The 69,248-nt window shown below is 41.3% G+C and overlaps 1 protein-coding gene across 1 annotated transcript; it reads right to left on the bottom strand.

The window, feature by feature from the left end:
* Nucleotides 1-10,100: 10,100 nt before the first annotated feature.
* On the bottom strand, nucleotides 10,101-59,413 carry IFFO2 (intermediate filament family orphan 2). The gene is made up of 9 exons (XM_024217293.3): nucleotides 58,744-59,413; nucleotides 25,723-25,783; nucleotides 24,801-24,896; nucleotides 22,164-22,304; nucleotides 20,076-20,218; nucleotides 16,378-16,498; nucleotides 13,065-13,157; nucleotides 12,176-12,306; nucleotides 10,101-11,717 (listed from the first exon to the last, which is right to left on the bottom strand). The coding sequence occupies exons 1-9, from the start codon at nucleotides 59,331-59,333 to the stop codon at nucleotides 11,612-11,614; spliced, it is 1,482 nt and encodes a 493-aa protein (XP_024073061.1). The 5' UTR covers nucleotides 59,334-59,413; the 3' UTR covers nucleotides 10,101-11,611.
* Nucleotides 59,414-69,248: the final 9,835 nt, after the last annotated feature.

Raw genomic sequence — 69,248 nt, 5'->3', positions numbered from 1 at the left:
AAGCTACGGGAGAGAAGCGCCCGGGGGAATCCTCCCAGCAGATTCTCCGCTGCCCCCCCGTGTTTGCAGCCTCCCGCCTTGAGGTCCGGGCAGCTGCTCCCCACTCACCCCGATGTAAAGGAGCCGGGGGGGGAGGCAGAGCCGGGGGGGCAGCAGCCAGACCTGCTGACAGACCCCCACTCCGGGGACCCCGGATCCCAGCCGCGGGGGGGTCCCCCTGCAGGCCCCGCCCCGCTCTCACTCACCCAGGGCGGGGGCAGCCCAGCAGCGCTCTCCGCAGCATCGTCCCGGGGCAGCCGACGGGCCAGACCCAGCGCAGCGCACGCTGAGCAGGGGACCCCTGAGCCGGGCTGTACCATCTCGGCGGGGGGGAGGACAGACTGCAGCTCCCGGGAGGGGACCCAGCTGCCCCCCCCCCCACCAAGGCTAGTGCATCCAGCAGAGCGCCCCCAAGCAGCCGCCGGGTGGGGCTGTCCCAACCCCGTCCCCCGCGCCCATTCTCCAGGGATCGCATACTGAGCCGCTAGCCGCTCCCCCCCCTCTCCAGCCCATGGTGCAGTCCGTTCTGTCCTAGGGCGGCGCTGTATCAGCCAATCAAATCATAACGTGGGGGCCTTCTGACCAATCCGCTGCTGCTTCAGGTTCCAACCGGATGCAAGGAGGGAGGTGTCGGTAAAGTTCTTTAAAGAGTCCCCGGGGGGTGGGGAAGGAGGGAGTTTGGATAGACCAATGGGGGGGAGGGGGTTGGCCTCAGGCCTCAGCGTCACACTGTACCAGCCCCACCCCCCAGAGGTCCCCATTGGAGGGGGGCAAGAATTAGAGAATAAAATAAATTTATGTATTGAAATGAGAATTATGAATGGTAATGAGAAACTGACCCAACTGGCCACATGGGCACAACCCCAGACAGCCCCTGGTTCCCATGAGTTACCTGGGCACGGCCCAAGGATTGGCTCGTCAAACATTTATATGAAAACTGTCTCCTCGGTCCTGAGAATAGAAACAGGGCGGATGTTGCTCCAGGACAAATACTTCATGTCCCACAGTTTGAATCATGATCCGGCTATTGGAACAAATCCATGGCCACCTAAGGATTTTTACAGTTGTCAATGCACTGTGCCCCAAAAACAACAAGGAGTCCGGTGGCAGCTTAAAGACTAACAGATTTATTTGGGCATAAGCTTTCGTGGGTAAAAAACCCACCGAAGAAGTGGGTTTCTTACCCACGAAAGCTTATGCCCAAATAAATCAATCAGTTAGTCTTTAAGGTGCCACCGGACTCCTTGTTGTTTTTGTGGATACAGACTAACATGGCTACCCCCTGATATTTGTGCCCCCAAAGCCACTCAGAACTCTGTTGCAGGGGAACCCCCATCCTCCCACTCCAAAAACACAGGGCTCAACTGGATGAGCTGAAGGAGAAATCTCTTCACACAAGGAGTGTAACTGAGATGCGACTCATGGGGCTTCAGGATGGGCTGTGAAGCAAAAAATACACAGTTCAGCATGGCAGCAGAATTGCAAGGCCTATTTGAGATCCAGATCCACCCACTAACTTTCCTGAAATCTGTAAAGAGGGCAAATAAGCTACACAGTTTAAAAAAAAAAAAAAAACGTGCAAAGATTTTCAAAAGCAACTACTCATTTTGGGAACCTATCTTGAGATATCTGAAAGGGGCGTGATTGGCAAGAAATGCTAAGCGCTCACCCTTTGAAAATCAGGCCCTTTTGACATGTCTCAAGCCAGGCAGCCAAAATCACTAGTCGTTTTGGAAAATCTTGGCTTCTGAGTCTAGAAAGCCCAGTTAGTGTACATCATTCGTTCCTGTGTAAATACAAAAGGCAGGCAGCAGCGGAAGTTACACTGTTTGTTTCATGTTTAAGGGCAGCATTGTCTAAAGTTTAGAGAGCAGCTCTCAACTGGCCTCATGCAAAAGAATGAGAAAAATCTCTTCCTCTGACAGAGGAATGTTGACAAGCCCCTGCTCATCTCCCCCTCAAAAAAGGTAAAACAAAGCAATGTCTTCTGGGCTTAACACAAGGCCTGTTTTTTCATTGAGGCTTTGTGGGCGGGGAAGAGAGGTTTGCTGAAGACTTTTTCCTTTTTCAGCTGGGGTCAACTGCTGATTTCAGTGTGATTGTTTTTGTAACTGTAAAGGAACCTAGAGCAGTTTGTTATAAATCTAAATACAATCTTGGTGCCCCTTTACTGCTAAGTTACAGACTTGGCTTTGAAGTATTCCCTCCCCTTCATGGACACTTAAAATTGAGACATGCATGTGAAAACAATCTTTGCTATTGCTCTTAATCCACAGGAGAGTAGAGGAAACAACGGAGAAGTGAAATAATTCACTATCAGTGTTACTGTTGTCTCTTTTGAATGAGCAAGGTCCATGGGCAAAAAAAAAAAAAAAAAAGGGGGGGGGAGGAGAAATGGAGAGCTTGTGGTAGATAGTTGGAACAATTTATAAAGGTTTGTTTAAACAAATTGTCCTACTTACAAACAAGAGCTTTGTGTAATTCATCAGTTTACGTAATTTTGAAGCATAAAGATGGACTTTTGACCCAAAGTAGAAATCTTGTCCTAGCGCAGGCTCAGTTACATTCCATAGAACATAGGTGGCTTAATTTTCGTGCACCAGCATGATCCATATAGTTTCAAGGGGTGAAGAGGATCTTGCCCACTCTTTTAGATATGTCCTCATGTTTCTAAAAGACAACAGACCTGTTTCCGAAACGTAAAGTTCAGTCTTGCCAACTTCCGGCAGTAAACAGCACCAGAGCCACCAGGAGGAATGTAGCAGAAGTACTTCAACTCTGTTGTTGCTTTAAGTCAGTGGGATTTTTGTTTAGTTCCAAGAGTATTTAAAATTCAGAGACTATTTTCTAGGACAGTATAAGATGCAAATTATCTCCAACCTTGGACCAATGTCCTTTGGTGAGCTTGGTGTAGAAGGAAAGAACATGCATAATAGAGAAAGGTATTTAGACATAGCAGCCAGGTGCATGCAGTCATGTTCCTTTTTCTGCTACTATTCAAATTTTAATAAAGTTTCTCACTCATAGTTAGGGCCCTACCAAATTCACGGCCAAGAAAAATGTGTCACAGACCGTGAAATCTGGTCTCCCAGCGTGAAATCTTTTCTTGTGTGCTTTTACCCTATACTATACAGATTTCATGAGGGAGACCAGTGTTTCTCAAATTGGGGGTTCTGACCCAAAAGGGAGTTACGGGGGGGGGTCACAAGGTTATTTTAGGAGGGCCACCCTTACTTCTGCATTACCTTCAGACTGGGTGGCTGGAGAGTGGCAGCTGGTGGCCAGGCATTCAGGTCTGAAGGCAGCACCCCACCAGCTGCAGTGCCGAAGTAAGGCTGGCAATACCATACCATGCCACCCTTCTGTGCTGCTGCTGGCGGTGGCTCTGCCTTCAGAGCTGGGCTCCCAGCCAGCAGTCATCGCTCCACAGCTGCCCAGCTCTGAAGGCCGCGCCACCGCTGCCAACAGCAGTGCAGAAGTAAGGGTTGCAGTACCGCAACCCCCACTACAATAGCCTTATGGAAACCCAACCCCCCCCCAGCTCCTTTTTTGGTTCAGGACTTCTACAATTACACCACCATGAAATTTCAGATTTAAATAGATGAAATCATGAAATTTACTATTTTAAAAATCCTAGGACCATGAAATTGACCAAAATGGACCATGAATTTGGTAGGGCCCCATTCATAGCCGAGGCTGTCATAGTCCTGCACTGCACGAAGCCTACATTTAGTCTGATATAAAGTGACAAGACAAAGTAAGCATTATTATTCATTTCAGCATAAAGACATTCTAAATTAAAACCTCAGTGCATGGGATGGGCAATCAGAGCTCCTGCAGTCTAATCCGAGCTTTGCCACTGTTTGGGATCATTAGCCCAGATCACACAATTCCTGCCTCATTTTCCCCATAGGTAAAATTGATATATCACCTTCATTACAGGGCTGTTGGGAAAACTAATGGTTGTAAGGAGCTTTGAAGCCACTGAATTGCTATAAAGTGCAAAACATTGAGGGGTTGTATGAGGAACCTTTCACCTTCAGAGAACTGAACTGTTTAGCAAAAATTTCATAGCATTTTTTGCTCACACACATCACTGAATGGTAAACAGACTTGGGTTTAGGTACAGTATATTTGAATGGCTTAGCTCAGTATGACAGCCCTATCTGCTTTGCGCCTTTGGATTTGATCTGTGAGCTTGAGTTAGCATTTAGTCTTACCTGTATAAAATGCTGCTAGCTTATGCTTTTCAGGTTAGTTGATGTGTCTAGATTTTAGAAAATGGGGAAGGGGACCATTCAGAACATTGAGGGGCCCTTTCCTTTGAAGGTTGGAGGGCTGGATGAGTGATTCAATACTGATGAGTTTCTGTTCCAGGGAAATGTTTACTGCATTTATGTCAGGTGTTATGGAAGAACAGTGTTAGAAGACAAGAACTGATTCACACAAAAAACAGACAACCAGGAAGTTTGGCATTTATTTTAAGGGGGTTTTCCTTGTAACCAGACAATTACCATAACCCGTTTTCATCAACGAGCTTCAGAACAGCCCCTTTTCACAGAGAAGCCCATTTGGTACGTGACTTGGAAATCAACATTCATAGTTAGAATTTTTATAAATCAAGAGCACAAAGATGAACCAATATCACAATGCTTCTCGGAAGAGCAGTACCACAGCACAGGATGGCTGAGAATGATGGAGGCAGATAGGTGCTTGGACTTTTGCCCTTTCAAGACAGAACAAGAAAAAACAGTATACAGGCAGCTAGAGATCAAATCTACAGTCGCTAGTTTTTGGCACTAATAGGCGAATTGTGAGTTCCAGTGGATTACCTCGAATTCAAATGCTTCGGGCGCTTGCTGTGCATGTTTGTAGTTTGCATGCTGTGCTCCTTCCAAAATGGATAATTCAAAAATCGTTGTCAGTCTATAAACCAACTGGTCTGCTTTTAAACTTAAGGACAGACAAACAGAGTCCCAAACAGAGGGGCAATCCACTTAAACCTGAACTCAGGGCAAGAAACTATGGCCCTTCTGGGGCAAGCTTAGGAATTGGTTCATCCTTGGATCTTTCCTTACTGGAGATCAAATAGCATCATCACTCAAGTCATTTTTTCCCTTTAAAATAAGCTAATATACAGAATATAAAGCACAATATTTACAACAATACAGTAAACAGTTTCATTTCCACTCTGAACAGTAGTCTGTTTTAATGAGTATTAAAATAAAACTCTTACATGATCCAAAAAAAACCCTAACAGACACAAAGTGACATGGCATGGAAAGGAGTTAATTAATGTCTCCCATTTAAACACTTTAAAAAATAAATACCATTTTTGGCAAAATTTAGCTAAAAAATATTTTAACCCTAGGGACAGATGACTTTGTATATTCCTTTCAGTGGAACCGTATTATAAAGGAAGTGTGGTCAAGTGCCCAAGCTTTTAACCATCTTAAACATTTATTTCTAGAACAAGATTTAAGATTAAATCTTTGTATGTGTTGTCACTTCAGGCAGCCAACAAACTAACCATGGCCCAGATTTGCAGCACAGGGGTACATGCATGTTCCACCATGGGAATGATTTGGACTGTCAGTTTCAAAACCTTTAGACAAGTACTGCAATGAAGTCAAACATGTAACTAGTTCTTAAACAGTTTTTCTGATGTTAGCGTAACTGCCTGCCTGAAAAGACAGACCTATTCAGATTTAAGACCATATCTTGTTTGTGAAAGTGCTTCATTACTGGAGTGCCACAAGTCACAGATAAGGAGACCTGACATGCTCTTTTAAAGAGTTGAGGGCCTCAGCATCCAACTTCACCCAGACTCTCAAAAATCTCTGCTACTTCAAAAGATGAGCTTTTTGAAAGGCTGCTTTAAATACAAAAGATCAAGACCCCAAAGCTATGCACAAATGCATATGAAGACATTTTAAAAAGAAAATTTAAGCTCAAATAAGAAGCTAAGTTCAAAGCTTGACAGGTACGTCTTTCAAGTACACTTTTAAAAATGGTATTTGGTACAAACCTACATGTGTAAAATTTGCTTGATGATTTGGGATCTTGGTATTATCTGTTAGTGCCCCACGCCTCTGGTATAAAAACCTATTAGGCCAAAGTTTGTCTAAAATTTAGGTTTTGTGAAAATGAGATTTGACAAAACTTAAGGCCAACGAATGTTTCAGTGATTTTTATATAATTTCAAAGAAAAACTTTTCAAGTATGCCTTTACTGTGTCTGCAATCCAAATACTGCATCTTTGTGCTAGTGCACCAGCACCTTTAAATAAACGTCTAGAAACAAAACGTGAAAGAAATGATCTGAGTATTACCTTGGATCCTTGGTCAGCATTATTATCCAAGCAGAGTTTAAATTCCAATAGAACAGCTTAAGTGAAAGACCTTTTTAAAGTTTTCCACCGTTATAAGCATTAAGAGTTTAGTCAGCAGCACTCCCTTTCAAACATTATGCTGGTCAAAGATGTAGCATTCACAAAAATGAAGCACAGTCAGAAACCCTTCATTATTAAGATGTTCTTCACTACATGTTCCAGGTACAAACATTCTTCCATCAATATGATCTTTCCACAGTATAGAAATAAGGAAAACATAAGCAAATATCTGCTTCATTTCAACAGGTTTATGGGTGCTCCTGGTATGGCTGTGAGCACTCCTGTGCCACCAATGCCATCACTTATCCTAAGGGCCTGTCTCCACTTACCGGTGGGTGCAGCAATCGATCCACCGAGGGTCGATTTAGCGGGTCTAGTGAAGACTCGCTAAATCAACCGCCGATCGCTCGCCCGTCAACTCCGGTACTCCACCGGAACGAGAAGCGTAAGGTAAGTCAACGGGAGAGTTTCTCCTGTCAAACCAATGCGGCATAGACATTGCAATAAATCGACCTAAGGTACATCACTCCAGCTATGTCAATCACGTATCAGAGTGGTAGCCGTTAGCCTGTATCAGCAAAAACAACGAGTCCTTGTGGCACCTTAAGAGACTAACAAATTTATCTGGGCATCAGCTTTTGTGAGCTAGAACCCACTTCATCAGATGCATCTGACGAAGTGGGTTCTAGCCCACAAAAGCTGATGCCCAAATAAATTTATTAGTCTCTAAGGTGCCACAAGGACTCCTCGTTGTTATTCACATAGTTGAAGTTACGTAACTTAGGTCAACTTAACCCTGTAGTGTAGACCTGCCCTGAGTCTGGACTGACAATGGGAATTTCAGTTTTTGATAGCAAGTATTTTATGTTAATATTTCCTTTACCATATCAAAATTGCAACAGTTCTAAAAAGCCTTCCTACATACAGAAAGATTCTGATATCCAACTGGTATAATTCCATGGAGTTACTCCCCATTTATACTGGTGTAAGGAAATTAGCAATCAGACCCCTCAAGTCTGAATTGCAGTCCAAATATATTCTACCCTGCCAGAGGGTAAAATACAAATCTTATTCTAGGTCAAATTTTAAAAATGTAAAAAATACATCTGAAGTATCATTTGTGGTTAGCAGAATAGATGCCAGTCCATGCTCACCCTCTAGTAGAAGGCATTGGAATCAGTGAAGATGGGGAAAAATAATTCTGCAGTTACAGTAACGTTCGCAACATATGTTTTTCTTGCTATGAGGAAGAGATGGGAGGAGTGTTTCACAGCCAGCCACACCTGTTACATTTGTTTCTCATGCTGATACTTGAAAGTGTTGAGAATTTGGAGTCCCATCAAACAGAGAATACTTTACAGAGGAAGACCTGTATTTGCTGACTTCTGTTTGCACGTTTAAAAAAAAAAATCTAGAAAATAGAATATACTGTTATTTATAACTAGATTACACATTTCTCGGAGTTGCATTTAATGTTTTTCCAACCCATACTTTAAAAAAAATGTTTTCATTCCTTGTTTCTTGCCTGACCTAACGTGGTATTTATTAAATCCTTGGAAAATGTTTGTACCACATGGATTCTTTGGACTTTTTGAAGAACATGCATCCACAAAAGCACTGAGATTTATTCACTGAAAACACTGTTTTTGTACAAATCCATTTTAGGAATTTGATCTACCTTATTACACTGCTAACAAGCAAAAAAAGTTTGCTTTCTTGAAATCCTCTTTTAAAAAAATATGAGGAAAAAAAACAATGAGGAGGATTTACTGATTATAGGTCTAAAAAAGTGTCAATATGACACTGTGTTAAGAATAGAAAATAAAAAAAGTATTTACAGCTTTACAAAGGAAAAAAAAGAGGTCATCAAAATGATTTCCAGCATTTTCACAATTTTTCTTCTGGCAAGCTTTTGATCTGGTCACTACAGATGTGTTAAATACAGACAAAATGGGACCACTGTCAGCTAAATCAGCAGCATCATTTGAAACAAAACTAAACAAAAAACCTCATGGGAAAACGACCATGGGATCGACTCAATAACTACCAAGGGGCTGACCCTGCTAGCTATCAAGTCCACTGCCTTGACTAAAATATAACCCCAAACCCAAGTATGAAGATAAATTTTAAAAATGGATTACATATGGTTATAGAAAAAAGAGACAAACACAACAACCACCACAGTCATTGCTATTACCATCATACACATTTCATCATCATACACATTATTTCTTACTCTTTACTATACAGGTATCCCCACCTCCTACACTTGCAAACAATGCAACCTCATTACAGATGGTCCTCATAATTATGGCTATGAGATGAACTGTAGGTTACAGATTACTTGCATCAACAACTAAGTTTGGCTTCCTCAAGCAGTTCACTCTATTAACGCAGGATACTCTTCTCTTTCCCGGCCTCGACATGCCAACCATTAAAGGTAAAACACTGACCCAGTCTCCTGGCAGGACACTGCATTTTACAAAGAAAGCAGCAGCAGCTAAGTAGGACGGCGGTTTAAACTGTTCAACTTCTCCACTACAAAAGAGGTTTTCATAATCTGAGGACAGCTGACTGGAAGTCTCTAGGAAGGTTGTCTCACTACAGGAGCAAACTCCTGTTATAAACAACGTTTCCTCCAAAGTCACTAGAGTACTAACTACAAACATTCAGCTTTGGCAGGCGGTCTCTCAACCTTTTGAGAAACCTAATATATTTAGCAGCTGAGGTTCAAAGAGGCTTGGTAACCTTAAAAATACTTGAACTGAAAACATGGAGTCCCACTCCCTTATCAAAAGGGCATGACTGACACGTATTTTTCATCCCACCCCGCAAACCCCACTTCTAGTGAACATAATTTACTGCTTTGGCTAGATAAGAGATGCTAAGAATGAGCACTTTGGAATACAGGTTTCTTTTAAAAAAGACCTACGCACAAAATTACATGTAATGAAACATTTTAAAAAGGCCACTGAGGTACAGTATGATTGATAAAAGAGTTCCTAACAAGAGATTATGCACAAGTGGCTTGAATGTTTCAAACAGCAAGTAAAATTAATAGTGTGTCCTTGCATTACAGTTCTTTTCGTGGACGGGAGTAATTTAAACTCACATTGTGGATCCAGAAGGGTCTCATCACAGTAGTTCTTCCCACCTGGAATGATATGGGGGGGCCATATGTTTCAGATGGCCCACACAATTCAGTCTGGGTTTAAGAAGTCAGCTACAGGACACTCAACAGGAAGAGCGATGAAAGAACTACAGGCAGCAATGCATGGAACCAGAGTCAATAAGATGGTACTGTACACAAAGCTACTCTACAAGCAAGGATCTGTCAGGGTTACACTGCCCCCAAAGTGAAGCAAGTTGTGCAAAATTCCAAGAGGCCTTATACAGACACTACTTTAGTGAGGCTTGTGCTCTGTTATGGAGAAAGCAGCACTCTGATGTGTACTAGATTTTGTTTGCTCACAATGCCATCCCCCTGATTTTATTTCAAGTTGATGGGTACAGAACAGCCATCTCAGCATCACTTAACGCTGGGAGGATGCTAAAACCTGACATTTCTCTGTCCAATCTATATGGGAAGAAAACCACTCCCACTCCCAGTATTTTCAAACCCCTGTGGGAGGAGTTTCATGAAGTGGGGGGGCGGGGGAAGGAAGAGATAATAATTTGAAATTTAGTCTCTAAGTCTTAAAATGGTCACTAGCTACATAGTTACTTCTAAGAGCTATTAATTATGTCTTCAACAGTGGCCTGCAAAACAATCTGGTACTGTCTTCCACTTACTTAAAGTCAGATTCCCATTCCCCTTTTCTCTTGGCTCAGTTGTGACAATTCCTAATTATAACCAAGAACAGCCCATCTCATGCCACTAGCTCCCTGAATAGAAAGTAAATAAATTAGACTTTTGATGCTGCTTTCTCTGGTTTAAAATACAGAGGAACAGACACGTAAGGCCTAGGTCTACTTGCTTTCTCACAGAGAAAGCACATGGCTGTTATTCCCTAATTCCAGAGCAGCAGTAGTTTAGGATTCATTTTTACTGTGCCCTAAAAAGGATTACAGTATTTTCAGCTTTTCCAAAGAACAGTGGTCTGTAATGATGTCACATCTCAAGCCTACATCTACAGCATGGTGTGTCAGTTTACCCTGATGCTTCAACCACGCTGCTCATGAAACTGCATTTTATGCTGCTTATCTCCCAGACAGTAAAGTAGGACTTGCAACTATTATGGTTGAAAAAAAATTCAGGAACTGAAGGGCTGATCCCCCTCCTAATCCCATCCCAGGAAACAAAGGCATTATAACAGACATTCCTCTACAAAGGAAGCTCTACAGATAACTAACATGTGCAACTGTGTTTTTAGCTTTCCTTCCACCAAGAGATAACTCTAGTCCAGCAGGGACCAAACATTCCGTATAAATAAGGCAAGCTTTTTTTTTTTTTTGCATAGTAGTTTAACGGTGATATTCCCACCCCAGTGTACCTTGTCCATCTACTTTGCCACCGAGCTGAGAACTGCTTCTTGGGATTCTAGACTCAGGCAAAAAGCTTGTGCAGATTCCAAAGGTCCCTCCACCCAGACAGATGGCATAAAGAGATTCCTTTAGATACCTTATAATTGCATGAGCCTAAAGTCTGCCTCTAACCCACTGCTATTTTTAAATGGGGTTAACAGCTACATTTGGAGGTGTTTACATTTTTTCCTTTTTTTTTTTTTGCCAGACAACTGTGGTAATCATACTGCAATTGTGTTGTGGTCCATGTTCCTTTTGCCAATCAGTGCAGCCCTTCAGTAAGTCATAAGCCTACTGAAACACCCAAAACATTTGCAGCACCATTCTCTGCTGCGGCCAGATTTTTTTTTTCCCCCTTTTTTATTTTTCTTATAAAAAACACCTGCTATTAATATTCTATTAGAGCTCAAAGTGGCTCAGCTTGGGGCAAAGGCACCATTAAAACACCATGTTTTCTTACAGAATTCTGCATTTGTAATTGGTAGAACAGTAGAAATGTACAGCACCAATCCTCAGGTGGGGTGGGGATGCGTATCGGAATGAGTCCTCAGGAACCCTGTGCCAGGGCTTATTAGTCTGTTCGGTCAGTATTCTATTTTTTCACTTTTTTTTTTTCTTTCTGTATTTTCCCTTTCACTGGAATGCTCTGATTATGTATCAGCTGACCATAGGCTCCACGTCCGCCTCTCTGTCAAACTCATCTTGAATCTCGTCTGTGTTTCCTGAGTCACTGCTGGCTACAGAACTGGGAGATGGAGAATTTCTGCAGAGAAAGATTTAGACAAAGTTCAGCAAGTGATGCTGTTAAACACTGCTCTTTCTGTTCATTTTAAGAAAAAGAAAAAAAAGGGGGTCCCTTTCCATCCTCAAGTAAGGTAAAAAAAAGTGTCACTGTATCGGGACTTACATTTTCTAATGAGTATTAATAGTGAAACCTAGCACTTCTCATCCATAGAATCTCAGTGTTGTACAAATGTGAGTATCACTAGCCCCATTTTACGATAGGGATGTGGAAGCTGAGAGCGCAAATGACATACCAGTCTTCCAACACAACAGTGAGCATCAAGCCTCTTTGGAAGGTGCGAAAAACTTCCTTTCCAAACTGAAGAAAGCACCAACCGGAAGTATTTTACTTAACTGCTTTTTAATGGACTGTTAGGCAATGTGTCTGCAGGAGGAGCTCTTAGAGAACAGCAGAGAACCAAGGAACATCCTATTTACCTGTCAGCTGAGCCTTTGATAAGTCTACGACAGGTTTCCATCTGTACGTCCAGGCCCCTCTTCATGCTGCACATTTCCATGTATTCGTGGAGGTGGCGATTCATGTCACTCTTGGCTGTGGCTAGCTCCAGCTGTCCAAAACAAGGGACGGTGGTCAGCATATAACAAGGAGACTTGCTAAATCCCCGTCCTGTCCAGTTTTACGGGTTGTTGCCATACTGAATGTCATGCAAGCACTCCAGTAACCTATTCCTTACACATTCATGAGGTCCACAGGGCATCCTTACTTTCCATCTTATCTGAGGTTACCATATTTATCAGCTTCTGCCCAGTACTGCAATCCTGTTTAGTTTTGCTGCTTTCAACAGCTCTCAGCTACTAATTGTTTGCACCCTGTTTGTCAATGTACAGCGATTCCTTAAACGTGAACGCTGCCTGTGAGATGCTATTTATATTTTATGGCTCGTGGATAGAGCATAAAGATCTTGAGAAGCTATACTAGTGCAGCCTGGCATTCTCAGAAATCATGCCTTAGCAACTAGAGGGATTTCCCAAGGAGTGACAGAAAGGATGTTGTAGAAAACTGGCAAAATCTCCATGTATTTTTATTTATACTCGTCTGAGCTGTCTTTTACCCACTAGTTAGAACTTTACACTCACTCTAGATAGTAGAGTCTCAGGTAGGATATTGCGCTATGGAGGAGGGATGTGCCCTACTGCGGATGATGCTGAGAGTCAAGTTCTGCAGTTACATATACACAATCCATATACAGAGCGCACAGTTTGGGCCAGGGAGTACCCACAGTACTGATGTTCATAACAGATTTTTAAGCTGGTGAATAAATCCTTACGCAGAGTATTTTTCTTTCACAGGGGAGCACTTTCTCACCTCAATCTGTCCTATTGTTTCCTGATATTCTTGGTCTCTTGTTTTGAAGAAAGATTCTGTTTCATGGATCAAGTTTCCCAGATTCTCCTCCTGCTACAGAAGAACATTACAGACCAGTTAGTGAGGACAGATTAAAACGGTTTATGGAATTGCTCATTTAGGTCCCAATCACGTAGCCCTTTAGTTACACAACTAGTTCCCCACCCAACCCTTAATCCACTATGACTGCTTGTGGATAACAGCTTCAGAATTTGTCCCATAAAGTCACATTTTTCAAGGTGTTTAGGTGGGATTTTCAAATACCCCTCAGCATCCAAAACTCATTGATTTCAATGGGTGTGGGTGCTTAGATACTTTTGAAAATCCCACTAGGCACCTAAAGAACTAAAAATCTGGCTTTTAGTGACTCCGTGACTAATAAAGACCTCCATGACTTCAGCCCTGGTGGCTGGGAGCTGCAGGGTCCTGCCGCCTCCCACAGTGACAGACAGCCATGAGGTACCCCCGCTGCCTCAGGCAGTGGGCCCTCAAGCTCTCAGCTGCCATGGGCAGCAGGGGTACCCCGCAGCTTCTCACCAGCCACAGAGGACAGGGGGATCCCCTGCAGCTCCCCAGCCACTACTGGGGGACTCTGGAGCTCTGAGCCCCCATGGGTGGTGGGGACCCCAGAGCTCCCAGCCACCCCGCAGTTGCCCAGCCCCTTCCCATTTTATCATGGATTTTTTTAGTAAAAGTCAGGGACAGGTCACAAGCTTCTGTGAATTTTACTTTATTGCCCGTAACCATGACAAAATCTTAGCCTTAATTATGGTTTGAAATAATTTTTCAGAAGTGTTACTTTATTTGTAAACAAGAAATACTGCTTTGGAAATCTGGCTTATAGACTAAGTTATTTACTGAGTCTCCGTGATTTGGGCACTGTACAGGCAGGAGAGACATCCACTGCTCCAAAGAGTTTACACTGAATAAACACTAGCAGTGTAGCCAGTGCCAGACAAACCACCCATGATATACTGGAGCTACTTTGGTAGATTACTGGAAGGCTTCATGGAAGCCACATGGGGCTTTTTATTTTTAAAGTTTGAGTGAAGAGGAAGTAGTCTGAGTCATGAATTGAGGAAGGCTCCACAAATGAAAGGATTAGCACAAAAAGATGAATGATTATGATGCATTATTGTATTTCCATAGCATCTATGAGCCGTGGTCCTGGACCAGGACCCCATTGTGCTAGGTGTTGTACAAAGAAGGATTAACAGATTTTAAGACCAAAAGAGACAATTTTGATCATCTCATCTGAGGATGACATGGGCCAGAGAATCTCAGCCAGCAAATTTCTGTATCAAGCCCATAACTTCTGTTTGAGCTATGATTTTAAGAAAGACATCTAGCCTTTAAACAAACACTTTAAATGACTGAGTATATCACATCTCTAGGTAAGTTGTGCTAATGGTTAGTTCCCCTCAGGCTTAATTTGTCTAGTTTTAGATTCCAATCATTTAATTCCATTATACTGTTTCTGCTAGATCAGAAAGCCATCTAGCATCAAAAATCTCTTCCCCATATAGGAAGACCATGATCAAGACCTCTTAATCTTCTCTTGGATAAACAAACTAAATGGAGCTTCGTAAGTTTCTCACAGAAGGTCATATTTTTCTGACCTTGAATCATTCTTTTAGCTCTTTAATAACCCTTCCCAGTTTTTCTACATTCTTTTTGAAGTGTTGACACCAGAAATAGACACAGCAGAGTCCAGTAATGGTCTGACTATTACCACATTGTTCAAAGGAACCCACCTCACCAAGCAGTTCAAATCAGTCTGTACAACTGACCTGTTCCCATCATTTACCACTCCAATTTGTGTACTCTCTGCACTTTTCTTCCAGAACATTGATGAAGATATAAAACAACATTGAGAAATGAACAGATCCCTATAGGACACTCCAGAAACAACCCCACTCGATAACAATTACCCATTTACAATTACTTTGAGACCTATCAGTTAACCAGTTTTTAATCCATTTAATATGAGTAACATTGATTTCAGTATAATGCCCCCCCTTTTTTTTTTTAAATCAATGTCAAAAGGGACTAAATCAAATGCCCTACAGAAGGCTAAGTATACCATCACAGTTAAATTTTGTTTGACAAACCCTATTTTCCATAAAACTATGATGATTGGCATTAATTACGCTACCATCCTTTAATTCTTTAGATATTGCATCCATATCAGCCTTTCCATGAGTTTGCCTGGGATCGATGTCAGGCTAGCGGGCCGATGATTTACCAGAGTTATCCCATTTTCTTTTTTTCCCTGCAAAAGGATTTTACGGAAGGAGGCCACAAATGAAGGTGGCTGGGGTGTGGAATAAGAACTCTACTGGGGGAGACTCAGGCATGTAAACCACTCTGATGCTAAAGCCCAGGCACATACTCAAACAGTCCGTCTTAATTCAGAATCTCCATCTACAAGGCAAATCTACCCTTTCCTTGTGTAATATTCATTCAGAAGGATTTAAGCCTCTTAAAACCTTTAGAGTTACACCACAGAAGGTCTGAGTTCTGTAATATGCCACTGATAACTGAGCTTATACATGCACACATGGCTATATGCAAATAATCTGTCACTAATTCCAGCACACAGCCACATTACCTTATCATTCTGGCACTCTGCCGGCTCACCAGAAGACATATAGCTAAATATGCAGTATTCTGCAGTCTTAGCTCTTTTAAGTAATCTCTGCAGTTTCAGCATGTGCCATATGATACACAAATGGAAAGATGTAAATTAACACACTCCTGGCAGTCAACACAAGACAATATTCAGGAGACAGCTGCCTCAGCATCTTTATATTCTAGTGGTGATGGGATGGGGGAAGGCAGAATTCCTACTCACCCAGAGCTGTCATACTACTCAGTAATGGAGTAAGTGGAGGCGCTTACAGCCAAAGGTAGTTAAATGACTTCAAGGGATGATGAGCAAGTGAGAGTATGGGAAGGATAAGATTTAAAGCAATAGATCATCAGAGGCATTAGTTTTAAAAAGTATCTTTTTAGTTCCTTTTGCCTTGTATTTTAGTTTTAACATTATATTTAAGTTTTGAGGGAGCAAACAGACAAGATTGATGGCGGGTAGATCAGTATCAGAAAGCAAGCCAAAACTTAAGAGGATCTGAAAAAGCAAGTTTTCATGGCAAACTGGATCACCAGCCAAAGATCCAAAGGCTGAGAGTGGCTATACAAGATAAGCTGCAGTATGCCATCCCCTGAAGGAAATAAATGGGAAACAAGTAAAAAACACAACAACTCAGCTCACTTCTCCTTGAAGGTCAATCGAAGGATTGCAGTTTGTGAAGTCTTCCCAGAGAAGCAGGGTGTCTTCATTCTCCTCCCATGTTAAACTGTCACAGTCATCATCAAAATCAAATGTCTCACGCCTATTAAAAGAGCAGTAAAAAGAAAAAAAGGGTAGAAATTATTTCAAACCATGTCTTTCCAGAGTCTTGGAAATACCTGCAAAAGAACAGGCTTAAAACACTCCAATTTGTGTACTCTCTGCACTTAAATTAAGTGCAGAGAGTACTTAAAACTATAGGGAGGAAAGGAAGAGAAACAGCAATGCAACAGCTGAAAAATCTAAAGGCTATTAAAAACAGGCTGTGCTGCTCTGTCTGCAAGGTTCTGACACTGGGCTTCTCCCCACCTGCAACAGAGTACTGGAATCTTGTCAACATTCATTCTACTTTAAACAGACAATTCCAGTTTTGGCCTCTAGATGGTGCTTTAAGTTTGCTATTTCAGCACCGAACAGTTGCTAAACCACAAGAATGTTTTAAACTATTCTGTTACGTAGGAGGAAATCAAGTTTGACTGAAAACGTAGTTTTAAATGTTCCCAAAAGCAAAGGCCAATAGAATGGTTCCCATGGATTTTTTTTTTTAAAAAGTGTCAAATGGAAAGTTTTTACACAAACATTCCGCCTACAGCACTTGCAAATCAAATGTTGCAGTTCCAAGAAAGAGACCAACTGTGAACAAATTAAATAGACTCCACTGATTTTCATTCTCCAAACAGAGGCACAAAACCGCATGAGTAAAAAATCCTGTTTATTTTCTCATTTAAATTCCATTTTGAGTAATAGTTTCATTAACATAGGTTAAAAATAGCCTGCAATAATTTTTAATTTGACGGAGTCCCTTTAATTTGGGCAGTTACTAAGTAAATTAGAGTTACAAGAAAGGAGAGACTTGAACCGCAGCAGAATGGAAATTCTACTCTAGCTACTTTGTTTCTTTTCCTTGTTAAAGCAGAGCCTGAAAAAAAAGGCTTCTTGTTTTATAGTTGCTCTCTTGTTTCAGGCTTAGCCATATTTTTGTTTCCCGAGTTCATTTCCTTTTAAGATGATCACATCAAGCCAACAAGTTGAGTCCAACTCTGTATCTTATGAAAAAGTTAAAGAATTTGGCAAGAGGACAGGCAGGGAATGTACGTCTACTGATGACCAGCCTTGCTTATTTTTAAAACTTCTGGTTTAATGCACCCGCCCTTCACAGTCTGTTCAATCATAGTTCTTTTCACTCTAAGAGCTCACTGTTTGAAAAGACAAAGACCACCCAATTTAAACTGTTGCCTGCTTTAGCAGTATTCATTGTTCAAAGATGGTTATTTGTTTTATTTGAATACTCAGGAACTTTCACTAATAACAGTGCTTTAATGATGCACCTCATTAATTACAGCTCAAAAAAATGAATTATTTTCATCTCTGGTGTTGGTATGAGTCAGATTATTTGGTGGTGTATATCCCCCGCACCTCCCACCCACAAATCCATTGCCACAAAACCCAAGGGGATGCAAGTTTGAAATACCTTTGTTTATCACAGGTCACTTAGATGAACCTATGACCATTCAGTGTTATTTAGATCAACCACATTTGAAGTTAATGACAGGATTTCTAGGTGCTGCTGCTGATACAAGAGTTTTTTCTTATTAAATCAAGTTTATAAAAACAACCATTGTAGAAGCCTGTTGCATTTTAATAATGAAGCCATAAATTACTGCAAAGCTTGCGTCAGTAATTCATTGAAAGGAAAAAGGAAAGCAAAAAACACACCAGCAGCATGACTGGCTGCGTGGGAAGAGATAAGAAAGACACAATGAAGAGGGGTTAGTGTCATACCCAAGGATCTTCAGAATGATGTCACAAATGAGTCCTCCCCCCACCCCCAATAGAAAGTTTTGTAAAGTGTGTGTGTTGTGGACTTGGAAGATTTATTTGCTAATTAGGAGAGTATTAGAGACAGAGCATTAAGAGGACTTCACCATACAAATCAAATCTTAAGTTCCTTGTTTTTTAAACTAGTGTTGGAATTAGTGTTTGTATCATGTTTTCAGTATAATACTGTAAATGCTAATTACTAAAAACTCCACAAAAATAATCTGTTGGCTTGCAGTTAAGCACATTGAATTTCAGCAATGAAAGAAGTAAAGAAACCTAAAATACATTTCTATTACACTATGAAAGAACTACAGTTGGCTGAATGTTGACAAGGAGAAGAGGGCCAGGGGGAGTTGATAGTGAGCACCTAAGGTCCATGTTTGGAGTGGCATTAATAAGGGAGCCACCAACAGCTCTCCAGCTCAGGGAGTTCCCATTATGTAAGACTTGAAAAGCATTATAATGACTATTTTGGTAGCAGCCAACCAAGGCAGAAAGCAACAAGCCTGAACTCTAGAGATTATGAAATTTACTATCTTGTACAGGGGTGGCCAACCTGTGGCTTCAGAGCCACATGCGGCTCTTCAGAAGTTAATATGTGGCTCCCTGTATAGGCACCGACTCTGGGGCTGGAGCTACAGGTGCCAACTTTCCAATGTGCCGGAGGGTGCTCACTGCTCAACTCCTGGCTCTGCCATAGGCCCTGTCCCCACTCCACCCCTTCCCGCCCCTTCCCCTCAGCCTGCAGTGCTCTCACTCCTCCCACTCTCCCCCAGAGCCTCCTGCATGCCACAAAACAGCTGATCAGGAGGTGCGGGGAGGGAGGGGGGAGTCACTGATCAGCAGGCTGGGAGGCGCTGGGAGTACAAGACAAAGCCCCCAGAGCATGCTTGCCACAGTTGGTGGCAGATGCTAGAGAAGCACATGCCAATCCTCTCTGGAGAGGCAGTAAGGAGCACTGCAGAGCTCATAGCCCCCAGACTTCCTGAACTATCTTGTCCTGCACCACCAGCAAGATGGTTCTGGAGTTTTTGATAGGCTGCTATAGCTCTGCTACCACCACCCCAACGTTGGGGGGGAGGGGAGGAGTTAAAGCAGGAATTTACCCTACTAATTCTAATCCGCAAGAACACACCAGTCCTGAGCAAAACTGTTCCAGCATTAGTGTCCTTAACATCCATAACTAGGTATTCTGGTGTTGGAGTTCCTAGACAGAATCGCCATGACGGTTGGCTCAAGTTAATTCCAAACTTTCCTGCAGAAATTCTGTATTCATATCATGAACTGAGCTTTTAGCAAACAAGTTAAGGAAAAACAATTACTTCTCACACTCCATTCAGACAAAGAGGCAGATGTGGGGGGAAAAAAATCTCACAACTCTGGAAATCTCTAACATTTATGCCAGACCATATAAATAAGGGCAGAGTTTCATTCTTGAGCATGCTACACATGAGCTACAAGCAGGGTGATTATTAAATAAAAGTTTAGAAGTCTAATTTAACTATTTATTGCTATTTGCTTCTGCATTCTACTCAGTGTGGACAGTGAAAATAAACTGTTCAGTTACACTTTTGTTTATATCTAAATTTCATTGAGAGTCTTATGCACTACCAAAATTCTGCAGTCCGAGTTCAACTAATGCTGAATATTTGGTGAAAAACTAATTCTACTGGAGGTTTAGAAAGTTTGTGGAAACACACTGGGGTCTTGGATTGCGACAACAAAAGTCATCTGAATTTGGGATCTCAGTTGACCTGAAAGTCCCACAATAAAGACATCATACTCTACAGAATACTCACAGCTGATTAAACATTCGCTTCATTTCATCTGTGATGTTCAGAGAACAGCTGACTTCGTCATCTGATAATCTGCTGTTGTCTCCATCCTGCTCAGAGAGGTCATCGTCAGATGTTAGCTTGCGTTCTTTCTTTTTGGAAGCCACCTTAATCGGAGAGAAGGGCAGTGACTGGAAGGTTCAACTGAGGTGCTGCACCGAAGGATGCAGAGATAAGAAAGGAGAGGTGTTAGGTTGGGTGGAAGATAATGGTTCAACAGTACCCAGTGATTCAGGTGCGTGAGTGACTGCACGCATTAAGGACAGGAATCGCATCTGTTAAGAAGTGGTGAACGTAGAGCAAAAGGAAGCAGTTCAAAATGGCACAGAGCAAAGCAAGCTGCAGACTGCCAGAGCTCTACATACAGGATGTATTCGCCGGCAACATTATATGGGCTATAGAAGAGCATGCGAAGGCTAGAACAATACAGGGACCAAGCATAAGCTGGCGAGAATGCCCAGGCAGCAGGCTTGAGAGCAATGACAGTCTCTCCCTCTCTTGCCACTACCGTCACAAGCCTGGTGCTTTCAGAGATGAACACTCACAGAAAGTACACAACACTCTTTTAAAGGTAATCTTGATTACTTTGCTATTCCCACCCCACTATCACAGGCACAGATTGCTAGTCATCACTCTGACAGTACAAGAGATATGTGGGAACTGAACTGTGAAAATATTTGAACAAACCCAAATAAATGCAGTTGATAGATGTGCAAAGAGACCCCAAAGCTAACCCTGAAAAGTGAAGGATCATTCTTTTGTCCCGTGGGACTTTGGCACAAATATTCATGAGAATTTACAGATGGCGTGATGTAGTCTCGAACACATTTAAAGCACAAAATAAATGCCAAATCTCCTCTTTAATTTTCACTAATTTGCTAACTGAACCATTCAGAACCGGTGTTGCTCTTTGTGCTAATGATTTTAACCACTGCATACTTGATCAAAACTGTGTACTCAATTTAGAGCAGTAGCACAGTTTTACCACTTAAAGTTAAAAGACAAGATCGCTCTTTAGAACAACGGAACACTGATGAACACAGGAGAGCCGCAATTCTCTCCCCCCATCAAGTAGGAAATTTGAATCCATTTCTGTCCAGATTACCCCCCAAAAAAGCTAATGAAAACTCATGTTTACCTTAGCTAAGCATTTTATAAGACACATTAAAAAGCTGATTTGGAATGGAGGAGAGTTTACTGTTCACCACATTTAAGACATAGCCATGTGAAAGGCTCAAGAGAAGGGCAAGGACTTTTTGTGCAGCCCTAAGTAGCTACTGTACTAGACAGATGTAAAAAGTCAGACCTATTTATTCGAAGACAGAAAGGGAAGTTAAGATAAGTTGGAAGGGCCAGTGACCAATTTAAAATGCAGTTATGATTTAAAAAAAAAAAAAAAAAAAAAAGGAGGCTGTGCTAAAGGCACTCGATCACTCAATAGCTGTTTTTTGAGCTATAACTGCCTACTTTTGGAGCAAAAGAAGTTACTCTTTTTCCCCTGTTAGTATCGCACAGCCAATATAGCTATGGGAAAGTAAACTGTATTCTATTCACCCTCACATATCAGAGTAATTGTAGTTAACTAACCATCAGTCACAGAATTTATTTATTTCTCATCCTGGTGTATGAGCCAAAAATAAGGGCTCAACTTGGAGATCACAGGATGCAAGTACGGTGCATGAAGTTAAAATCCTCTTACTTGTGAAGAGAGCAAATCTGATGGAACTGTTTAGACGAATATGGAATCCCAGGATGCTTTCTTGTACAGTTACTTGTAAACTACCACCAAACTTTAAGAGTATTTTTCAGAGAACATTCTGAGCTCTCTTTGGAAGGTTTTCTATAAACTCTCAAGTCTTAATATGTGGATCATTGCTACAACTGGAGATAGATTCAGGAAGAAAAGAAGTCTACTGGGGAGAAATTTCAAAAGAAGTTGAGAATGTTGGATGAAGTTGGAGCCTGAACTAAACTCCCCAACATTCCCTCTCTTTCCCCCCCACCCATACTGCCATCTTGTCCTGCCCTACAGAAAATTCAGGGCCTAATCACCTGGAATATCTTGGAAACGTCTTCAGAGTTGCGCTGCTGTGCTACATCGCACAGCTTAGCTGTAATATCGATTCGACGGCAGATGTCCATGTCCACCTTCATGGCCTTTTCTTGGATCTTTGTGTCCAGGTCTGTCATGGGCTGCAGGAAGGACAGTAGTGGATTATCTTCTATTGTTACACAGTTCAGGAGAGAAGAGATACCCACTGTATCTCTATAAACCCGGAGCACACCATTCTTATATCACATTGAGCCTGTTCTCCAGGGAAAGGCAGCACAAGGATAGTCTAGATTAGACAACTACTGGAATTAACACTTTCAAATCTGATTCCAACAAATACAAGTGTTTGAGAATGAACACTAGCTACTGAGATACTCATTCCCACAGCACAGAGTCCTAGACCCAGCAAAAGTCAACCCTTATGGACTCAGTGAAGCTATGAAATGGAGGGGAAAAGACTTAAACCTGTTAAGCAAGCAAAGAACAAGATGGGGGATTTGATGATACTTCATCATTTTTGCCCACTTCAGATAGGAAGTTAGCACTTCATTGTAAAGAAAAAAAAGTTAGTCAGATTCTGTTCTGAAAAAATTGTGTACCAACTTCATATATATCACCAAAAAAGTTAAAACAGGGCTAGTCTATAGACGTCCATGTGAGTTTGGTACAGGGCAAAAGTAATACCCACATTAATCTGTCTTCTGTCCCAGCAGAGAACTGTATGCCACTGAATCATATCGTGCTGCACATTAGACAGACATTATATATATTATTTGTAAGTAGCTGCTCCTCCTTCCCCATTGCCAATGTTGCTGCATGACTGAGGAGATTTTCTCCATTTATAACTGTAGAGTTTCTGTGCTAGAAAACCTATGCTGTGTTGGGAAGGACTGGCCTGAATGCAAGTGATAGCCTACTTTCACATAGTATTTGGGAAAACACCAGTCAAAGACTTGTATTACTCTGTAAGCACTACTTTCCACGTGGAAATGCTTTTGCTAACTAAATCAGAAAGGTTTGTTTTGTTTTTAATTTCCTCCATCCAGGATAATCTTTCTCCACATGAAACATAAGTAGAGAAGATTTTTTTAATCAAAATGTTTGTGTTCAGAAAAAACATGTCTACACAAACATGAAAACATTTGACAAAAGTTTTGATAAAGAGTATTTATATCTGTGCAGTTTGTCAACAGGACAAAAAACATAACCCGCAAGTCATTTAGTTAGGCATTTTTTGTCCTGAATATCATTGGGTAACTATGCAAAAACAGTTACGGCTTTCCACACAGCTTTGTGGCCTTCTCTACCACTCTGCTTAGCTCCACCTTGCAGAGCTCAGAAAGGCTGGAGGAAGCACTTGTACTTCAACAACAACAGGATGTTGTATTCACTACCTCCCTCAGTATGCACAGTAGAAAATTACAGGGGAAGGATGCAGCTCTAACAAATAGCTCACATTCTGAGTAACTTTCCCAGACCTGAAGAAGAGCTCTGGCGTAAGCTTGTCTCTTTCACAAACAGAAGTTGGGCCAATAAAATATATTACCTCACCTACCTTGTCTCTCTAAATTGCTCTCCTTCAGACTGTATTTAATCCAGCAAGTATTTCTATTTTTGATGAACCATTCAAAGAGGGGGCCAGTGAACGGCTGAATTTTTTAGGAGTAGGCCTAGCAGCCCTGAGAGAATGGATGCGACTTCAGGGAACAGGTTCTGCAAGTTTGCATCAGACTGGGGGTGTGGGGGGGTGGTGGGGGGGGAATAAAATTCTTATAAAATTACAGACTAGATATGCATCATGATTGATCTTAGCTACACTGCTGGCATCAGCAACTCTTCAGTAAAAGAGAAGCCTGCTGCTTAAAATCCTGCTCTTTTATCTACTTACGCATTTTCCTCTCACCTATGCACACTAGCCCTACACACTGACAGTCAGACAATATGCTATGACTATAGCCAGACTGTAAGATAAAGTTCTCAAAACTGCCAGTCATGACATTGCCAGATCCCACAGCTTTGGGGGAAATTATAGACTCAAAAAGGACAATGGTAGAACTCCAGAGATATACACAGTTTATAAGTTTTCTAAAAGGAGACAGCAGCACTGCAGACAAAACCATATCCTGGAACCAATGACACAGAAACTGGGATAGTCTCGATAAGAGCCTTTCACAACGGTAGAATTGGGACTGCCATTTTAGATTTCCTTTCTGACAATAACTGCTTGTACGACTCAAATCAAAATCACCCTGTATTACAAGAGTACCAATGTCTGCATAATGGTTGAACTTTTACCCTAATAGCATGTGGATTCTCCAATGCATCATTTCAAAGGCTGCAAATTTGAATGAGGTCGTTGCTAGCTGGTGAGAAGGGAATGGGAAGTCAGGGTTATGGGCTAAGCAGCAAGTTTAATGCATCTCTACACAGACCAGACAGGAAGCTGGGGGGGGGGGGGGGGGGGGGAAGTGAGGGTGATCTGTCTGATGCATTAGATCATAAAGGCAGCCATAATACTAACTACAAAGCAGCACTCATTAAAACCATAACCATTTTATGAATGAAGCCATTTGCATGACAGATAGATTTCACAAAAGCAGAGTGGCCCATCCCCACCTATTTCCCAGGGTACTTACATCACTCATCAGACCCTTAAAGACAACAAGCTCTGCTTTCAGCCGCTCAATCTTTTCATTTAACTCTTCCTGGACAGCTTCAGCTTCTTGAGCCTCCTATGAGAGAGAAAATAAGGAAAGAGCTAAATATCTGGAAGCATTTACTTAACTGCTAAGCTTCACAAAGGTGGAAAATAGCTGGTAGCCTTGAAAGCCTGCCCGTACCACCTGCACCAACCTCAATAGCCCCACTGCTACTCTACAAATGCAAGTGGTGGAGGGAGCATGGGTGAGTTTCAGGACTGGCCTACCTTGCTGCTCAACCAAGAGCATAGTGGGAGTGAAGGAGAGGAGAATATTTAGATGCAGTGTGGTCCAGGGGTTGCATCATATCAGCATATTTTCCCCTACTTCAATCTGAACACTAGGAACTTCCAATGTTAAGAGAACCCCAATTCAGGGATTGGTTTTGTTCTATTAAGAAGGGTTCTCATGATGATGAGAGGCTAATGGCTTGGACTACTATAGCTGAACACTCCAAAGAAGCAACCCTTTACCTTCATTAAGTTAAGAGATTGCCTTCTGCAAAAGAACTGATACAGGATTAACATCCCATTTATTGCATATACTGAAGAATAAAGATGCATTGCTTGAAGATTGAACTAGGTGAATCAAGGCACTCCTCCTGCTTCAGTCATAAAATTCAGCATCAAGCAGCCTAAGGTTTCAAATATTAACAGCTCTATCCAGCAGGAGGTAATTCAGCTGCCATAACTACAAGGGTTCAAGACTCTTAGGATCAAAGAGTAATTAATCCAGACAAAATATTAATTTTAAATGACCAGATTAAAGGGGAAAAACCTATACTATAAAGTATTTTAGCTCAAGAGTTGGAGGAATGGTGGTCAGTACTAGGAAAGTCCAAATCCCACTCAAAACCCACCTCTTGCAAGGTTTCCACCATAGACTCCAGACTCATTCGCTTTGCCAGTTCCTCCTCCCATCTGAAAGAAAAAAAGATTTGCAGACAGAGATTAGATCAACATTTCTGATTGAGTTTATTCCAACTACAGAGATCTTACCTTACCACTTGTAATAAAAAAAGAAGATTAGATAGTTATTGTAGGTGTCAAGTGGAAAACTTCCCTTAGTCTCAGCCACATGTGCGCACACATACTCAAACTGCCAATTTTCAAAGTAGCAATTGGAGTTTAATTAGTTTACCTGCTAACACTATTTTCATTCTTTGACTGTAGCATGTGGACATGTATAAAAATGGGACACTTCCACTGCAGCAGCAATAGGTTGAAAATCTAGACAAGTCAACAAATTTGCTACTTCTGGTATTTAGCCCTATAAACTCCAGGGACTAGTTATAAGCCTTCTTCATGACAATATCTTCAAATGCCTATATTTATTCCAGTTGTATCATAGAAGTACAGTTCCAAGCAGAGTATCTATCCTGCAAGGGGGTCCTTGAATGCGGTATGAATGCATGACATATATGCCTTGTTACTGTCACATGCAAGAGGCACTACCATAGTGGGAACCAGGATGGCATTAAGGGAGGGTAAAACTTTCCATCAGTCTCAGATTGCAGGGCACACACTATTTCTAAAAACATTGTATCTTAAGGAAGAACAGTCCCGAATGATTTTTACACATTCCATCTCATCAATGCACCTCTAGTTCCCAAGCACAGGAAATGGGGAGCTGGTAAGCAACAACAGGGCATTTGGTCCATCAGGAGAGAAGAGGAGATGAAGACTGTTTAACAACATTACCACATGTGGAAAATGCTAAAATCATGGACCAATTTAGGCAAAAATAGACTAAACTGCTTAAGCTACCTCTTACCAGCCAATATTTTAAATAGGCATTAATGCCAGTGAATAGGACCAATTTAGGATGAGTGATATTGAGTGTAAATATATACAAAATGAATATTTCTTCATGTACATTTATAGATCTGAACTGTCAAACTTCCGGCCTGTTCAATAAAAGCAGCAGTTCTAAGTCTGAAAATACTGCTGTTTGCTGACATGTCTGACAAAAATAATTAAACATGAGACGCAAGGGAGGTCAGCAAGAAAAAATAGAGCACAACCACTGAAATAGAAGAAAGGAAGGATGCCAAGAAGTCGGTCATCAGGCCCAGATCCAATCCTTTCCATTAGCAGTTTTTTGAAGAAAATCTTGTGGGTCTGTTTCATTTCTTTTTAAAAGGTTTATTGGTGCTAGCTTAATATTCACTGTCCTTTGAGCTGATGTCCACCATAAACCAAAGGAGGTATGAACTGAGCTAGATAGCTTTTCAGCACCTGTCTCCCGTTTGAGTGTTCTGGACTTCAATGTGCCTCTCATTTCTTTCCCAAGATTTCCCCTCATCTTCCATCTCTTTTGATTAAGATTATTCTCCTTTAAGCCCCTGTATCATTCTTGATGGCCACCAATAGTTTTCCCATGTTTATCATATAGCAGAAGTATGGTATTGGTGGCAAGTACTCCACCAATAGGCTTACCCTCAGAATTTCCAGGTTTTCTCATTTATCCTTGCAACTCATCTACATTGTGTTCCTATTCTATTCAATTATCCTCCCCAATTTTCTTAAGTTTTAAGATTTCATGACCTAACTGCACGGTTTTATGTTCTTTCTTCCAAGTTGCCAACAATCAAGTCTGGTCTAATACTGACAGGAACACAGGCCAGGAGAAACAGTTGCTCCATCAGTGACCAACACCCATCAGTCCAGAAATAGAATCGCATCTTCTCCACAAAAACCCATAATGCATATCTGCAGCATTGCATGATTTGCTACGCCTTCCTTGCAATATATGCAACCCTGACTCTAACACTGGACTAACTAGAAGAACCAGGAATTGAAATTAACTAAACACTGATTATATTTCCATCGATCAAAGAGAGATGAGTAAAAAAAAATTTTTTTTAATCAGTTTTATTAAATTTTATTACGTTAAGCTCTTCGAACAGTCCTTTTTAATTAATAATTTAAACAGAGTACCTACTAAACTTTCAAATGCTCTATGATGCATCCTAATCTGACGTGCTATTTATAAACATGAAGGCATTTTAAAAAAATTATTAAAGACAGTGCCCCTTTAAGAATATATGCCAAAGTACGGCAATAGATTTAATCCTGCAATTTATAATTGACACTTTTGTTTAACATTGTTGAATTATGAATCCATCATTGGATTAGTGTGAAAATATCTGGCAGTCATCTTCCCTTCACACATGGAAAGCTATATATGTGGTGAACAAAGTATTGTAGAATTGTGCAAGGTCAATTCTGGAGAGGTTGGCAACAAGGTTTCTTCAGTGGATTTTAACATGTACGAGATTGTTGTCTATCACCTTTCTTAGGCCAAGCTTGTGCAACTATTCTAAGAGAAACATTCCTACAGGACACTCATTCACTCAAGTTTAGTAAAAGCCAAAGCTTTATCTCTGGAAAATCTGTCTGAAGCATTCCCAGCTCACTAAAGCCAATTGAACCCCCCAAAACAGTAGCTTCATCAGGCAACAAGGGATTCTCCCATTTAGAATAAAGCTTCTTTTTATAGTTTAACAGAAGCTTGGCTTCTGGCACCAGCAGTTAAAAGGAACCAGGGTCCACTGACTCAGTCAGCTAAACATCCAACAGAAAGTTTCCGTTATGTAAACCTTTGGAATGCAGCAGGTCGCAAAATCTGCACAGACCTTTCACTCAACAAATCCCCCAACAGAGCCTGGGAATTTGAAAGCCTAGTTACAGAGTATGACTGATCACTGCCATTAAGAAATTTGCTTGCACTAATCCAGTAAATACAGTCTACCAAATGACAATTAAAAGCACTCCTATAACCTCTAATTATAATAAGGTATGTTATTTTTGGTCACACTCAGACAAATAGTTTTACAGCTAAATTAGAAGATGCAAGTCGTGGATATGAAGGTCTACCCCCCAAAAATATTTACTTTAATCCAAAAATGATAGGATTAAGAACGTTGAAAGGAGAGGGAAGAGTGCGTTTTCTGGGTCAATTTCATAATCTTGCCAGTACAGTGTTAAGTTTTCCAATAGGAATAATTTCACCATATTTTCAAGTTTACAAAAGAAACCTGGTAAAGTGACTGGATTTTATGGGACGTTTGTGACACATTAAACAATTCTAAATTCACATACTGTATCATAAGCCCCAACACCCCCCCCCCCACAGACTGCAATAGGTTTGCATTTCAAATGCAGTTGAATGCCAAAGGATCATTTCAGCAGGGAAGAACAAAGGCAGCTGTGGGTGTGCTGCAATTCTCGGTCTTAATCCATGACCAGCGGCACCTGAATTTATCATATTCTAATACAGTAGCAGCAGCATTGACTAGGCCCTGCACTAGTGTGTTACAATAGGACAGGCTGACCGCATTTACTCTTCCCCTGCCACTCCAGGGCAGAGATACTTGGCATGGTAGCATTACATCAACTCTCCAATATGTAAGTGAATGCTAAAGTGGTACAGAAAGACATTACCCGTGTCTTTTCTCTGCCAATTATTTACTGCCAAACAGACTAAAATATTTAGGCTGGAATTTGTATTTGCCACAAATATTTTAGCTTTCATTTCCAATGTCCTATATGCATTAAGGCTGCTAGTCACATGTACAAGCAGCATCCTTATTTTTCAAACCTCATTTGGTCATCTCACCTTCTGGACTGTGACTGACTGCTTAATATTAAATTCACTACATGCAATATGGTCCCCTTCTGCTACATTGAGGATGTGTCATATGGTTTTAGGCATTCATACTGCATTGCTGCCAGCACACAGTCAGTTGTGAATGCAAGACAGTGTAACTAGATATTAGGAAAACTGCAGTGCGCCGTCTCAAGAGAGATCTGAAATGTATTACTTAAATGCTGAAATGTTGAATACTAATTATATTTAGGTGAAGAGATTTAACCCATTATTTGCATCCATGCCCAAACACATAACATAGCTCTGCGGGGAAATTATTTTTAGTAAATATTACATCCATATATTTTTACTAGTTGTAAGTCAAAAGCAAGCAAAATGCTTCAGCTTCCATCCCGAACACTTCAGTCACTCTGGAAAACTGTCAAAATTATCCATTCAGAATCTATGCACAGCCTATGGGGTAACATCATTAACTTCCATCATTCCATTCAGTTCCACTGGTTTAGTTTTTCCATCCTTATGCCATAATTTAACTGCATTTCATAGAAAGGAAGCATACAGCCCCAGTTCCTTTAAGTAGAAAGCAAAGAATTTTTATGGAGAGTGGAAGAAGGGTGCCATCTTTTAAATAATAGATTAAAATTATGTTCTCAGCATATATTTATCCATTTCTCCAATGGAAACAGAAATCTGGGCCTTTTGAAAGGAAGCCAGGAATTACATTAGACTGATAATAAATCAGGGTCCCCATCATATATCACTGATCAATAAAGTCAACTTGTTCTCAGTTTCAGAATGCATTCCCTACTGCCTGCCTGACTAGCCTCATGTAACACCTGGAAAAATGAAGTCACCGAGTTGACATCTGGAGGGGAAAAAAAACCATACAAAAACAAAAAAATCATCAGTCTCCATCTTCCCCACCACTCTTAACACAAACCTCTGGAGATTTGTTTTTTGGGGGAAGAGGGAGAAAAATGGAAGGAGTGGGGAGAGAAGAATGAGGATTGAATTGAAGATTCAATCTTCCCTTAATGCTTCCAAGCAAATTAGATAATAGATTGTTTTTTGACACTATCATCCTGTATTTGCAGTAACACAAGTATTTTAAAGGGCCTTGGGCAATTGCTGCTACTGTACATTCAAGTATTGCAATAAGCAAAGAAAAAGACAGCATACCCTTGGGAAGGTGCTAACTACTGTGCATTGGCACAGACATATGAAACATGTACTAAGCAGTACTACAGAATTTTAGGCTAGCCAATTTCTGCCCACTCAATTTCTCTTCCAACACAAGAGCTGAACTGCAAGTCAACCACAGCATGTTTCAGATGCCCTTAAAAATCCTCTGCTTCTAAGCAACCTGATAGGCTCTGCATGTAAGTGGTACTGCTGTGAGAGACCTATGAAGATGCTTCTGTAGCACTTCAACACATATGTTGCTTCCTTCCTTCTCCTCCAAGGAGAGAGAGAGAAAGCCAGCCTGCTTAATCAGCATCACCCCTGCAGCATAAATGAGAGCCTGTGGTTTCCTGGCAGGACTATAGTGGGAAACCAGATCAGCTCTTCCCATTGAAGGAGTGATGTTTGCTGCTCTGAAGAAATAGAGGTGACAGAAACTACCAGACCAATAATACACAGAAGGGAAGTGACTGTACAGGCTACCAGGCTGAAAACAGCAGTCCTCATATTTGTGCTGCAGGATATTAACTAGATAGCTGCTTCTACTAGTCTCAGATATCGCTATTTCTGAGCTCAAACATCAATTCCTACGATTTCCAGCTGCAGCCAAAGTAGCTTTCAGAGCTGGAGAGGCAGAGATTGCCAACCTGAATGTACAGATTAGCAATAGCCTTTTCTCAGCCTACACCGAGGTTACCAGGATTGTTTTTAAAAATAAAATTCAGAAAGGGCAATTTCAGCACTGACTATACTCTTCCCCTCCTCCCTACTGAGGGCAGACATTTAATGTTATGACTACCTTCTAAATTCACAGATTTACAGGCTTATATTATAGTTATTAGAACATGAAAGGCCAGTCAAGATAAAACTAAGGATACATTTCCCTTTTTCCAGATGCAACATTACATTCCAAATGTATTCAATCACTGCAGTTTCAGGCCTCAAACTGCCTCTGCAATCATGTGATTAGGAATGAGTATTTTACATAGCTTGGCACACAGGGAAGAACTGTGTACCTTTTAAGAGAGGAAGTAGCTAGAGTATGAGACATTGAACTAACAAGATAGAAGGATGCTGAATAGCCTTGCAAGGACTAACTCTGCTTTTATAAAAAGCAACAGAGGGTCAGCTGAGGGCTTGGCTACACTCGAAACTCCAAAGCGCTGCGGCAGGAGCACTCCCGCGGCAGCACTTTGAAGTGCAAGTGTGGTCGCAGCGCCAGTGCTGGGAGAGCTCTCCCAGCGCTGCAGGTACTCCACCTCCCCGAGGGGATTAGCTTACAGCAGCTCCCAGCGCTGGGGCACTGTTTACACTGGTGCTTTACAGCGCTGTAACTTACTGCGCTCAGAGAGGTGTTTTTTCACACCCCTGAGCAAGAAAGTTGCAGCGCTGTAAAGCGCCAGTGTAGTCATAGCCTGAGTCACATTTCAAACCCCCATGTTTCCTTAGAACATGGAACAGTACACAAGAGATCAACACCTAGATGAGCTGCTATTCAAAAGAAAATGGGTGGAGATTACAAGGAAATTTGATAGTACCCAGGTGTAAATTTCTCTAAGCTTCCACTACTCATAACTTTCATTGGAACTCAACTGAGACATCCATACTGAATTCTTATCGACAGACAATTCACAACTAAACCAGCTCCCTGGATCACCAAGGCTAAGCAACATGATCTTGCACCATCTCTTTACCAGTATGAGCATTTAAAGTTTAGGTAGGATTCTGAGTGGTGGGGGAAATTGCCATTTAGAGATTGTCAAAAGAGCTCAGCATGTTGATAAGCCAAAAGTTGTGTCTGAACCACATTATCAACTCCTTAACAGCCAAAAAAGATAAGTACTCCTCATACACCATTAAATGAGGATTCCTATTTTGTCAAAAGAATTTCAAAGAAACAAATATTTCTTAGATATGAAAAAATGTAGCAAAGAAACACTGCTGTAAATGTCGTGAAGACAAAAGAAACTCTGTATGGTACTGTTGAGGTTTTCCCTCTGTCTTTCCATCTCTATGGGGTACCACACGAGAGGCTTGCTTGAGCTTGATTATTGCTATGCTTTCTTGTTGTCATGGTACATGGGATCACACAAAAGAACATCTCTTCGAAGCACGAGAGTTCACCTGAACACTATCAATATGCTACCATTGAAAATACTGGCTGCAAAAGCCTAACTTAAGCGTGTAAGTGTCAAACCATTTCACAGGACAGGAAGCATACAAAAAGACAGAAAAAAAACTAAGACTCAAAGATGTCAATATTTCATTTAAGCATGTGAGACACACCTAGTACTGCTCATCCTTTGTATGTGAAGCATCTAAGATGCGTTCTCTGTGATGTGCCCTACCTGCAAGGACAAAGATGGGAAAATATGTGCATTCTATGCCAGGCTCAGTTAATTATACCTTAGGTGTTGCCCAAAAGGGCTTGTGTTCTGCAATCACGGGTTAGAGACACGTTTTTTGCTCTCGTGGCAACATCACTTGTTCTTTTGTGGTTTGACGCCTTTTGATGCCCATATTTTGTTTAGGTGTACTCTGATGGGCAGGGCGTGCCCCACCATTCACTAATGTTGGCATGAGATTTGATGTTTTGCATGTTCAAGCCCAACCAATTTAATTGTTTGAGATTACTCATAGTAATCTCATGTTTGGGTCTGTAGTAACATGCCCATTAATCTAGTCTCCCCACATCTATCCAGTGATATAAACCATGATGGCGATATCTAGATAATTGTGGTTATGATGCACTGATTTCATTCTAATTGGCATATTGCCCCAGGAGTAGCACCTATGCTGCCATACAAAGAATCCAGTTTCAAATCTCATGTTTGGTCAGAGAAAGACCATTGATGATACTACTTCTGATAGAGGATGCCCCTGCTTATGAGGAGAATGTACTTTAGCAAGTGGAAAGATCAAGATCTCTTGGTCAAATTTTCTAACATGGAAGTGTATAAATCTTTTCTCCCCCCTTCCCTTAAGAGTTTGCAGCATCCTAGTTCCCTTATAACACAAATCCTGCCCCATACTGAACCCCCTATTTGTAGGCAGGTCAGGAAAAGAACCTGTGTCTAAAATGAACACCAGAATCCCACCAATTCATTGCAGTGACTAGGGACATACATTGCAGATAAGTCTGAATTAGCAAGTCAAACAATATTGAGGACTCAAGGATGTTGCAACAAAAGACGCATTTTGTCAAAACAAAACAAGTATTTGTTGTTTACAAAGCCACACTAAGTCTTTTGTTATGTATTTTGTTACAATAAGATTGTCTAGTAATATTACACCTCAGAGTGCTGTCTCTGTTATTAAACCCCTACTTATATTGTAAGATCCTCAGGACAGGAAACTGACCCATTCTGTGTTCTGTACAGCACTGAGCACACAGTCAGTATTCCGATTATGTTAGGATGTGGGACAAGAGCTGGGATTTGTGAACAAGCTAGGTGAGCATTAATGAGGTTCTTCTGTACTGTATAGGGATTCTTCAGATTTATCTCAAAGAGACCAATTTCAGGCCCAAGAGCCCTGGTTTCTTACTGAAATACAAATTAAATGCTGATTAATATATTTTACATGGAGCCAGTTTTATTTGAATGTCTGATTCCATGAAGCCTGCCTCTAACAAAACAGTACAGCATTCTTGAATGAAGTGATCCGTGGCTTGCTACTTCTCAATTGCATCCTTCCCACCCAAATAACAGAAACCTGTTAGCCAAGGTATTGGTCATCTCAACAACATATTCCCAAAACATAAGACTATTGTGGCCAGCATTCATGTGTCAATTGGTTTCTGTGTTGAAAAAAGACACAGATTAATCTATATCCTCAGAGCTGAAGCCCAGTAAATGTGTTTTGGTACAAACGCAGATATACCTTTTCTAAATGGGAAGCAATCATTAAGAGATTCCTTTGCTCATTCAGGACCCATTTCCCTTTGCCCACATTCACCAGTAGCTGTCGATACTTCTTTAGTTTAGGTCAATTTTACTAGTCCATATTCAGTTTGGACATGCAGCACTAAATATGCATTGGTGCTCTCCATCCAAAGACTGTACAGGAGGTTGTAGCAAATCAGAGCAACTCAGAACAGAGCAGAGCCCTCTGCATTTTGTTCCCATGTGAGCGAAGAAAGGACATCCTATTTTTGGGGAAATGTTAGCCTTTATTGCCAATACTTATTTTCTCCATATTAAGCATGCAATTTCTCAGTCGATCAGGTTTTAGAAATCATCTGGCCTTGTTTTAACACATAATGAGTCTAGAGAGCTGTTGTGGAGTAAGCTCAGTAGATAAGAAACGGATGTTGTGTGGTAAGAGTTTACTATGGTAAAAAAAAACAAAAAACAAAAAACCACCTACTAAAGACCAATATAAAAGCATGTTTGAGACATGTGCTCTGTTTATACTAGAACGCAACCTTTGAACAGCAGGAATTCCTTGGAAGTGAGCTGTTAAAGATAACTTACTACTTTGTAAAACTTTGTGCAAATATGTATTGTGATTAAACTTATGTGGAAAAATGTTTTCAAACCCTGCTATTGGAACTACAATAAAAATGTCTTCCAGTGAAGCTGTCAGGTTTTGCTTCTGCCAGCAGTTTGTTCCTGAGAAGAACCCTAGCATAAGGTTGTGATGGGTTTGGTCACAGTGATCCCCTTGGTATCGTCACCTGATGTGCTGAAATTACCTCTGAGCCCGTTTTCCCTGCCAGCTTGGGACTCCAGAACCCTGCCTTGTTGAGCCAGACATGCTAGCCTGCTGCAACACAGACCCGGAGTCTGGTCCATGCTCCCAAAGCTGCAAACTTAACTGAAAACAGCTCAGCAGGTTACCTATCTCCAGCACCCAGACACCCAGTTCCCAATGGGTTCCAAACCCCAAATAAATCCGTTTTACTCTGTATAAAGCTTATACAGGGTGAATTCATAAATTGTCCGCCCTCTATAACACTGATAGAGAGATATGCACAGCTGTTTGCTCCCCCAGGTATTAATCTCTTACTCTGGGTTTATTAATAAACAAAAGTGATCTTATTAAGTATAAAAAGTAGTATTTAAGTGGTTTCAAGTAATAACCGTCAGAACAAAGTAAGTCACCAAGCAAAATACACAAGTCTAAGCCTAATACATTAAGATACTGATTACAGGTAATATCTCACCCTCAGAGATGTTCCAATAAGCTTCTTTCACAGACTAGACTCCTTCCTAATCTGGGCCCAATCCTTTCCCCCGGTACAGTCCTTGTTAGTTCCAGCAGACATCTCAGGTGGCAAGCAGGGGTTCTCTCATGACTGGCAGCCCTCTTTGTCCTGCTCCACACCCTTTTATAGCTTTGGCACAAGGCGGAAATCTTTTGTCTCTCTGGGTCCCCACCCCTCCTTCTAAATGGAAAAGTACCAGATTTAAGATGGATTCCAGTATCATGTGACATGGTCACATGTCACTGTAAGACCCCCCCTAGTCTCCATTCTTCCTGGGTTGGCCCACACGTACACAGGAAGGCTTGCAGGTAAATAAACAATTTACAACCAATTGTCTTAGTCAATGGGAGCCATCAAGATTCTAAACCACCATTAATGGCCCACACTTCGCATAATTATAATAGGACCTCAGTGTTATACTTCATATTTCTAGCTTCAGATACAAGAATGATACATGCATACAAATAGGAGGAACATATTCAGTAGTTTATAACCTTTGTTATGATACCTGACAAGAGACCTTTTGCATAAAGCATATTCCAGTTACATCATATTCATAAGCATACTTCCATAAAGCATATGGAGTGCAATGTCACAAAGGTTATCAGAGCTTTAATGTCACATAGAAGCAAAAGTCTCGGGTGCATTCTTTAAAATAAAATATTGCTGCTTTTAACAAGCAAAAAACACCCATCAATGGCTTATGTGTAAGGTTCATAACTAATTAAAATTATTTCAAGCTATTTTAAACTACATTAATGTCTCATGCATGATATGCTCTTTCCAATAGCTTTAATAGGTGTAACAAAGATATTCAGGTATGAAAACAAAGGAACTTTATGGAAATCCAATGAAGTAACATCAAGGATGATCTGTCCCTCTTCCCATACAGAAACAAACCTGGATTCTTCCAGCACAAGAGGGAAGTGAATCCAGTCATTTAAGATGTAACTGCTTACTCAAGAAGGCTTTTTGGTACAATGTAGGACAGCCTGTTTGTTGTATGTGCTACAGAGTCTCAGCAATCTTTTTGACAATTTTTTAAAGAAAAAGCAGTGGAGAGACAACTTGCTGAAAAGGAGTTTGCATTGTTCAAGTTTAAGACTGATATCAAATGAAATAAGACAAGTTATATTCAGCTTCGTGACAAAGTCAGCTGAGAAAACTGAAAAGTCTTAATTTACCAACAAATTCATGATTGTTAGCATCTATAATAGAGTCTCACAGCAGGAGACAAAAGCAATAGCAATTTAATTTGAAACAATAGTGCTATCTAGAATGAAGGTCGTGAAATCAATCCCTTATGTTGGCTGAGGACCACACTGTAGTAATGGAGAACTTATGAAGCCATCAAGCAGTCTATATTGCTAAAACTAGAGGCCAGCAAGAGACCAAATTCACAGATCCTAGTCTCCTTTATTTTCTAACTACAGTAACTCCTCACTTAACGTTGTAGTTATGTTCCTGAAAAATGCGACTTTAAGCAAAACGATGTTAAGCGAATCCATATTCCCCATAAGAATTAAAGTAAATGAGGGGGTTAGGTTCCAGGGAATTTTTTTTCACCAGACAAAAGACTATCTATATCTATCTAATCTATACACACACACACACACACACACACACACACACAGAGTATAAGTTTTAAACAAACAAATTTAATACTGATACACAGTGATGATGATTGTGACGCTTGGTTGAGGTGGAGGAGTCAGAGGGTGGAATATTTCCCTTACTGCTAACAGGGCCGGCTCCAGCTTTTTTGCCGCCCCAAGAAGCAAAGAAAACAAAACAAAAAACAAAACAAAACAAAACAAAAAATCATTGAGCTGCTGCTGAAGATGAAGAGAGGGAGCAAGGGACCCGCCGCCGAATTGCTGCCGAAGACCCGGACGTGCCGCCCCAACAACGGACGGACTGCTGCCCCCTTTCTATTGGCCACCCCAGGCACATGCTTCCTTCGCTGGTGCCAGCCCTGACTGCTAAATGATGAACTAGCAATTGGCTGAGCCCTCAAGAGTTAACTCTCTCACTCTACAAGGCAGCAGGAATGGAGGGAGATATGCGCATTTCCCCTTTAAGTACACTGCTGTGTTAATTAGATCAGCTTGCTGAGACCACAGCTGCTGCAAGCTCCCTCCATCCTGAGCCCTGGTGTGTCCCCCTGCTCTATGGAAGATGGGGTAAGTAGGGTGCAGGAGCAGGGGGGAGGAGGACACCCTGACATTAGCCCCCCTCTTCCTTCCCTCCCCCAGCACAGCAAGCAGGAGTCTCAGGGAGCAGCTCCAAGGCAGAGGGCAGGAACAGCACATGGCAGTGGGGGGAGGGACAGCTGAACTGCAGGCAGCTGCTGCACAAGGAACTTAGGGGGGCTGCCGGTCCACCCTGGTTCCAAGCCCCCACCAGCTAGCTGCAACAGGCTGCTCTTCCTGCAAGCAGTAGACAAAGCAGGCGGCTGCCAAACGATGCTAGAAGGGAGCATTGCACAACTTTAAACGAGCATGTTCCCTAATTGATCAGCAATGAAACAACATTAACTGGGACAACTTTAAGTGAGGAGTTACTGTACTTAGTTCAGGGATTCTATGTCAACTTGCATTCAGATCATGACTGTAAATGCCTCAACTACCAAAGCAAACTCTTGTTCTCAGGGAAAACTTATTTTCTCAAAATTTTATAACTTATGTATTGGGAATAATTGTTCTTAATTATTCTATAGGAATGAGCACAGAACCTCTGCAAGTAGATTTTACTAGACTCATTTACTGGTGTATTAGAGAAAGAAGGGAGGTGAAGTAATATCTTTTATTGAATCAACTTCTGTTGGTAAAAAGAGACAAGCTTTCGAGCTTACACAGAGTTCTTGTTCAGGTCTGGGAAAGCTACTCAGAGTATTGAATTTCTTTCCTTTCCCCCTCTTCCCACCATTTCACAGGATTCTCTGTAGCTAAATGGAGACAAAGCTAGGTGAGTTCATTTTAAGTATTCTAAGGAATATATGTACATGTCTCAAATCAGTGGGAAGCCAAGACACCAACCCTTGTTTTGAGTAGGCCAGATGGCAAGAGTTCTCTGTATATAGCACTTAACCAAATGTTATATGCAATACTGTGACATCTGTTCATTTCAATGTAGTTATGTCTGAGATCGACTAGTGCAGCGGAATATGGAGGAGGGCCTCTATTTTAAAAAGATCTATGGCAATTTTTTCTAAAGGAATTCCTTTCCACACCTAAACAATTGTGCTGTTCATATGAAAATTATTTGTTTGGTGTCAGTACAATAAGAGTTTTGATTAATAAAGTGTAAATCCTCGTGATAAGACACTGTCCAACTGTGGGTACCGAAACTATATCACTGATAACTATGAACGTTTAAGTACAGTAGTCATAAATTAGCTACATGTGATTTCCTCTACCCCACCTCCTCTTATGCCTGCTAATGCAATGCAAGACATTGCAGATCTGTGCACCCAAAACCTTTTTCTGTAATATAGCTTGATATTACTTTCTGTAAGATGCTCTAGTTATTTCTCAGCACACAATAGTAACGCTGACAGCCTGCACATTAAGGGACAGGCTGGAATTATTAGCAGTACTAATAGTACTGAAGTTTCTCAAGTTTGAGTGAATAGTGACCTGTTGGCTGATTTCTTTCAGACATAAAAGACCCTTCCTGACAGTCACAGAAAAAGTGGATTGACAATATAAGTCAGTCTCATCAGGTTTATTTATGTGCTATGGGAACATACTAGTTTCAATACCAGAGCAGGCCATCGATCCAGATGGGTTTGTTAACCTTCTTAGGGAAATAAGAGAAAGCAACATCCAAATAACTTGAGCTGGAAAAGGGTGTTTATTTTTGGGGGGGAGAAAAAGGGAGAAGGTTAGGAGTACTCCACTCTATAATCGGGGAGGGGGAGAGAAGGGAATAGATTACATGACCTAGTTTTAGAATATGATCAGGACCCAAGTGCAATGAGTGTTGTAATCTCCACTCTTTAAAATGTTTAAGAAGCTTCATTTAAAATTAAATTAAAATGCAGAGCCCCCTGGACTGGTGGCCAGGACCTGAGCAGTGTGAATGCCATTGTAAATCAGCTCGCGTGCCCATAGGTTGCCTACCCCTGAGCTAGGGATTGCCTCCCTTCCACTTTCCTAATTCTGCTACACAAGCACTGTAGTGAATTCAATGCTGCAGTATACTGATCGACCAACAGGAAAGTGAAGCCATTTGTAACCCTCACCATTGAAAGAGCTCAGCCAGTCAACATCAACAGTATAAATCATGGTCCCTGTAATTAGGTTGACAGGCCATCATCCATGTTCATCCCGAAGAACCTGAAAGCGCAAGAGCACCTTTTTCAGCTTCAGGTTAATCTGGACTGAGGTGGACTAACTTGGTGCATTGAGATAAATGTCATCTCCATCTGACCCAAATGGTCTAGTAATTAAGTAGCAACCTGTTCTCTTTCCTACAAGTTCATTATATGGCAAGTTCTCATTCCAAAAATGTTCATTTTCAAACTGAAATGTGTAAAGAACTGCCTATTATACCCTCTGAGCCCTACATAAAACAATTACCATCAAGGCTTTATCATATATCTGGGGCAAAAATGCATGTTACATTGTTCCTATAGCATTGTAACGGTCATAACTGGAGATTAAAATGAGCCAAAATAATTTTGTTTGTAATTGGTAATCTATCTGAAAAGCAGAAGATGAAGTTACTGTAAACACTCTGGATTCATGTTAAATATTTAACTCATGTTTTATAGAGTGCTTTCTTGCATAAGCAACACTAAGATAAATTTTGCCTGCTAACCCAGCTGCTTTTAATATAATGTGTATCAAAATACATTTTCCTACTTGGCCATCAGCTGGCTGCTTTAGAAATATTTCAGTATGTCAGTATGTCAATTGAGAGATAGTTTCCAATAATTTGGCCTTGGAGTGGTAGTAGAAGACTACATAGATACAGGACTGCTGTTTATTAAATGGACTGGCTTGGCCATTATTTCAAATGGGAAAGACTCAGAAGTAACACAACAGGTGCTATACAACTTAAATGAGAGGTAAATAGAAAATAGACATTAAAGACCTCAAAGAAATGCATTTTTATGTTTATTTGTAAAGTTACATCACTTGCAAAGAAGGGGGGGAGAGGGTGAAGTGTCATCTGCACTCAAATCTTTCTTTCTGAGCAGAATGGTGACGCCACCCCGGATGTTTATCTAGATAAGGACTGCAAGGCCTCTGGGGACAAACATACCTCTGAATAATATAATTAAGTACCTTTATACTAAACTGGATCAGCTTCATTTTCTGGGAAGGAAAAGAAGGAAGTTAAATCTGAGTGATCGAGACAAACTATCAATATAATCCTATTGTAATAAATAGAATTAATATAAAATTTAAATATTTTGATAGATATCACACTGTGCATGTACAAACATTATGTATTTGGAGAAACTGAGGAGCAGAAGTGAAGTGTTTTGGAACACATGCATGTTCCTCAGTCAATTTCCAGGCCTCTAATATTAGTCAAAGATGAGAAACTTAGCCCAGTGTTTCTAAACTATTTTGCAGTTAGTATTTGTGCAGATGAACACCCAACATCTGAAATCCCTTGGAGCATCCAACATATGGAAATAATCTGCCTGCAAGTGTTAATGTGTGAGAATTTCTGAATTAAGACCTCCTACACTGAAAAGGTCACTTGAAACAAGCCTTTAGAGGCCCAGCATAGGCAGAAAGGAAGCTGCTACTGTATTTTCCACTCCATGCATCTGATGAAGTGGGTTTTAGCCCACAAAAGCTTATGCCCAAATAAATTTGTTAGTCTCTAAGGTGCCACAAGGACTCCTCGTTGTTTTTGCTTGATTAGTATGTACTGTGGAATACAGTATGCTATTATCATGGTGCCCTGGTAATGCCACGTGATTCACTTTGACAGTTCATCTCTGGTACCCTCATCATTGCTGGAAAAACTATTCTATTAAGCCATAGCCCATAGAGCAGGAAAAAACAGCACACTTAAATTTTCTGAAATATTTAAACAAATTAGAAGTGAATAAAAATTAAGATGCTTACATGAGTTACCAACAGTGAATATTTGCATGCTCAGTTTATCAGTGACAAAACAAACAGAAAATGCAATTGTGACAGATATTCCAATCCCATGCAATATCTTTGGGGACTATACTGTATTAAGTTTATGAATGGTTAATGTATCAATGTAGGCCAGGGACTGTACAGGTCTGTCTCATCTTACGCGGGGGTTCCGTTCCGCGGTTAGCGCGTAAAGCGAAAACCGCGTATAGCCAAAACCCCATTGAGTTCAATGGCGGGCGAAATCGCCCGCACTATAGGTATAGTATTAAAACTGTTGTTCTTCTCTTTTCTTTTTTTTTGTTTTTGCCGACCGCATAAAGTTGAAATCGCGCATGTTAAATGCGCGTAAGATACGACAGACCTGTATGCAACTCCAGGGGGGGAGGGTCACCATAGTCCTCCAGGAACCGTTCAGAAGTGAGCCACAGAAGCTCATGCGATTTCTTAAGTACTACCTTAGGGGTAGTAAGATTAACAAATAATGCCAGTTGTGACTTGAACATCTACAATTCCATCATTATGCAGATACCCACTAGGAAAGAGTCTTTCAGCAACCACAATCAGATAAGATTTTCAGCTCCTATCAGCCTAGACTAGAATTAAACTAATGACCTGCCCTAAGAATACTTACGCTTTTTAAAGTTTGATTTTCCTTGAAATTCAACATTCTAAGCTCTCAACTTGTCCATGGGAGTTAAACTTTCAAAGATCATGGCTTTTCCTCAAATACCAAAGGGAAGCATAGTAGTTTAAAGAGTCTGAATTAGGGTTAAATTTTTTACTATAGGAATAAAAACTGAGAAGAGAGTCTTCACAGCCATTAAGATAGTTAGTGCTTTATCATCCATTCACCTCCAAATAAGAGGGGTTTGCTTTCACTACAAATATTGTTTTTAAATATTTAAATGTGCTTTGCTATCTCGCTTCCTTTATTTAAGAATGTACAAAAGCTAAGAGACATCTTATTTTATTCCAATTCAACATTTCCCACACACAAGTCTGAGATATCCTAAAGGTCACATTTCTGAGACAGCTAATCTTGATGTATAGAGTTCTGATGGACAATAGCTCAGATTGAAATACCAAGACACCTGGGCCCTGTTATACTAGGATGAAAAGCACTACAAAACTTTCTGTTACAATCTCTTATAACACCTTGCATTCTCCTCACTGCCAGCTCCAGGTATTTTACAAAAGCATTAGTTGTTCCACCTGGGATGATGATATTTAGCTTGAATATATCTGTTTAGCTGGATCTTACAAAGGTTTATCCACATCTTGGTTAAGAGTGCAGTTTCAATAATTCAGTTCCCCTAACTCTCCCTCAATTGAGTGCCCTGCATTTGAAGTTATCTAAAAGACCCTGCTCACAACAATGCTAGGTGCTGTGTAGCAGAGTTGCTTTAGGATTTCAAAATAAGCTGGTACCATCACTGTTGTAAAGTGCTTGGGCATGGATGCACCAAAACGATTGACAGACAACATTCCTCCATGTGGACTCAATTTTTTGCAAGGAACAGCAAGGGCTTGTCTACACTGGCACTTTACAGTGCTGCAACTTTCTCGCTCAGAGGTGTGAAAAAACACCCCCCTAGCACTGCAAGTTTCAGCACTGTAAAGTGCTAGCGTAGACAGTGCACACTGCTCCCAGCGCTGGTAGCTATTCCCCTTGTGGAGGTGGTTTTTCTATAGCCCTGGGAGAAAGTTCCCATTGCAATATGAAATCTAATTGGAGGATCACAAGGGAGGTACCTGAAAAGCAAATTAGCAATAGAGCCCGGCAGTGGAGCAGGATACTACCCTGACACTTTCTGGAGAACAATAAGAGCCTAAATCTCTTTCACATGATAAATTACCTCCTCACCAATCTATCATTTTGCAAGATATCCTAAGGAATCACTCAGTTTTCTCATTGCAACTGTGTGTCACTAACAATATAGGAGACTCATGAATAGCCAGTAAAGCCGGGCTCTAGGCACCAGCCGAGCAAGCTCGTGCTTGGGGCAGCAGATTCTAAGGGGCGGCATTCCGTCCAATCCTTTTTTTTTTTGGGCGCTTCACCGCTCCAGCTGCCCCGCAGTTTTGTTTTTTTTTGGCTTGGGGCGGCAAAAAAGCCAGAGTTGGCCCTGGTCGGTAGGCTTCCAGGTTGAGGTAAGGAAATAATAAATGCAAAACAAAACAAAAAATTAATATGATATGGTATTCTGCCATTTTTAAAATGAAATTAATATTTCCTGCATTTTTACAGCACTCATTTAAAACACTCCATTTATCACGATCTCAATAGATCATTTCAACACTGAATCTTACCAATTCCTCACCACCTGTTTGCTGCAAGGAGCTCTTGGGAAAATAAGGGTACTTTGCACTGAAGTTTGGTTGCTGAGGAGACGATGATTGCAGAAGAGACTTAAAACCATAATAAGACTACTGAAGTGTAAACAGTTGGGAAATACAAGGAGAGACACAGTCAAATTCGGTCTTTGAGCCCCCAAATCAAGGTTTAGGATTTCAGCATATTTGTACAGATGCAAGTCAGTCCCAAGGTAACATGTCTATCTTCGTTGTTGTTTTTGCTGCAGCAATTTTATAAATTCCAGATTAACCTCACAACACTTCATTTACAAACAAAATCCAGTATCCACTAATTGAAGATACAACAGCAGAACTAGGAGCAAGTAATCAAAGTCTCACAACTGGAATATAGCATAGAGGTATCTTCCTGTAAAAGAAGCTAGCAACATTAGGTTACGTGAGCGGTCCTGACTATTCTCTGGTGGGGAGAGCTGCAGTTTGCTTGTTACTAGAAATTGTAGCTGCAAATAAACATTGCTGATTTTTCAAGTTGCCAACATGGTGAAAGCAAGTTTAACAAGTACAGTATCTCTAATTCTATGGCAGCCAGAAATACTGCAAGTCACAGATTCCAGACAAGTTTTCCACATCTCTGCACTAAACATACTGATGAAGAGGACAGGTCACCCCTACCAGAAATAAACACATTTAAGACAGTTAAGCTTGCAAAAGCCTCTTGCACTGGAAAATGTTTGTACAGTATGCTCTTTTCCAGTACCAAATACCTATATTGGGGTTCTCAAACTGGGGGTTGGGACCCCTCAGGGGGTTGCGAGGTTATACATGGAGGGTCACGAGGTTATTACATGGGGGGGTCGCGAGGTGTCCGCCTCCACCCCAAACCCCGCTTTGCCTCCAGCATTTATAATGGTGTTAAATATATTTAAAAAGTGTTTTTAAATTTGTAAGGGGGGGTGGTTGCACACAGAGGATTGCTATGCGAAAGGAGTCACCAGTACAAAAATTTGAGAACCACTGACCTAAATTAACCCCATTATGCTGTTCCATGTACACACTGACTAAAGCCAAAACTGCTCATCAATAAATGTCATCTGTTAAGAGGACCAAGTGTGTGAAGTACATGTGCAAGAATTATGCATTTTTATTACTAAAGTTATCAAGAATACCCAGATGCTAGTGTGATATTAACTGAGTTCAACTAAAGTTCCAACCGTAAGGAAGACAAATGCAACACTGCAAGGGTTACAATCTGGGATTATTTTTGTTTTAATGCACAGATAGACAAGGAGAACAGTGACTGAGAAAAATCACCTCACTCCCTTCCTTGTCTTTAGAACAACACACAATTACAAGAGTCCTATGCTTTGAATCATGTGTCCAAAACCCATATAAAAATCAGAGTCCAGTGAGCAGGAAATCCGCACAAGCATGGCACAGGGAATAAATCCTATCCAATCAGCTAAAGCTGCTCGTCAGTTTGAGGCAATGGGAGAGAGAGTAACACAATAAATGCTTCATGCATTTCTTGGAAATAAAGCTGACTTGTGCATTTGGAACCAGAACTGAAAAGGGGAATCTCTCTACAGCAGTTACACCAATGTACAGCTAATTCTGCACATCTGCACTTATTTCATAGCAGCAGGAGTAATATAGCCTACCCTTACAATATCTTGTGGTGATCTTGGAATCTCAGGGAAATAATCTTGTATGTGTTGACTAAATAAAAGGTGGAAGAGGCTATATCAAGTTTCAACAGCTACATGGAATTTATTAACTCAAAAGTTCCCACAATACGCTGTACAAAGGGATAGACTAATCCAGCACCAAGAAAGAGGAAAGAGAAGCAGAGGAGTTTATGGAGCAGAATTTTTTCATCGATATATTAAGATACTACCATTGGGAGTTTGTTACATTTCAGTACCCATTAGGGAGACAACTAGCTTATTTCAGACACAAAACATGCCTCTTTAAAAGGACAAATCCCAAGCAGCATCCCTGAAAACGGAATTTAACTTACAGTGTCCCTTTAATAAGAACTCAACAGTCACTGACAACTAGCAGCTGTTGCACTGTGGATAAGAATACAGATTAGCAGAAAGGATGTTTTACTGTGTATTATAATACTTGTACTTAGCTGCTTTTCATTTAAGAATCTCACCTTCTTTTATAAGAAGTGCTTTTAAGTATTAACCCCATTCTACAAATGAGGAAACAGACAGAAGTTAAGTGACTTACCCATTATCACACAGACGCAGCAGCAGAGCCAAGAATAAAGCCCAGGTTGCCTGACTCCTCCAGGATACTGTCAACTGGCCAATACTTCCTCTCCCTCCACCCAAATAAAAAAAAATTAAGAGGTTCTGCGTACATGAGTAGCTCTTTGTGATTGCATTTGTGCCAGCAGTTAGTTTTTGAAACCAACAAAGTATGCCAACAACTGCTCAATATCATGTACAGATGTGATTCATTGGAATTGCACTACGTTGCCAATCAGTAAAAATACTAAGCACTGACAATTTGATTTCCCAAGATTTGGCATCTATAGTTGAGAACAGAATTGAGCAGGTGATTTAACACCTGTTATGGAGAAGACAATTATTTCCTCTCTTTTTAAAAAAAAAAAAAAAAAACGAAACAGAGAGACCTTGAATATTTTTAAGGAGTATTTTAACAATTATGCCCCATTTGTAATAACTGCACACCTATTTTGAGTTTAACATAAGCCTGTGTGGGATGAAATTGTCTTGGATCCAACTTCTCTGTTTAATGATACTTTAGATGTGAGAAACAGTGTTAACCTTCAGTTATGAATATAAACTATGTACATTAAAAACCTTAATGAAAACTATTCTATGCTAACGCAACAAGCATCAACATATAACTTGCATTTTACAAAATACTGGGGCTAGCTGCATCCCAAGTTATGTTTGATAGTTTACAATAACTCTGCATGTTGAACTCCTATTTGAGAGAAAATTTAAATTGAGGAGCCACAAAATTATTTATCTTGTCTGTGTAACATCCAAAGAGAAAAATTAAATTAAATTTTTCAGACTGTCCATAATGCCAAGCTTTACTTTCAGTTATAATTTTAATACATATCCAAAGCAACTCCACTGACGTTCCATCAGATTAAAGACTAACTAAATTTGGAACCACATTACGAACAGTAATGATGCAAACTGTGTTTTAGATCCCATGTATTTGGCCCCTTTATTAAGACAATATACCTTGGAAATTTCCAGGATGATAGAAGCCAAGGCTGGAAGGACTGGGTGCATTTGGAGAGAACTCTAATCCACAAAAAAGTACTGGGTTTCATCAATCTAACCAGAAGTCTGATCCAAACCCAAATGCTTATTTTTAAGCTCTAGTTCATAAAACTTTAAATAGAAACATCCATCCTAACAGATGCAACTAATTTTCCTTCACTAGATTGTGAACCCTTTTCCAAGCAGTAATCGCTGGTGCGCATTGGATACGTGAACTCCAGCAGGATGTTTCAGATTTAGAGTTCTGTGTCCAGTCATTGTCAGTCACATGGTTATGAATTATGCAGGGATGGAAGTGCCCAAACAAAAAGACTCAAGACGTGCATCATCTGTGATTCAACTTCACACAGTAACAATTCAACTAGATTGGAGTTCTGTGGTCACTAACAAGCAGGACACATCATTAATGGGCACAGAGCACCATTCTTTCTGCCCTCTCTATGTTCTTGTTATTGAAGTAGACCCAGGGGCAGGATTGATGTAATGTTTTGTATATGGATCAACAACTCAATGAATACATACAAGGCAAATAGAGAGACTTAAACACATTTTCAATATTACAGCCAGATGAGAGTAGTTTTATTTAAAATTATTTTAACCAGATGCCATATTAATGTCATGATTGTGAAAACACACTTACAAATTGGAGAATCTTGCTACTGAAGACTTCACTCTCCATGGCAGAAAACAGCATACCTAGTCCTCCAACACAACATTCCAGAAGATTCTATCTGCTTGCACACCAATTCTGAACATGTGCATGCATAAACAAGCTGAAAATCTGATAAACCGCTGGATTTCTAGACACTGGCATTTGATGACAGAGCCAGGTGCAACAAGAAAACCTGTATAAAGTTCAGTCTGAAAAGCAACCAAAGCATTATCCCTCCCTTCATTTTGGGAAGAAACCCCACACTCCTTCCTATAGCACTTCTCCAGAGCTGACATGAATACTGATTTCTGGGTCACTAGACAATCACTTTCACGCATGGATCCCAAACAAGGCAGTAGAGTTCAGATATATTGTGAAACTGTCATGTGCTCATCTGACATGCCACCATACATTATAATAATCTTACATTGTTCTGCTAGTCAAAACTGAGGTTAAAAAGAAGAGTTTTTCCTTAAACTTCACAAGTCAAAAATAAAGAGGCTTCCATACAAATTGTGAGAGACACAGAAGAGGATGAGACTTAATTGATGCTAAAATCTTAAGAATTAATATATATAGCATGTGAGAGTGGGGATTCTGAGTGACACAGATCCTTTTCTCCCGCTCGTATCAGAGCATTTGTTTGGGGGAAGAACCAAGTTAGTTTGAGAACTGACTGTTACAAGCATAGCCTTGGGATATGCTGATTCTTTGCCCTGCTTACTGAGCCAAATCCCAGTTGAAGCCGGCTGATCTGTTTGTTACCACAAACTAAGTTCACAGGACGGTGTTAGATAACCTTTTACTAAGCAAAGGAGGCATGTCTGGGGGAACACTTTAGTGGAATTCCAAGCTGCAAAATGGCTTCAGTTAATGGCCCCAATTTTAGCACACTTAATTTAATTTAACATTTTAACCCAATAATAAACATCTCCAAGTCTTGTATTAATAGAAAAAATTGGTTTCTCCACCCCTTTGAATTTAGTGTCGTCTAGACACACAAATACACACACAAGCTTTAAAAACAGAACCCTGAGACGATTTCAGCAAGCAGTCAACAGGACAAAAAAAAATATGCAGGAAGCCAAAGCAAAATCCTGGCAGAGTATCACCACAAAAATCTGAACCACAAAAATGCAGCTGCTGAGCTCTGCACCAGTCCCATTCTTTCCTTAGCTACAGACAGCCAAGCACTTGAAATGCATTACTATACAGCAATTTAAACCTATGATTACACATAATGAATAGCTAGAAATATCTTGTTCCTGGGTTTGTTTTCGCTTGACTCCTAAATTGCACGTCTTCAGAGACAATTTGGGTTTAAGATTTTTAAAAGAGTTTGTTTTTGCTCTATCAAGTGTACTTCAGAATCTGGTTTTTCAGCCTTTGGAAGACCTGCGCTTACTTTCACATGGACTCACAAAATAGGTGTATTAAAAGCTATAAACTAGAGGGCAAGCACTGCAGTATTTTCCATGGATGCAGCCATCCTTTGAAAGGCATGGAAGTCTCCCTCAACCACCCTAACCAGAATATAAGGGGGATTCCTTCCATTTCAGAGCCCTAGAAGTCCACCCCTGCCTTAGCCTCATGGGGTGACAGGGAAAGCACAGCTCCGAAAAGCTTAGAGCACCTCATTAACAGGGAAAATGGAAGCCAGGCACCAGTGTGGAGCCCAGCTAGAACTTTCCTTGTCCACTTCCTGGGCTTCACGGAGAGGGAAGATGAACCCCTTCTATGGAACAGTATCCCAGCTGCCACACCTCACACGCAGCCAGCTGTGTTGAAGGGAGGTACCCCTTTCATCTCCCAGAGGCAGAACTACCCCACGATATAACAAGGACTCCAGAGAGCACCTCCATAATCCCAGACCACAATGGCCAAGCATATGCTCCATAATTCATCAATTTACTTTTCTTTTTTGTACCTGACAGCTGCAGGGACCCACTCGATAGCAACAAAGAGTGGAGAACTCTGGAACCCCTATCACCTCCTATCCCTTTATGGGACAGACACCCCGGGGAAGGGACAGTTATCGGAGTTGTAGAGCTAGCTTACACTTAAACAATAATTTAAAAAGAACCAATAGTAATAGCTAAAGGGGTAGTTGGGGACAATAAACTGCAAACCCAGCATGACTTTTTCAAGGGGGCAATCATTAAAGGGGCACAGAGAAGTTGTAATGGAATAGGGAATTTTAAGTAGTGTGATTCAGAATTAAGTGGTTCACACTGTTAGCCTATGTAACCATATAGTATTGTTACTGTCACCCTTGTAATAAGCTAGGTCAAATCTGAGGGAGGACAATCAAATTTAAACACGACACATCAGTAAACTCTTCAGGGCACGGGACCCAACCCTGACTGGGTCTTCGTGGCCCTACTGCAATGTAACTAAGGAAGGACTGAAGGGGAACAGTACCTTGCCTTCTTCCCAAAAGCATGAGCGCCCTCACTCCTTGGCCAATTACTCTAGTTTCTACTTGTATTAGAATCCAGAATCAGAAAGATTTGATACAGATTTTTCCAAAAATCACATTAATCACAAACACGGGACAAAAGATGCAACATCTACATTAAGGATAGCACAGTAGCACAATTCAGAGACAAATACATTTCTTACACCCCGACTACAAAAAGTCTAAGTCCGTGGTTTTCAACCCACAGACCCTTGAGGGTCCATTTAAATTTGTTTAGGGGTCCGCAAATGAAAAAAGGCTGAAAATCGCTGGTCTAAGTAACGAAAGACGGGAGTCAAAAAAAACTGTTTCTCTAATTTCTAGTAATAATCATTAATGATATATTCTATAGCACAGCTATTGTTTTTAGCATTACTCAGATAATTTTCTCCCTTCCTCAAGCAGAAGTTATCCCTTGCTGCTAACAGCTAGAATTCCTTTAACACTAACATTCAATTTCAGAAGCATGAGCATTTACTTCCACAAGGGTGGGTGAGAAGTATCTGAATTTGGTTTGTCCCACTGGTAATGAAATCTCTACTAAGCACTTTTACTGAAAAGCCAACTGGCCCTTTTAAACTGTAAAAAGGAGAGCAGAAATATGCTGGAATTACGAATTAGAGGGCAGTACATTAATTTACAGGTAGAAAGCATTACTAGCTCTGTAACAAACTGGAACATGGAGGGGAGAAAAATCTAGTATCCTGAGGAAATTCTTCTGTTCACCTCAGAAGCCATGTTATAATACATGGGGACCCAATAAAAAAAACATTTGCATCATATTACCATTGATTTAAGTTAAAGTTTACTTACACATTCCTACAGAGTTTGTCCTAAGCACAATTTTATTAAGTTCCTTTAGATCTGTTTTTTTTTTTTTTTTTTTTAAGTTCGTTCTGACATGCTTTGCCTTTGACAATGGAAAACTCTGTCCAGCTGCAGCAAATTTGAGATAATCTCTTGTTCTTCAACTGGACTTTATTAATCTTCAAAATGAAAAGACCATCCTGAGGAAAAACAACTATTTCCAGCTCAACTGTTAAGTTTCTTTCCACTGCTGCAAGAAAAAAAAACACCTCAATATCTGGTAGATTCTAAATATCTGAACCAATTAAAAACAATTTTAAACCCATAAAATATAAATCCATCCAAGTGTTCAAACTAAAGCTCTGGACAAACTGATCAGCAGGTTTCTTGCAGAGATAATTTTTTTTTTAAGCTATTCAGACAGAAGAATATGGAACGACTGCAGGAGGGTTTTCACAAACTCAGCAGACTTTTGTTGGCCACACACAGGAATATTTGGACTGTCACAATACACAGCAATGCACCCAGATCTTAATGGGAGATCTCCACACACACACACACACACCTCAGAGCCTAAAAAGGTGAGAAGCTGAACTGTTACCTACCTCAAAATAAAAAACAATCTCAACGTGTGCATTTTTGCCTTTTATACCATATTAGAAACCAAATTCCATGCAGTGCACATTTTGGTATCTTTCATAAACTGGGGTGTCACGCTCCTATGTTTAGCCTTGATTTATAACACTGCCTCTTCAAATAGTCAAGAAAGAAGGTCTCCTACAGTCTGGGAGAATGCCTTTCAATGTATGTGGTTAAGCTCATCTCTTTGAATTGCATTGATTAGATCCCAGCTACACTACTTCACTTGCTAAAACCTAACAAGAATCCTAAAGTGTTAACATACTAATAAGGCAATTATGTAACACAATAACTAGACTAAACTATGACAACATTGTTTACAGTTTTGCATCATTAACCATTCTTCTGAAACAGGATTCTTCTTATAACAAGCTATGCTGATCAGAGAAGCCAGAACTCCCTTTTAGTTCTACAGCAATCTTATCACTACAATTAAACCTGCTGATCATCCTTTGTGTAACCAGGCAAATGGTTATACATATGCAAAATGGCTGCATTGATCCAATTATATATTTATTTTAAATCATATTTATATAACGTCTATAGATCCACTGTCTCTCAAAGAAAATGTTGAAGATTTTTTTCTTCTCACGTCTCTTAAGGACACATGCATGAACAAAGTTTTATTTCTAACTTTTAGAAGTAACATTTAAGATAACACCTACTGAAAGACTGGAAAAGTGATTCTCTGGTTTACTTACTTTGTATACAGTCAATCTAAGTTACCCTAGGGTTAGTTTCTCCTGCTTGCATATAGGTCTTTCAAATAGCAACAGAAAATGAGTTAAAAATAGTGAAGTGTTGTTATCAGATGTCAAAAATTGACCAAAGGACTTGTGAGCAGATCTAGAATCAGAAGCTACTTTTAATGATTATCCAGAAATTAATAATTCAGAGTGATAAAGAGAAACAGAAAAAGGTTTAATGAAGCAGCTGTTTTCATGTATCCTTGAATAAAGTAATACGGGGGGGGAGGGGGGAGAGAATTAGTTCTACACAGCTTATTTCTTAGTCAGCTGATTCCTCATGGGAACTTTTGCTCATTTCTGTTCCAGATTTTACTCACATTTGTGATTTTAACACAAATCACAACATTCTATTGACCATAAAATATTAGCTAAAGGTTATATATGTTTCAACGTTATATCACAATAAGCTGCTGCTGCACTTCCAAGAAAATCTAGACTTTCGTGGGTGGAAAAAAGGCGTGGGGAATTAAGTAGTCTGTTTTTAGAGGGAAGCCATTTGTAATTTCAAAATTTGCTTGTGGAACCTCATCTGATAAAGAATCTTTGACAACCTTCAGATTTTTTAGACAGTTTTACCTCCTCTTTACCAAAAGCTGCTCTCAATCCAACTGCTGTGTTTTTTAGCTTGTGACTATGGCATGATTTTCATATTTGTGCAGAAGGAAGTTTAAATTTAAAAAAAAATTAATTTTGAACATGATTTTTTTTTCCTATTAGCATTAAAGTGGCTACACATGAACTACAAGATGTTGACATTCAAGAGGAAATTGTGCTAGCCACACCTTGCAATCCAGTCATGGAACTTATTGCAAATAGTCAACTATTTCAACAGGGGACAATATTTTTGTCACCAAGACTCAGAAGCCTTATGTGAATTGGTTGCTTGGTACAGAGACCGTATAACCAAACAAAACATGACTACTAGCAATGGTATTTGCACAACTCAGTAATGTAGTCATCTGTCACTCATCTTGGTATCAGTGTGTTTTCCTATAAGACGTATACTTAAGGGCTGATACTTTTTACAATTGCTACTTTGAAATGTGTATTTGTTATCAGTAGAGTTAATTTTACTTGTTTTGTGGTTATAAAAAAAAAAAAAAAAAAAAAGGAAGACGACCAGAAAATATGCTTTACAAGCTTATTGTTCCTTCAGAAAATTCTCAAGGAAATATTGTGAAGCCAGGTGACTGGGCAACAAAATGGCAGAACTTTGATAAGTGTGAAGTAATGCACATTGGAAAACATAATCCCAGCTATATTTACAAAATGATAGGGTCTAAATTAGCTGTTACCACTCAAGAAAGAGTTCTTGGAGTCATGGTGGATAGTTCTCTGAAAACATCCATTTAATGTGCAGCGGCAGTCAAAAAGGTAACAGAACATTAGGAACTACTAGGAAAGGGATAGATAAGACTGCAAATATAATGTTACTATATAAATCTCTGGTATGCCCATACCTTGAATACCGGGTGAAATGCTGGTCACCCCATCTCAAAAAAGATATATTAGAACTGGAAAAGATGCAGAGAAGGGTAACTAAAATTATTAGGGATATGGAACAGCTTCCATCTGAGGACGAATTAAAAAGACTGGGATTGTTCATCTTAGAAAATGGGAGGATATGGTAGAGGACTATAAAATCATGAATGGTGTAGAGAAAGTGAACTGGGAAGTGTTATTTACCCCTTCACAGAACACAAGAAGCAGGGGTCACCCAGTGAAATGAATAGGCAGCAGGTTTAAAAACAAACATAAGGAAGTACTTCTTCACACAACACACAGTCAACCTGTGGAATCATTGCCAGGGGATGCTGAGAAGTCCAAAACTGTAACAAGATTCAAAAAAGAATTAGATTAACTCATGGAAAATATGTCCAGCAATGGCTATTAGCCAAGATGGTCAGGGACAACTCCATGCTTTCAGATGCTGGGAGTGGACAACAAGGGATGAATCACTCAATGATTGCCCTGTTCTGTTAATTTCTTTTAAAGCATCTGACATTGGCCACTGTCCGAAGACAGGATACCGGACCAGAGGGACCATTGGTCTGACCATTCTCATGTTCTTATGGCTAAGCTCACCCCTGGAATACTAGCATTTTATGACAAATCCCCCAGTGCATTATTAGCTCCCCAAGTTAAAAAGAGCGTGGACCAAAACTTAAATATCTTACCAATAACATGAATAGTAAGTCACTTCAAAATAGATTTTCCAAAGTTCTCCATACTGGAAAGGCGAATATGCTATAAGATACTGCAGATGAATTAATTTCTGAATCTCAGAATTCATATTCACCACCTATTCAGTTCTTCTGCAAAGGAAGAAGTGTTTGACAATTGTGCCCAGCCTGATTAGGTGGTCACACCCACCAGAGTATAAATATACTGCTTTGGATAAAAATGTATTAACACACTGAATCCTATTTTCAGAATTACATTCTGCATAGGAGAGCGGTATCTTACAGCCAGTAAGACAACAGATCCCTTCAAAAAGGCTTAGAACCAACCATTGCCATTGGTGCAAGACACCCCTTTTCAAGATATCTACCATCTTGAACTAAGAGGAAAGCATCTAAGAGCACTGTAACACATCTGGTAACTATAATATTAGTTCTCTTCCTCCAAGGAAGCTGCAGTTTGCTAACAGTAGTTTAGAGCACCCATGTAATGATTCTCCATCTTGCCACCTCAAGATAGTAGCCTTGTCAAAAGAGAGATTCATTTGCTAAGAGAAAAAGTATTGCACACAGGTCTGTTTTCCAAGTTAACAGTAAGCGAGCTAGCCAGATTCCTCTTACATCTTTGCAGAGCAAGACCTAGAGGCACAGAGACTTATGCACATGTTTAACTCTTTGCTGACAATGTTTTTCCAAAAGTGATAGAAACAAAACCCACTGGCTTCTTTATTTGGAGACCACTGTGCTAGGAGTAATTCAGTCATCAGGGGGCACTATCAGGTACTTTAAACCCAAAATGTGATTTTACAAAAACACACACAACAGAAGTGTTGGCAACGACAGCTAGCTCAGTCGGCAGAGCATCAGGCTCTTAATCTGAGGGGCCAAGATTCTAACTCGTCTGGGCAGCCAGCTTTTTATTAAAAATAGTCCTGCCTTGAGTGCAGGAGACTGGACCAAATGACCTCTTGAGGTCCCTTCCTGTCCCACACTTCTATGATTCTAAGTGTTTTCATTTAAAAGATAGTAGTTTGGGAAGTAAGAAGTCCCATGGTGTTTGCAATGCAAGCATTTCCATACTGTGATAGTGCATGAAAAAGTAAAACTGAAATCTATTATTATTGCTAGAGCTGAGTGAAAGAGTAAACAGCATAAATATTTTCTAAATCACACAAAATTGGCTTGATGTCTCACAAGAAAAAGACAATCAACACCAAAGAGCAGGTCACATAAAATCTAACTTTGACTAGTGCAGGGCATAAAAGGACAAGTAAGGGGGGCGGGAAAGGCAAACAAGAATTGTAATAATCATTTACACACATATTGAAGGAGACATTAAAAATGCAAGTTTGATATTTTATTTTACTTTCAGCCTGATTGTTGCCTTTTTAAGCTTTTCATTCTGACATGTTACAAAAAAAGCCTTTCCAAGGGGACTCAGGATGTTAACACAATCGTACACACTTAGCACTTATCTACACAATTTTTGTACTGCTTTAACTTCCTCAATTTAGAAACAGATCTAGTTAAAGCAGTAAGACCCACTAGTGTGGATGCAGTTGTACTGGTATAAAGGTGATTAGATCACAAGCAGCTATATTGGTATAAGCACTTTTATACCAGTATAACTGCATCCAGACTTTAACTTCACCAATTTCTAAACACAAAGTTAAAGCAGTGCAAAACTGTGCGCAGACTATACCTTAGCCTTTTCCTCCAGAAGAAATCACCGTTCATCTATTTAAAAAAAAGAAAAGTAGCACTAGACACCGATGACACAACCCACACCCTAGGGATAACTTTCTTAAATGAAACGTGGCTGAATACATATTCTCCCAAGTGTCACCATCCATCTTCTTAGTACAGAGAATGAAAACAAAACAAGCCCATGCCATAATGTGACTACTACTGCACACAAAAAATACAGCCCAACTTCCCTTTAATCAAATCAAATTTTGACATCAACTCCTGTCACAGCACTAAGCTTCCATTGACGTTTCTAAAGGCCTATTACCCCAGTTTAAAAATATGTTATCAAACAGGAGGGTAGTTTCATAGTGTACAGACATCTACATCACATAACCAGTATAACTGGTACGATTTATTGGGAGTTGAGAATTGAATAGATAAGACTGGGTTACTCAGATATGAGCCCTTAAGGGGAAAAAAAAGTTGCCTTGCCAAATGAGAGATGGCCCTGGAATAAAAGCCATCAACTACTTTTCAACATTGCATTTGAGTTCCCACCCCACAGTAGTCATACTACTGAAAGCCACTTAATAGAAACCAGTTGGAACTGGGATTTCCCAGATTATTTTATTTTCATGGTTCACACAGCTAGATGCAAGGAAATATCAGGAGTGGAAGGGTATTTTTAAAAGTAGTCAAAGAAAGATCGCATCTGTCACACATCTACAAGTGATTTATTGTGTCGTTTCCAATTTAAGCCAACAAATTTAAAATAGAGGAAAATATATTTTAGCCATTTTCCAGCTTCAATAGTCTATTCAACATGACACAGGGACAAACTAGAGCAACCCCAAAAGATACATTCATGTATCATACGCCTTCCAAATGTAAAGTTTTTTTTAGACAAGTAATTTGCAAGGACATAACCATAAATGTGACAAACTAACAGCTTATAAGGAACACAATGTTCTCATCCATGCAGAGCATCACAATCAGAATGTGCTGTATGCCACATGGCCCAGACCCTGGCTGTCTCACAAAAGGGTTGTCTGAATTTGCCCTCCTACAAAAACGAACTGCCAGAGACAGACCCCATTTAAGCCAAAAAGGCAACAGAATTTAGCAGCGGTTGCCCAGGTCTGTCCTTCAGGATGCCCTGGGCACTCGCTGCATATAGAAATCTGTCTCCAGGATCCCAGCTACCGACTTTTACTGGCCTCCCACCATCAGTGCACATAGACTTGTGTCTGTATGTCTAGTGTATTTAGACAGGTTTAATTTTGCGTAAAAATCTCCCAAGGCTTAACAAAAATTAAAGATGAACGTAAATTTTTCAAGCTGTAGGTGTTTGGTGGGTTTTTTTAAACATTTCAATGGAACAGCTTTTGTTTGGATGCAAACCTTTCCCTGCAGTGTTTGCAACCCAAGTCTCGCAGCACTGAGCTCATTCACAAGAGCCAGAAAGTGAAATGGACGATGAAAGTGATTAACCGGTTCTCGTCTCCCAAGCTAAATTTAGGGCTAATTATGTAAACCCACACGAATAGTAGATCGCTTCCCTCTCCAAGGACGGTTTTTTGTTTGTTTGTTTTTAAATCTGTTACGCTTGCAATGCTCCTTTTGAGACAGGGATGTACAGAAAGCTTGAAAGCGGGCCTTCAACCTCCAAATTTTCCGAATATCACCCACCCTCCCCCAGGAAAGTCAACCAGGTTGGTGGGAGGGACAAATTCTCTCGAGGAGGGTCCCCCAAGTTTTCCACATCGATCGGCCGCCTCTCCGTAGACAGGAAGTCGGGGGGAAGGGAAGCCACGTTCCCGCATGGGTCTCAGATTCCTCAGCCTAGCTACCCCTTCCTCACCCTGGGACGGCTGCCCTGAGGGGTCCCCCAAGCCTTCTCCTTCCATCCACTCCCCCATGGACGGGGGGGGGGCACCCATTTCCCGACTTCATCTCAGGCCTCTCCCCCGCCCCGGCCCCCGACTCCCCCCCCCCGCACTCACTTTCGCTTGTACTCGTCCCTCTCCCGCTTGACTTTGGCCAGCACGTTGTAGAGGGCCCGGATCTCGGGGGTGATGGTGTCGATCTGCACCCCAACGCCGTCCGGGTGGACCCAGGAGACGCCGGGCCCCTGCAGGGTCTCCAGGCCGCCGCCGCCGGTGCGGCGCACCTGGGTGTAGCTCCAGATGGTGCCAGGCAGGCGGCCGTAGTGCTGCGGCGGGGAGGCGGCGGCGGCGGCGGGGCCGGGCGGCGGGGCGCCGTGTCCGGGAGCCGGGGGGCCCGAGTCCGTCTGCACGGCCTGGTCCCGGGAGAAGGTCTTGTAGCGGAAGCGGCGGTCGCGCTCGCTCTGCTGCGCCTGCAGCTGCTTCTCCAGCAGCCGGTTGCGCCGCTCCAGCTCGTGCACCTTGGCCAGGAAGCAGCGGAACCGCACGTTCAGCCCCTTCAGCAGGTGGATGTTGGAGCCCAGGTCGTTCCGCAGCGCCGTGGTCACCGGCGGGGGGGCCGCCGCGGGGCTGCCGGGGCCCAGGGCGCCGGGGGCCGGGCCGGCGGAGAAGGCTCGCGCCATCTCCCCGAAGAGGAGCGAGTTCATCATCCTCCCGGCCGGGCGCCCTCGCAGCAGCGAGGGGGGCGGGGGAGAGACGGGGATCGGGATCCTGCCAGCAGCAGGGGGCGGGTATTTACCCGGCTCGCGGGGGGAAGGCAACCGGAAGTGGCGGTTGGACGGGGGAGGGGGGAGGGAGACTATGTCTGAGGTAAAAACCGCCCAGGGTCGAGTCCCTCCCGCAGTCCGGCTGTCTCCGAGCGAGGGGGGCGCCCGGCCTCGGCTGCTCGCTCCTGCGCCAGCCGCCACTGCCGCATCGAGCGCCGCTGCCCGGCCACTGACTGACTGACTGGGGCCGGCGACGCGGGGCGGGACTCGGCATCGGCCCCCGCGCCAGACACGCCCCCCTCCCTCCGGCGACCGGCTGCAGACACGGCCCCGCCCCCTTTCCACATAGCCCCGCCCCCTTCCTCTTCTGCCGCGTACGCAATGCCCGGCTGGCTCCGCCCACCCGCACGCCCCGGCCAACGCCGTCTTTTCCGACACGGCCCCGCCCCTAGAGTTGTGGCCCCGCCCACACGCGATGGCTCCTCCCCTCCCCGTGCCTTTTCATGTGCACGCGCTAACTACCTCCCTCCCACTTCCCTGCCCCAGGGGCACGTCCCAGCTGGCTGCTGCCTGGAGCGGGATGGCTTGAGCCGGGTTTCCCCGTGATCCTGTGGGGAATCTGCACCGTAACCCCCTGCCCACAGCCCAGGCTGCGCATGGCCGGGGTACACAGCCGGTTGGGGTTCACAAGGGGCAACCAGCACCTGCTTTCAAGAGGAGGGTCCAGAGCTAGGGCGTTCCCATTGGTTCTGCTTATGAACAGCTGCAGGGAACACTGACCATGTCCTTGATCCCATTCAAGCCTGAGATCCATTGAGGAAGCCATCCAAGCCATGTGTGAGGAACCATCAAACACCCCTGCCCCAGGAGACATCTAGCCTGCTGAGCACCACTACCACTCTTGGCTAGAAAGAGGTTACTATGATTCCCCTACCTACAGGGGCTGCCCTTATAGTTGGCTAGGGGTACATCTCCACCCCATGTGGAAGTGGGGATCAGGCCACTAAGTGCCTCCCACTCAAAGGTTGCTGATGTGAATCCCAGGGGAATCAGGGATGCTGGAACAATTTGTTCAGTGGGGATGCTGAGAGCCATTGAACCAAACTGCCTCAATCACTAATTAAATACGAGAGAGGCGGCTGAGCAACCTAGGTATTGTGAAGCCTGCATGGGATTCAGGGCCTTGAAAAGCCTCTTGTTTTGGTTGTGCTTTCCTGCCCTGCTTGGAAGGTTCACTAGAAACAGCTAGAGTTCCCCTGGCAGATGTAAACAGAGCTTCAATAACTAGGCTGTGATTCTGCCTAGTGCATAATTAAAATCCAGGCAGCCTATTCTTCTATCTGCAAAAACTGGCCTTGCTTATGAAATAAACATTTCCCCCATTATTTGCCTTCTGCAGTGCCAGCATGCAGTTGTATTAGTAATTGTCTCCCTTGTGCTTGGTCTTATCCTATAAGAATGCTTAACAGGACATGGATTTTTTTATGGTACTTCATTGTTACAATTTTGAAATAGGAGGAGTGTTTGGAATTATCACACACTAATATATTCTAATAATACACACTGAATTGCTGTTTATTGCTTTAATTTAGTCCCAGTATTTGCTGTTTTGTGGCATTGCCTTCCGGATCCAATTTTGGAGTAGACATGAGGGCGCACCTGCCTATATTAACAATAGGAATGGCATGTTTGCTTTCAAATTGGCCACGGACATGATCCTGTTCCCAATAAAGTTAATGGGACCTTTTGCCTCTGAGGCCAGAAAAATGCTTCATGCTGCAAATAGGCCGCATTGGGAGTTGCCAGTGGTCAGGAGGCATTCAGCATTTCACATAATCATGCCCCGGAAGGGTTGGTTTACATAAGTCACATAATAGGACTGTGGTCTATGAAAGATTTATCATACTTCTCTATTTAAGTGTTAGACTTGTTACAATTATTTAATTAATAAGATTAGATTATATAATGACATATTTAGTTAATATTTGTATAATACTTTGAGAGTGGGAAGCCTTATTTGCCAACTAATATTGATATTATACTATTACAATTATGTTATTATTAAATAAACATTCCCAACTGCTGCAGATCTGTTATCTCCAGATGATCATCTGAGCTGCTCAAAAATCAGAGGGATATTGTTTATACATGTAGTACCATAGGTGTGCATGACACTTTACAGGAAAATAAAAACCTTAGGAGCCAGGTTTTGATTTCACACTAGTATCATTTTGGATTTATTTAATTAACTTTAACAGAGTTAGCAATCTTAATCCAGATTTACTCCATTGTAAATAAAAGCAGATTTTTAGCTTGGTTTACCTATTTATTTTTACTTCATTTAAGACAAATTTGGTGGCAATATTAATATTTTTATTCAGCTTCTTGTTTATGAAAAATATATTGCACTAAAGAACTACGTATATAAAATATAGTTTCTTTATGTGATAGGAAAGGTATGTTTCAAATATTACACTTTCAAAAGCTCTTAAACAAAATATTTTCTTTGAGAAATCAAATCACGTATCATGTTGACAAGAAGACATGCTGGGTGAGAGGTTTCAAAATAGAACATGTCCTCTCAGGTGGACAGACACTCACACACATGCAGTTTTGCCTCATGCCTCACAATGCACCTTAGGCGTGCAAACATTTGTCATAAAATAAGACTTGTTCTGTCTGTTTGCTTAAATAATGATTTAGGGTGGATATGCTAAATCTGCCTAATAGGCAAAAATTACATAGCGCTGTATAGGCATTAGTAGTCACATGAATTCTCTTAAGCGTAATGTAATAGAGCATTAGATGGGATAAGTTTATCATCTTTAAAAAAGAATTTCTTTCTTGGCCCCTTATTTCACAAGCATTTTACTGATTTTTCAGTAAGCCTAGTGCTATCTGCCACATAGTGACATGACAATGGACCCTACCCAAAGTAGTATTTACACACTAAAGTCCATTCCTGCAACTCTCACACAGGGAAAGCTCCCAGTGAAATCAGGACCCCACAGAAATCAGTGGGATTGCATGAGCAAGTGCAGAATTTGCCACTAAATGACTAAATCCTGTAGCTCATTGAAGGCACTGATTGCTATGATTCTGCTGCTTGAGAAGTAGTACAGCATGTGGGGAACCTGCTCAAATGCATCAGTTTCCTCCTTCCTGATGTACTGCAGACTAGCCCTCCTTACAGCTTTTTTGCATTTAGCATGGAGGGGGCACAGAGGCAAGGTGGTGGTATGTTTCACAGCATATGCAGCAAGAAGTTAGATAAAAACATAAAATGCTCTTGCTGGAAAGTTGCACCCTAACACTACTTTATTTCTTAGAATTCAGAATGACAACACACAAGAACAGAGAGAGAAAATTGGCCCTTAGACAGAGCCACAACTCACCCTACCTTACTCTGTCCGACTGCTGCAAGGGCCAGATCACAGCTTCCATACAGAGCCCCTAACTGGCAAGCAGGACCAGGCAACCCCCCAGGAATTTAAAGTGACAGCCTCCAATTTTAACACACCACAGCTGGGACCAACACTAGGTCACCTCTAAACGGATCTGCTATCCAGCCCTTGCAGAGTTGGTAGGGGCACAGCAGCTGTAGAATTGAGGGGTTACTGCAACACTGGGGAAGGGCTGCATGGCTGCTCTATGACCTTGCAAGTGGGGAGAAGGATTCGAGTCCCTTCCAAACTCACACAGACCTCACAGTGCACAACCTCACAATACACAGGGAAGGCAGCATGGCTTAGTCAGTGCATCGAACACTGAACTGGGATTCGTGAGAAATCCTGTCCCTAATGAAATCAATGGGAGTGTTCCCATTGACTTCAGTGGGGCTAGGCTTTGCAAACAGGTTGCTTTACAAACCAAAATTTGAGACAGCTTCTTTATTTATTACAGCGGAAGCTATTTAAATTCTATGGCTCAACCAATGACTGTTTGTAAAGCACTTTCAGATCCTCAACGGGAAGGCGTTCTAGAAGTGCAGTGTTGTTATTATTATTATTCCACGTTTTCTCTGCAGCTGGCCTCATGCTCTGGGAAAAAAATGTGACGTCGTTTTGTGGATCTGATTGCGCTGGGTGGAGGCGCTGTGTTAAAGAGATGGCTCAAAGAAACACTTTAACATGATTATCTCTCATCAAATATAAAACCCAGTTAATGTATGTTGAAGTCTTGTTCATTTTTGAGGCTACAATAGAACACCTTTCACCATTTGATATTTAAACTACCCTTAACTAGAACTAATGATGTTGAGTAGCTGTGAACCCATCAAACTAAATTACCTTTGTGTTTGATTTTTTTATTCATATGGTTATTTTCTGTGTTATAATCTAGGGCTGATGATCCCCTCCATAGGGGGGGTTGAAAGGAGCCAAAAATCCATTGCTACGGTCAACATTTTGTTGGCTCTTCTCTCTAAACTCATTGAAGTCAGTTGATGCAAATTCCAGGAGTATGGGGCTCTGTGGTTGCAGGAGGACATGGCTGTGTGAATGAAGCTGGGGAAGAGCCACCCTCCATAGCAACATCAAACCTGTGGGGATTTTGCCCCTGTAAGATAATGCTGACCCTGTTGGCATTATGTTAGTGAACTTCCACTCTGTGCTGTGAAATGGGGGATGATTGTCCCAGGCATAAGTGGGAAGTCTGAAGAAACCATACTGAGGTCCTAAGGGATAGCACAGACATATGAGGCTTCCCCATTAATGTCTTGGTCCTCCATAGATGTTCAAAGATCTGGAAATAAATATTGGAAGATTTGCAGGTTCAGAGGTTCCTCTCCATTTGATGGGGAGGCAACACTACCACCACCACGGTGTAGCAAAATCTCCAAAGCTTCTGACTGACTTGTGGCCCTCCTGTGCATTTTCCCCATGATCTGGGCTCTAATCTCTAGTACTTCTGGGTGCTCTTCAGTTGCCAATTTGTGTGAATGCAGGAGACAGCATGGGAGCTTCTTGTCGTCATACCTCTGTGGTATTTCTGGAGGACAATATATGTTAGGGGACAACAAGCAAAGGGAATAGCTCACCAGGGAACTTTTCCATCCTCAGCATATATTGCACTGTAAATTTGCTACAATTGTTACAAAATGTGAGGATTTAGTAAAGCTGCAAGTGATAAGTTTCGGGTTATTAGCAGGGACAATCAAAACCCATTAATTCAGAAGATTGAGGCTTTTCTCACTGATCTGGGTAATTCCCCAGAATCTAAGCTTTAATTACAGATGAAGGAGTTTTTAGCTTTCTGCATAGCTAAGGGCTGAATTTGACCCTTTGAGAAATACATAGCTACCTCCCAACTTCCTCCCAGGTCTCCTCCATGCTATCTGTGAAGACTGTGGTGTACACTGTACTAGAGAGAGAGAAGTGATCTCAGGAGAAAATGTCGTCAGCAAAACACCCCTGTGAACATCCTAGGAAATTCCTATTGAAAACTGACATTTTTTTTAAGGAGGCAGGAAACCATTAGACAGCAAGAATGTCCCCATGTTTGGGAGGGTGGCAAAATGAGTAACTAATCAATGTAATTAATGGTGATCTTTGGTACCTGTCCTGTGAGATTATGTGCACTATTGCTGTTTATTAGGCACATTTACGAGGCAACCATCACTGTAGATCGGGGTGAACAGATGTACTGGGGCTGGATCCAAAGCCCATTGAGTCACCGAATATCTTTCCATTGACTTTAGTGGACTTTGGATCAGGCCCTTCATGCATAATGTCACGTCTTGTAACAGACGACAGCCCAGTACGTGGACAATCACTGGATGTACCGTAGAACAATTCAACAGGAAGATGGGATGCCTTCCCCAAACAGTAACAGTGTTCATGTAAGATGCGGCTCACAAATTGGACTGGGTTCCCAACCGCTCTTTATCTGGCAAGTTCAATTCAAAGGGTCTTGGAGGCAGAGAGACAATTAAGCCCATTCACTAAGAGGGTAGTATTAAGCTGCTGCTAACTGGGCTACTGTTTCATTTTGTCTCCTGAAAGTGAATCATTTTGAATTAATGACCCTAGGAACAATTCATTAGGATTAGGTTCAGATTCTTCCGAGAAACAGAAAGCTTTGTTCCATAAGGATTTGCGCAACCACAGACCTAACTCGCTGCCACAGAATTTCTGTCAAGCAGCCACAGTTAGCGAGGGGCTCTTCTCTAAACGCTCTTTGCAGTGCAGAATTAGCAGCTCACGGAATACCCCATTACTGCCCAGGACATTCCTATAGGGATTCCATTAATTCTTTCAGTTAGAAGGATCTCCACTGCCTGCCAATAGCAGATTTAAATAGTGGTGTTCTGAGCAGCATTTATTTAACTGGAGAGAGAGGAAAATAAATAGGAAAGCGTTTTGCTTTTAAATAACTATCTAGCTGTAGCTGTGCTTATCTAAAAAGTAAATAAAAATAAAATAATAATAATTAATACAAAGCCAGTCATACAACAGTTGTTTTATCCAAAGAAGGATGTGGTCCAGTGGTTCCAACGGGGCCTGGCACTCAAGACTCCTAGTGTCTGGCTTTTCATTACATTACCCTACACCACAGAGTGATATCATTTTAACTCATGACGGCACAAGGTGCAGTGCCATGGACAATCAGATCCCTCAGTCCTATATCTGATGTTGCCACTGACTTGCTGTTCTATCTTTAGTGTGCCACTTTCCCTTTCTGTACCTCAGTTTCTCCAACTGTAAAATGGAGCTAATATTTACCTACTTCACAGGACATTGTGAGGCTTCTTTCGAACAGCTTTGCAGGACACTAATAATGACATATAATACTTTGTGTTTACCCAGCACATCAGAAACACTTTAGAAATGATCATCAAAGCTCTCGTCACCCTCTGTAGGGAACAGGAGATAATTACACTAATTGTACAGATGGGGAAACTGAGGCACACAGTGAGAAAAGTGACTTGCTTAAAATTACAAAGTGGCCGAGCTGGAACAGAGCCCAGGAGTCCTGTACTAATTACTAATGGACACTCCTTCAAGTGTATGTAATTATATATCACAGTACTGCAGCATTAGTTAGTATTTATTTATTTCAATCCCTAAAGCTCTAGGTGCTAAAGACACAGACAAAAATTCCATTGGATTAACATCCATTAAACTCTCCAGTTCACCCTCTCAGAAATGTTCCCCCTCTGCTCCATCCCATATCTGCAAATATGTCACCTCCACCACATATTAGGTTCTCCCTCCCAAATCCAGTCCATAGATCAGTCATCTCACCCTCTCAACAGAAAGCTGGGAAGAACACAGAGGCCTTGAAAGGCAACAAGTCCAGGCTCTGCCAGATCAAGGGGATGAGATAGAAATAAGTGCCAGTGCAGAGGGCCCTTCACTGAAAAGGTCCTCCCATTTAACCCTGAGCCCAGCAGTTTGGGCATCTCAACTGATCACAACTGTCATGGTATTACACTAAGAAAGAAGCGGCCTCTGAAGAAATCACAACTCAAACCTGCCTGTGATGTTCTGTGTACTGTACATGCATCCGGGAGTTAGCATAAAAATCAGCTCCTAAAAAGAAGATACTGAGCTATCAGAACCTGCCAGTGGGCATGGTTCACTTTCCTGGGCTCCTCAATTGCACCCAGGTAATTCTGAAGATCGCACTGGATATAGGAACTCACAAAGGAAGCGTGAGGCTTAGAAAAGTGTTGCCCCTCTAGAAAGAAGGGCTCAGTGAGTCATGCTCCTCTTCTGTCCTTTTGGTTCCCAGTGGTGTTAACCAATCCTTTCACTGCTTGTGGGGTGATGTCATGGACTAATTAAAAAAAAAACGCTTATGGCAACTTTTCTTTTTGTTCCCCTCTCCTTTCATAAGAACGGCCAGACTGGGTCAGACTAAAGATCCATCTAGCCCAGTATCCTGGCTTTTGACAGTGGCCAATGCCAGGTGACCGAGAGGGAATGAACAGAACAGGGAATCATCAAGTGATCCATCCCCAGTTGCCATTCCTAGCTTCTGGCAAACAGAGGCTAGGGACACCATCCCTGTCCATCCTGGCTAATAGCCATTGATGGACACATCTTCAATGAACATATCTAGTTCTTTTTTGAACCCTGTTATAGTCTTGGCCTTCACAACATCCTCTGGCAAGGAGTTCCACAGGTCGACTGTGCGTTGTGTGAAAAAATACTTCCTTTGGTTTGTTTTAAACCTGCTACCTATAAACTTCATTTGGTGACCCCCTAGTTCTTGTGTTATGAGAAGGCATAAATAACACTTCCTTATCTACTTTCTCCACACCAGCATGATTTTATAGACCTCAATCATATCCCCCTTAGTCGTCTTTTTTCCAAACTGAAAAGTCCCAGTCTTATTAATCTCTCCTCATATGGCAGCCATTCCATACCCCTAATCATTTTTGTTGCCCTTTTCTGAACCTTTTCCAATTCCAATATATCTTTTTTGAGATGGGGTGACCACATCTGCACGCAGTATTCAAGATGTGGATGTACCATGGATTTATGTAGAGGCAATATGATATTTTCTGTCTTATTATCTATCCCTTTCTTAATTATTCCCAGCATTCTGTTAGCTTTTTTGACTGCCGCTGCACATTGAGTGGATGTTTTCAGAGAACTATCCACAGTGACTCCAAGATCTCTTTCTTGAGTTGTAATAGCTAATTTAGACTCCATTATTTTATATGTATAGTTGGGATTATGTTTTCCAATGTGCATTACTTCGCATTTATCAACACGGAATTTCATCTACCATTTTGTTGCCCGGTCATCCAGTTTTGTGAGATCCATTTGTAGCTCTTCACAGTCTGCTTGGCACTTAACTATCTTGAGTAGTTTTGTATCATCTGCAAATTTTGACACCTCACTGTTTACCCATTTTTCCAGATCATTTATGAATATGTTGAATAGGACTGGCCCCAGTACAGACCCCTGGGGGACTCCACTATTTACCTCACTCCATTCTGAAAACTAACCATTTATTCCTACCCTTTGTTTCCTATCTTTTAACCAGTTACTGATCCATGAGAGGACCTTTCCTCTTATCCCAAGACAGCTTACTTTGCTTAAGAGCCTTTGGTGAGGGACTTTGTCAAAGGCTTTCTGAAAATCTAAGTACACTATATCCACTGGATCTCCCTTGTTCACCTACTTGTTGACCCCCTCAAAGAATTCTGGTAGATTGGTGAGGCATGATTTCCCTTTACAAAAACCATGTTGACTCTTCCCCAACAAATTATAAGAGGGATAGCCGTGTTAGTCTGTATCCACAAAAACAACGAGGAGTCCGGTGGCACCTTAAAGACTAACAGATTTATTTGGGCATAAGCTTTCCACCGGACTCCTCATTGTTTTTCCAACAAATTATGTTAATCTATGTGTCTGACAATTTTATTCTTTACTATAGTTTCAACCAGTTTGCCTGGTACTGAAGTCAGGCTTACCAGCCTATAACTGCCAGAATCACCTCTGGATCCCTTTTTAAAAATTGGCATCATATTAGCTATCCTCCAGTCATTTGGTACAGAAGCAGATTTAAATGATAGGTTACAAACTACAGTTAGTAGTTCTGCAATTTCACATTTGAGTTCCTTCAGAATTCTTGGGTGAATACCATCTGGTCCTGGTGACTTATTACTGTTTAATTTATCAATTTGTTCCAAAACCTCCCTCTAATGACACCTCAATCTGGGACAATTCCTCAGATTTGTCACCTAAAAAGAATGGCTCAAGTTTAGGAATCTCCTTCACATCCTCAGCCGTGAAGACCAATGCAAAGAATTCATTTCCTTTCTCCGCAATGGCCTTATCGTCCTTGAGTGTTGCTTTAGCATTTCGATCGTCCAGTGGTCCCACTGGTTGTTTAGCAGGCTTC

The sequence above is a fragment of the Terrapene carolina genome, unplaced genomic scaffold (assembly GCF_002925995.2).
Source record: "Terrapene carolina triunguis isolate 2854851 unplaced genomic scaffold, T_m_triunguis-2.0 Scaffold714, whole genome shotgun sequence".
In the NCBI taxonomy this organism is placed as follows: Eukaryota; Metazoa; Chordata; order Testudines; family Emydidae; genus Terrapene; species Terrapene triunguis.
This window is presented reverse-complemented; position numbering and strand designations above follow the sequence as displayed.

Excerpts from the sequence above, each read along its gene's own strand:
- IFFO2 (XM_024217293.3), bottom strand. The coding sequence starts at position 59,333 with ATGATGAACTCGCTCCTCTTCGGGGAGATGGCGCGAGCCTTCTCCGCC. Across the intron at positions 22,305-24,800 it reads TTAAGGGTCTGATGAGTGAT|CCCATGACAGACCTGGACAC; the intron begins GTAAGTACCCTG and ends TCCTTCCTGCAG. Across the intron at positions 12,307-13,064 it reads AAACAATAGGACAGATTGAG|CTGGAGCTAGCCACAGCCAA; the intron begins GTGAGAAAGTGC and ends TGTTTTGGACAG.